This window comes from Sciurus vulgaris (assembly GCF_902686455.1).
Source record: "Sciurus vulgaris genome assembly, chromosome: 6".
Lineage (NCBI taxonomy): Eukaryota > Metazoa > Chordata > Mammalia > Rodentia > Sciuridae > Sciurus > Sciurus vulgaris.
The window spans coordinates 36,646,659-36,718,747 of record NC_136466.1 but is presented as its reverse complement, the minus strand read 5'-3'; the positions used below and the strand labels follow the sequence as shown (position 1 = coordinate 36,718,747).

Here is a 72,089-nt window from a genome sequence, read left to right as displayed (position 1 = left end):
TCACTGCAGCAAGTTGATTCTCAGGCTTCTGATATAGGTCGCCCCTAAGTTAGAATCACCAGGCCCTTTGGGTTCCAGGTCTCTACCTCAGACCACCTGAAGGATTGCAGGTGGGATTCATGGATCTGCATTTATGGCAAGGTCTTGGGTAATTTGGATGCCTCCCAAAGTGTGAAGACCACCTCCTGCTGTGGGGCATACTATGCTGTCCGGGACCAGTTTGCTATAGCCCTGGATATAGCCCTCGCTTCACTTGTTCTGGATCCTTACCTGCTGAATTACCATTATTTCCAGCTGTTTCTCTGTGATTGGGAACTCCCAAGGTCTCATTTCCTCTTTGGTTTGCAGTACTTTGACGTAGTGGGCTCTGAACCAATGTTCCTGATTGCAAATGCCTGAGAGTTTCTCCTGGAGGTTTGTGTAAGATGGGGGGACAGTGGGCTGGAGGAGAAACATAAGCATCTATCTGTATTTGTGACTGGTTGATTCCTGGAGTGGCTCAGGGTCCCTCTGGAATGGGCTCCATCCAGTTCTACAGTGTGGAGGAGATGCTGAGCCTGCAAATAAAGCATGTGAGTGACTGAGTGTCACTGGGATAGGGCAGGACCCCTTGGAGAGTAGAAACAATTCCTAATGAAAGTGATTCCAATAGAAGACGAATGTGATGGAATTCAATCCAAGGTTGTATGGTTTTAAAACCACTTCAGCATCTCCAGGTGGCAAGAAGGCAGAGAAACAGTGGCTAGAGTAAGACTTGAATACAGTTGTCTCTTTTTATGCATAGCAGATTTGATCCAGGACTCCCACAGATAGCCAAATTTATGGATGCTCAAATCTGCAAGTGTCATATAAAATGGCATAGTATTTACACATAATCTATGCACATTGTCCCATATACTTTTTTTTTTTTTAATAAGGTACTGAGGATTTAACCTGGGGTGCTCTACCACTGAGCTACATATCCAGTCTTTTTTTAATTTTGAGACAAGATTTTGCTAAATTGCTGAAACTGGCCTCAAATTGCAATCCTCTGGCCTCAACCTTGCAAATTGCTGGGACTATAGGCATGATATAGTCCCCCACTAATATTTTCAATCTAGGAGTTGACTCTGTAGTAGCAAAGCCTGTGGATTCACAGGGTCTGCTCTACAAGCTCTACTTGAATCAAGTAACATAAATTTTCCCTTTATTAGTTCCCAAACAAAAGATAAAATTCCCCAGCATAAATTTTGGTTGTGTTTACCAGAGAACATTCTGACTGGTTGTAGAATGAAGCGATAGAAATCCCACTTTATTTTATAGAACCTGAAGTGTATGTGGCAGGGTGGGGTGGGGGTGGGGGTTGGCTGCAGGCCAGAGTACTAAGAAACACCTGAGATTTAATCTGAGGAGGGTTGAGAGACCAGTGGGAGCTAATGCTTCAATCCAGGTATGAATGGTGATGTCTTGGGCCAGGTGATAAGTCTCTGCTTCCAGGTGGTACATGGTAGAACACATCTATAATGTCAGCTACTCAGGAGACTGAGGCAGAAAGGCACAAAGTTTGAGGCCAACCTGCGTAACTTAGTGGGACATTGCCTCAAAATTACAAAGTCAGGATGTAGCTCAGTGGTAGTAAAGCTCACCTAGTACATGTGATGCCCTGGATTCAATCCCCAGTAGTGCAAAAAACAAAACAAAACAAACAAACAAACAAACAAAAACCCAGAAAACAAAAACCTCTGCTTTTGGATTTATTTGGACTGTAAGGCTTACAGAATTCACTGACAGTCTAGATAAGAATGTGGCAAAGAGTTGAAGCATGACATCAAGGCTATGTGTACCTTGAGCATTGAGAAGAAATGAGTTTACCATTACCTGCAACCACAGGGAGCTGGCTGATTGGAGGATACACATCTGTAGTTCCAGTGACTCAGGAGGCTGAGGCAGGAGGATTGCAAGTTCAAGGCCAGCCTGGGCAATTCAGAGACTCTGTTAAAATTTAAAAAAAAAAAAAAGGGTTGGAGATGATGCTCAGTGGTAGAGCACCCCTGGGTTCAATCCCCAGTAACTGCCACCCGCCCCCCAGAAAAGTAAGCACATTCCTTTCTGTTTCTAGTTTGCTGAGAGACTGTATTTATGAATGCATGTTGGATTTTATCATATGCTTTTCTCCATTCATTTATATGATCAATTTATATGTCTTTTGCTTCTCTAGGGGAATGATTATATTGATTTTCAAATGGAGTAATGATTTTTTTACACATTATTGGATTCAGTTTGCTAATGTCTTGTTAAGGATTATTATATCTATGTTCATGAGAAATACTGGTCTGTAGTTTTCCTTTCTTGTAGTGTCTTTATCTGATTTTGGTATTAGGGTAATGTTTACTTCATATAATGAGTTAGGGAGTGTTACCTCTGCTTCTGTTTCCTGGAAGAGTTTGGAAAGAATATCATTTGTTCCCTGAGTTTTGATAGAATTCACCAATGAAACCATCTGGGACATCTGGTGCTTTCTGTTTTGAAAGGTTATTGATTATTTATCTGACTTCATTAATATATAGGACTTTTCAGCGTGTCTATTTATCTTTGTGTGAATTTTGGCAGATTTTGCCTAAGAGTTGGTTCATTTCATCTAAGTTATCACATTTGTGGGGAGAAAATTATTCAATATATCCTGTCTCTTCCTTTTAATGTCCAAGGGATCAGTAGTGATGTCTCCTTTCATTTCTATTGTTAGTAATTTGTACCTCCTTTTAATTCCACCACCCCTTTGGTTAGTCTAGCTACATGTTTATTAATCTTACTTATCATTTCAAAGAACCAGCATTTTGTCTAATTTATTTTTCTTTATTATTTTCCTGTTTTCAATTTCATTGCTTTCTGTTCTAATTTTTATTATGTTCTTCTGTATTCTTTAGGTTTTTCAATATTTCTCCAATAGAAACTTGGAAGATTATTTTAGATTTTTTTCTTTCTAATAAAGCATTCAATGCTATAAATTTTCCTCTGAGCACTATTTTCACTAATTTTAATAAATTATATTTTCAGTTCAAAAAATCTTAATTTCATTGAGGCTTACTTGACCATTTATTATTAAAAGTGTCATATTTAATCTCCAAATATTTGTGGAACTGAAGCTCTCTGTTATTGATTTCTGGTTTTAATGCTATTGTGGTTTAAGAGCATAGTTTATATGTTCTCTATTGCTTTAAATTTGATTTGTGGCCCAGAATATGATTTATCTTGGTGAATGTTCCATGTGAGTTTGAGAAAAATGCCTCTTCGAGTATTGTTGAATGAATTGCCCATAAATGTCAATTAGATCCAGTTGACTGATGGTGCTGTTTACTTCAACTATATCCTTATTGATGGTCTGCCTCCTGGATCTGTCCTTTTCTGACAGACTTTTCAAGACTCCTTGCAGTTGTATCAGTTTTGCCTCATGTAGTTTGACACTCTCATTAGGCACAGACACATTAAGGATGCTTAAGTTTTCCTGGGGGATTAACCACTTTTATCTCATACTCCTATATATCCCTGATAACTTTACTTGTTCTACAGTTTGCTTTGTTTAAAATTGCTATAACTTTCCCAGCTTTCTCTTGATTTGAGTTTGCATAATATATTTTTCTCTTGCCTACTGACTATTTTTTTGTTGGGGGGTGGGGTCGGTACTGGAGATCAAACCTAAGGACTCGTACATGCTAGGTAAGTGTTCTGCCACTGAGCTGCATTTTCAGGTGTCTATATTTAAAGTGGGTTTATTGTAATATATATTTGCCTCTTGTTATGCTCTTTGCCAGTCATTTTTGACTGGTCTTTAGACCATTGGTTTTTTGGTACTGGGAATTGAACTCAGGATGTTCTTTATCTTTTTAGTTTTTATTTTGAGACAGGGTCTTGCCAAATTGTCCAGGCTGACCTTGAACCTGTCATCTGCCTGACTCAGCTTCCTGAGTAGCTAGTATTATAGGCATGTGCCACCATGCAAGCCAGACCATTGATATTTAAAGTAATTATTGATGTGGTTCGATTAATATCATATTTGTAATGGTTATCTATTTACAGCATTTGTTTTCTTTCTTATTTAAAAAACCTTTGTCTCTGTCTTCTCTAGTTGTTAATGAGCATTTTCTGTGATTCTGTTTTCTCTTCTCTCAGCATATAAATTATATTTCTTTTTTAAAAATTTCAGTGGTCTCCCTATGATTTTTAGGGCATATTTACAACTGATCTAAGTCTCTTGTCATTTTGTTGAGGTACTGGTGATTGAACATGCTAGGTGAGCACTGTACCACTGAGCCCTTTTTTATTTTGAGATGGGATCTCACTAACTTGCCCAGGCTGGCCTCAAACTTGCAATCTCCTACCTCAGCCTACCATGTAGGTGAGATTTCAGGGGTGCACCACCATGCCAGGCTTAAATCGACTTTCAAATATTGTACTGCTTTAAGGGTCACACAGATACCAAACCATGTAACAGGGAATTCATAATCCCTCCCTTCAGTTCCTTATAACATTGTGTCATGCATTTCACTCATCCATATGGTCAAATCACCCAATATGTTGTTAATATTATCATGTTAGCAGTTATCTATTCTAGCAATTAATAGAAAATTTTAAGGTTCTATTTTAAGGCAAACTTTGCTTTTTCTTTCTCTAATACTCTTCCATTCTTTATGTAGATCCACATCTATGACCTATATCATTTTCTATGTCAAAAGAACATCTTTTTTTAAATTTTATTTTAATTAAAAATCATAAATTTACATAGAGCAATGTTGTTTGATTCATTCTGTTATTTTTTCCCTTCCCCCCCACCCCTCCCACCCCTCTTTTCCCTCTATACAGTCCTTCCTTCCTCCATTCTTACCACCCTCCTTATCCCTAACCCTAAACCTAACCCTAACCCTAATGCTAACCCCTCCTACCCACCCCCTTATATGTCCTCATCCGCTTATCAGCGAGATCATTCGTCCTTTAGTTTTTTGAGATTGGCTTATCTCACTTAGCATGATATCCTCCAATTTCATCCATTTGCCTGCAAATGCCATAATTTTATCATTCTTCATGGCGGAGTAATATTCCATTGTATATATGTGCCACAGTTTCAAAAAGAACATCTTTTAACATTTCTTGAAATGTTAAAGGTCTACTGGAAACAAATTCCCTCAGTTTTTGTTTGTCTGAGAAATTATTTATTCTTCACTTTTGAAGGGAAAATTCACTGAATACAGGATTCTAGATTGGTTTTTCTTTCAACACTGAATATTTTACCCCACTCACTTCATGCTTGCTTTTTATATGACACAAATTCCAATGTGTTTCTCATCCTTGTTACTTTAAAGTGTTTTCTTTTTCTTTTTTCTTTTTTTTTTTTTTTTTTTTATGTTCCTAGGTTTTTATTCTGCTTAGTGTTCTCTAAGTTCCTGGATTTGTAGTTTGCTATCTGTAATTAAATTTGGAAAATTCCCAACTTCATTAGTCTCAGCTTCTTTGTATTCTTATCACACCCATTTGTTTTGTACCTCTTGTAGATGTCCTACAGTTTTGGGATATTCTGTGATATCTGTGGATATTTTTCTTTTTCCCTTTGTATTTCTGTTTTGGAAGTTCCTACTGACATATCCTCAAACTCAGTTCTTTTCTTGAACTGACTAATGAGATTATTAGCTCATTAGCTGACTAATGAGATTATCAAAAATATGTTATTTTCTACTAGTTTTTAAAAATTTTCAGCATGTCTTTTACTTTGTCCTAGAATTGCAATCTCTCTGCTAACTTTATCCATTATTATCATCCTCACATAATGTTCACCTTTTCCATTAGAGTTCTTAGTGTGTTAATAAGTTATTTTACCTTACTGGTGTGAAAATTATTGCCATATCTGAGTCTGGTTCTATTGCTTTCTTTTTCTCTTTGGACTGCTTTTTATTCCTTGCCTTTGACATGCCTTATAAATTCTTGTTGAAAACCAAACATATGGGTAATAAAACTGAGATTAGGTGGCTCTCGTGGGATGACTGGGAGTTAATAGCATGTTCACTGTTTGCTGTAGCTATGTAACATGGAGTTAGGCAGTCAAGTTCTTTGTCTCATGAATTTGAGGAATGAAATCCACAGACACAAGGGTAACAGGATTTATTAAAGTAATAGAAAGAAGGCAGAGATCCCGAAAGGGAGGGACCCCCAAAGAGGGATGCCAACGGTGTTTGTTGACTCGGGGTTTTTAAAGACATAGTTGATGACCCAGCACAGGTGACTATTGGGGTGAGGGATGCCAGCATGGACCAATCAAGCTCTTCAAGCATAATAAGCCAATCAGAAGTGCATGATTTCAATCCCTTACTTACATGATTAAGAGGATGGGCCTCACCTGGTAGTTGTTGACACATTCATTATAAAGAGGAAGTATTTTGGGTAGGAGTCTGCTTGTGGTCCACCATTGCTAGGGGTAAGGGCAAGGGTGACTGAGGAAGGGCTGATGTGGCTGCAGCTGTGAGGAACAGAGACAGGTATTCTAGGTCAGAAGGTGTTGTGGTTAATGCTGGCAGGGAGTAGTGAGTCACAGGATGTCTCTCAGACTTGCTGTCTCTTTTCAGGTTAGCATGGTGTCCCCCTCCCCTTCTTTCATTCTCCAAGGCCCTTATCCTGGCTGCCTGTGGGAGACCTATCTTCTTGTTCCAGCTATAGGTGTCTAAGACTTAAATTTCTTCCAGAGTAATTGTTTTCATTACCCCCTCAGAATGTTCTTAAATATAGTCCGAGTCTTGAAGTTCTTTCAACTGTTGTCCTTTTAGCATAAGGGGTCCTATTTTCATGGTGGTAAAGGGTTGGGGGGTAGGGGCGTTCTATAGTCCTGTGATTAGGTCCCAGTCTTTTTTTGGTGCTGGGGATTGAACCCAGCCCTGCAGCAAGGCACTACCTTGTATGGGGTGTGCCCCTTTCTGAAAGTGGCCTCAGGCCCAACAGACTCCAGTCAGTACCTGCTGTGTTGCCCATCTCACCTGCCTCCCCGGTTTCTCTATTTCTAATTTCTAGGGTTCTATCAAGTTCATCTCTGACCAGTTCTCCAAAGTTACCTTCCAGGGGAGTGTTGGAAAACATCCCAAGGAGGCAGACATCTTTGCAGAGACATAGAGCCCCAGTAATGGCAGGGCTTTGGACCTTTGTCTACAAAGTCTTTGAATTGTTGCTAGGGAAGAAGGCGAGAGTTCCTGGGCCTGATGCAGATTGTGGCAGCCAGTACACAGGGGTCCGCTGGCTGGAGGAGGAGCCTCCTAAGTCTCATCAGTGTGGGGGGCCTCCTGAGCCCTGGACCTGTGGGATCGAACTCTGGGGCCACAGCTTTAGAAGCAGTGAAGGTCACCAGATACAACACTGCCCGGAGCCAGGATGGAGCTGCCAGAGAAAGAGCCTTGGGAAGGAAGCAGGCCAGTGGTGGACAGGCCTGGCCCGAGACTAGAGAACTGGAACCAGAGACTCCCCTCCTGGAATTAAGACTGGATAAGTGCCAGCATTAAGTTTGCAATGGTTCTTTTAAATTATTTTTGGAAATACTTTTATAGCCTTTAAAAATTGGAATAGTTACATTTGAAATACTTTCCATATCAGTCAATTTTTAGATGTAAACTGGTATTAAGACTAAGAGGAAGTTCAATTCTAGGAAATGTACCATTTATAACAGTTTCAATGTGAAAAAGAAATATTTTTAGAAATAAGTTTGGCTTATATAAACACACTGATAAGCTGAGATGTCTTAGTGTCTGATCACAGTCTTCGAAAGAAAAGGCAAGTGTTCGTCATCCTTTGAAACACATGCTGCCATGTGTGCAAAGACCCACATTTATGCTTGCGTCTTTTTTGTGTGTTGCCTATTTTTAACTTGCATAATTTACTTTGGTTTTTCATAACTTTATTTTATGGATCTGTGCATTGACCTTAAAGTATAAATAAAAGAAAGAACTGTGTAAAATAAGTGGCTAAAAGAAGAGCTCATTTTCTTTGGAAGCTAGTGGGGAATGGGAAGGAGGCTGGAGAGGGGAGCTACTGGCCTTGGCAGTGGAATGTTTATAATGAGAGGTAATTCCCTGCCCTCCGTGGAATGGCATGGAGTATTTGCCACTCCTATAATCCTCCCTTTAAAGAATCACAAGAAGTGGAGCCTGGTATTTTGTTGGATAGGCTCATCGATCTTTCCAAAGAAGAATAAACTAAGAGATGTGGCCCTTGGACAGAGACTGCCCACCCCCCATACACCACACACATGAGTTTCCAATGGAAAGCTAGTCATATCGAACTATTTGGCTGCATCCTTCTCAAGCTTGCTGTCTGCCAGGTGAAGGGAATGCGAGGGTGTCCTGGCGTGAATAGAATGGAGCAGGGGAAGTTAGGGGTTAAGTCAAAACTAGGGAACTGAGGAATGGGGAGGACCCAGAGGAGGTTGTGGCTACATCATGTCCTTCATCTTGCTTTCTTGCCTCAGTGTTAAAGGAGCAGCAGAAGCTTGTCAGAGGAGGAAGAGGATCTTGTCTCCATAGCAGATCCTCAGCCTGCCATGGGGTCAGAATTGCATATAAGATCGGGGTTTACAAAGTGGATGGATCATTTAGTAATTAGAGTTACATGAATACTACGGGCTCTGCCCAAGTTGCTGCTGAGGGACAGGAAAGAAGTAGTCTACAGAACCCATCAAAGGCAGTGATTTGAAAAATAGAAAGGGTTAAAAATAGGTCCCTATTCCTAGTAGTAGTCTTAAGGCTACTCCATCAAGTGTTTTCAACTTTATACTTTAAAAAGGTTTTCTTGTGATGGTTTCCCATTGGCAAGAGGCAGAAGAAAAGGAAGCATGGGATTTACTTTTTTTAAAACAAATGTTCTTGGTAGAAATTTACATGCACCATAAAGTTTATAGTGCCATGGTATCCCATAGAATGAATAATTCATGTTTTGTTTTTCTGTTCTGGTAGCAAGCAGATGGTTTTCAACCTCTGCTTTTTATACTACTGCAGTGAACATCCTCATATCTTTAGGTATTGATACAAATATTTCTATAGAACAGGTTCCTAGAAGTGGAATTGTTTGGATCCAAGGATGTTTGCATTTGCACACAATAAACTCCCCTATTATGCATACTTATAATTTACCAATAAAAATAAATTTAAAAAATAAAGAGGACAGGGCTAGGGTTGTGGCTCAATGGTGGGGCACTTGCCTAGCATGTGTGAGGCCCTGGGTTTGAAGCTCAGTAATACATATAAATAAATAAAATAAAGGTTCATAGACAACTAAAAAAATTTTTTAAAAAGCCATTTGTAGGCATTACCAAATTGATCTCAAATGGTCTGCATCAATTTATAAGCCAATAAAAAAGTGTGTAGGAGTGATACATGGGGTTTCTTTGTTTTACTAGGGAAGATTTCTCTGTGGTGCCAATAATAATGTGACATCACTTCACTGTGGTGATCTTAGTTCTGCCAGTCTTTGAATTGGATATCCTCTGGCAGAGTCAAGTAATGGAAACCTCACAGCCAGATACATCACAGGTATATAGTCATCCATCAGTATCTGCAGGGGTGATATTGCCAGAATTCTCCTCACCTTCCCTTGGGTACCAAAATCTGCCCGTGCTCAAGACCCTTATGTAATATGACATAGTATTTGCATACAACTTACACGTCCTTCCACATACTTTAAATAATTTCTTGATTATTTATAATTCTTAATAATGGAAATGCTATGTAAATAGTTATATCATAGTGCTTAAGGCATAATAGCAAGGAAAAAATTTTCATGTTAAATACAGATGCACTTTTTTCAGATATTTTTAATCTGTTTGGTTGAATCTGCAGACATGGGACCTGCAGACACAGAGAACTGGTTGTACTTTGTAGTCTGGATGGGGATTCATACAAAATTGCTGTGTTAACCCTTTTCTAGTTTTGAGGGTTATCTGTATGGGAAATGGGAATAGTGGGGAGAACTAAATGCACCATGTCCTGTGTTCAGAAATTCGTCAAAGGGTTATGGAGCACTTGCTGGAGAAACTTGGGTTCTTACTTAAGGCTGGGTGGCCTCCAGCATGGTCTTTACAGTTCACAAAATGTGTAGTGTTCACATTAATGGGTTTCCCCATTACTCAAAATAGACTAATGATACCATCAATTATTTAAAAATAATTTAATGTTGTCTTTGTATCCACTGTGTGTTTGCTTTTCTTATCAAATTGTGAAAATGATCCTAAAGGAATAATGCTTACACATGGTCAAGAAACACATTATTTTTGAAATATACAATGCATTATTACCTTTTCTAGTTACCATTCTGTATGATAAATCACAAAACTTATTCCCCCTAATCTGTCTAAAATCATATACTCTTTGATCAATATCTTCTCTTTCCTCAGCCACCCCCTCCCCAACCTCATCATCATTATCCCACTGTCTCCTATGAGTTTAACTTTTTTGGATTGTACATATAGGTGAGATCATATGGTATTTGTCCCTCTGTGCCTGGCTTATTTTACTTAGCATACTATTCTCCAAGTTCATCCATGTTATCACAAACAGAATCCACCCTGTATGTATGTATGTATGTATGTATGTATTTAACCATACTAGGGATTGACTTCAGGAGCACCACTGAACCACATACCCAGCCCCCATATATTTTCTTATTTTTGAGACAGGGTCAAGTTGCTGATGCTGGTTTCGAATTTGCAATCCTCCTGCCTCAGCCTCCCAAGTCACTGGGATTAGGCATGTACCATCATGCCCCACTTATCTTCATTTTTTTGATAACAGACATTTTAATAGGTGTGAAACATGTATTTTGTGGTTTTGATTTGTATTGCGCTGGCAGTGAACTTTTTTTTTTTTTATGTCTGTTGGCCATTTACTTTTTTGTATGTCTTATTTTGAAAAATGTCTATTTAGTTTCTTTGCTTTTTTTGCTGGGGGTGATGCTGGGGATTGAACACAGGACCTCATTCCTTATGCATGCTAGGCAAGAATCCACCACAAAACTACATTCTGAGCCCTTTGTCCATTTTTGGATTGAGTTATTTATTTTGTTGGTATTGAGTTGTTCAAGTTTATTATATACTTTGGATATTCATTCCCTATCAGATGGTTTGCAAATATTTTCTCCTAATCCATGCATTGTCTTTTCATTCTGTTGCTTATTTTGCTGTGCAGAAGCTTCTTTGTTCAATGCAATGCCATTTGTTTACATTTGTTTTTGTTTCCTTTCTTTCAGCTTTATATCTAAGTTGTTGCTCAGACCAGTGTCATGGAGCAATTCCTCTATGTTTTATTCTAGAAATATTACAGTTTCAGATCTTATGCTTAAGTCTTTAATCCATTATGAAAAGTAAATTCATATACATTATTGAACATTTAAAAAATACAGAGAAGTAATTTTTAAAAACCCTAATAATCACCATTTTCTTATCCAAAGATAATCACTTAACTTTTGGATTATCCTTTCTTCTCCCTGCCCTGGCACTGCCAAATCTTTTAATGTGAAATATTTCACACCTACAGTAAAGTTGCATGAGTAGTGCAATGAACGTCTGTACACTATTTGCCTAGATTCACTGTTACTTTGTCATATTTGTTGTCTCTCTTTCTTGATATCCATATATTTAAATATATTCCCACTTTGTCATTTGAGTCAGTTGCAGACATTGTGATTAATCCCTAAAAACTTCAGTATATTTGCTAAACGCAAGAATAGTCTTCTGAATAACCACAGTACAAATGTCTCACTCAGAAAATTAACCTTCACTTAGTAGTTTAAAGTTGCTATTTCATTTTCTTTAGTTGTCAAATTAATGTCTTCTTATGCTAAATTTAACCACTTGCTTATTCTGGCACATTACCATTGCAAAGGTAACCATTTCCCTTTAAATTTATAAAAGTTGTGCAAATTTACTATTTTAAGACTGGAAAATACTGTTCTCCAAAAGGCTTTCACCCTATTGTTTTAGGATTCACTGGTGATTTTTAATCTATATTATTTCCACAGTGTTGTGAACTGGTAATCTTTCTATTTCTCTCTCTCCTTTCACCTCTTTTAGCTGGATTCTGTCTCTTAAAAAGAAAAAAAACCTTCCTGTTTTTCTTGAAAAAATAAAAAGAAATTAAGTATTTTCATGGACTCATGCGTTGTTTAATTCAATGCACTATAACACATTGTTGTTATTACTGATTTTGAGTTCGAATTGTTCCATAATTGGTCAGGGAAGCCCTTCCAAACTGGCACCTATTTATTTTTGCCTTTTGCATGAATTTTTACTTATTTTTCAACATTTATATTTATTTACCTAATTTATAAAAACTATATATATTTATAATATATACATATATACATATATATATATAAAGTGCTGTGTGCTTCATAGAAGGGACTGTGGAATGGCTGTACTGCATAGCAGCTACACACACACACAAACATACACACACACACAAAATCACTGTGAAAGTGATAACTCAAGCTAATTAATATTAACTACCTCATACATTTTGTTTTGACAAAAAACATTTACAATTTACTTAGTGATTATTTAAGCATGCAATACACAATTAATAACTATAGTCACCATTTTGTACAACAGAACTCTTAAACTTGTTCCTCCTGCCCATCAGTTTCTGTCCAGGCTTTAGTACTTCCTCTGCCCCACCCTTGAAATCAGCCATTTCTCCAAATTTATTTTAGTAGCAAATAGTGTTTAAAGCTAGGAACGAGCCATAGGTGAACTCATTGTTTATGAGATGTCATTGCTGATAAACTGTTGTAGAACTAGCAAATATATACAAAAAGTATATGCCAAATATATGAAGTACATACTTATAATCCAGTCTAACAATGCCTCCCTCACCCCTCTTCCCCGATTACATTTTCTAACCCATCTCCCACATGAGTACCCTGTTTCCCATGCATCATCAATGATATTTTTATTCATTAGCTGAGTCTTATATACAAACGATCTTTGAAAGTGCCCCTTTTCTTTAAGGAACACTATATACACCTCTGCATAGGCAAAGATACTCCTATTCTTCCTTCCCCTTCCGCCGCTCTGACCCTTTAGGCTTTGCTCATTGTTTTAGTTGGTGCATTTGTTGACTCTAGAGGAATCGAGAGAGCCAAGCGCTATCCTGGACTTCCAGGAAGCTTCCCAGGCCCCAGTCCTGTGGCCAGGAGAGAGCCTCACCACAGACCCAGGGCAGGATCCGAGGGCTCATAGGGCTGTAACAGGCAGTCCGTGTCATTCTCTTCTGGAACGCACGTCCCTCTAGCCCGCAAGGAACAGATGGTTAGTGGATTAGGGCGTTCTCCACCATCGTGGGCCCTGGGCCTGAAATATGCGCAGAGAGCCCCTGAGAAGGTATCTGTGAAGGTGAAGATATGGGAGCCATCTGACACATTGAAGAAGGACAGCTTTCCCGCCTCACAGTCCAAGAAGATGCCCACGCGCCGCGGAGGCACGCGCAGAGTGAGCGCTACGCGGTGTGGGTCCAGAACGAAGTACTCGCAGCTGTTCCACAGCCCCATCACCCAGTATCCACCAGCCGGGCTCAGGCGTGCGGGTCCTGAGCGTTGCACAGCTGCCAGACACGCGCCTAGGAACCAGCGGCTGCGCTGGCCTACATGCACTTCCCAGTAGTGGCGGCCAGTAGAGAAGCGCTCCCTGCTCAGTACGCATGTCTGCTCAGTGAACCTTTCCGGATCGCCAGCAGCCAGGATCGCTGCCGCTGGGCGAGAAGAAACACTCTTGGCATCCTCAGACACTTCCAGGCTGGGGTGCGCTGTGGCCGCGTCCAAGGTCACATCCACTGCCCAAAAGCACAGTGTTAGTGCCGACTGAGATTGGTTCTGGGACCCTTCTCTTTCCTCCCCCATAGGCAAATCTAGATTCTCCTGATAGAGTAATTAGGGAAATCATCACCCACCCCATGCTAGCAACTCCCCACTCTTTGCCCGGCTCCCAAAGTGGCATGCAAGTTACTCCTAAGTATTGCTGTTTTGTTTTGTTTTCCTGAACTGGAAGCTTCCTAATCACATACTTTATGCCATGGAGAGAAGTAAAAGCAAATGAGGTAGGTTGATGAACAAGGAGCCAAGTCCTGGTCAAGGGGAAGAAGCTATTGTCTGGTTCTATTCCCAGCTGGTGCACCAGACTTTGTGACCTTGAGATCATCACATGAGCTCTGGTTCTTGGTTTTACAATTTCAGAATTTTAAAACTGAAGGAACCTCTGAGATAGGTTAGTCCAGTGACCTGCACTCCAACACTCACCACCCAAAAAATACCAATTAGGTGTATGGGGAACCCCGAGTATTCTTTATGAGATGATCTGAGAGGTTCCTTTCACACTTTGTGTTCTGCCAATAGGCCCAAGAAGCAGCCTACAATCCATTAGGACATGAACCTAGTAAGACCCATAAAGCTCTGTGTGTAGGGGAGCATGTCTGTGCATGCATGTGCGTAGATACATGTATAGTGCCAGTGTGTAACATTTTGTATATGCAAGTGTGCTTGTATGTTTCTGTGTTCAGGCTCTGTATTTGGCTCCTGGAAGCACCCTTCCTCTAATCTCAGATCTCTCATCTTTTCTATTTAAGATCCAGTTAAATCAAGTCATAAGTCAGTTTTTCAGCTTACCTGCATATTGTTGTGCTGCTCTCCACTCTGAAACCAGAGGAAAAAGAGCTGATTCAGTAACTCAGGAACCTTGAGGGAGGCTCAAAATGTATGAGGGGTTCCCACAAATCAAACAACCTCACTCCCACAGCTGGTTTGGATCCAGACTTGTCTGGATCTACCATGGAATTTTCCTGAAAATTTAAGATTGGATTGGGTTCTGTACTAAAGTTGTGTGCTGGGAAAAGCAGAAGAATGGAACATAGGCAGAGACCCAGTATGAGTAGCCTGGATGCCCTCAGGGATGGAAATAAAGCTTCAAACACCCTGTCTTTCCTGAGTAGACCTTTTTTTTGGGGGTGGGGGGTCCAGGGATTTAATTCAGGGGTGCTTTACCGCTGAGCTATGTCCCAAGACCCTTTTTTATTTTTTATTTTTATTTTGAGATGGGTCTTGGAGTTCTTGGAGCCTTGCTAAGTTGCTGAGGCTAACCTTGAACTCGAGATCCTCCTGCCTCAGCCTCCTGAGTTGCTGGGATTACAGGTGTATGCCACTCAGATCTCCTTTCTTAATGTGAGCCATGCCAATTAGATTTCTGTTTTGTTTTCTCTTTTCTGTTTTGCAACAAAGAGTTGACTAACAGCAATAGATGACATTCTCAAAGTTCCAAACATTATACCTAGTTTTGCATTAATATAACCAGTAGAACTTTAAAAATATATACCTGTTGGGTAGAATAACTCAATTCTATAAAATAGTGATTCTCCTTAATTATAAATTCAAAGCAATCCCACGCAAATCAACTTTTGGATTTTTTTTAGGAACTTCAAAAATTTATCCTATAACTTATATTTTTAAAAGGCCCATAAACTTTAAAAAGGCAGTAGAAAACTGAAATCAAATTCCATGCATGTATGAGTTTATCAGGATGAACCCAACTACTACAGGGCTCTAACAAATTTTTATTGACAAATTGAAAAGGAAGTAGAAAGGGAAGAAGGGAAATTGTACTTTCAGTTACTATAAAAGTTATAGCAGTAGCCAGGCACAGTATTACTTGTAATCCCAGCTATTCAGGAAACTGAGACAGGAATGATCAAAAGTTTGAAGCCAGCCTGAGCAATTTAGTGAGACTCTGCCTCAAGATAAATTTTTTTAAAAAGGGCTGTGGATGTAGCTCAGCGTAGAGTGCTGTCTAGAATGCTTGAGGCCCTGGGGTCAATCCCCAGCATAAAGAAAAAAATCCACAGCAATAAAAAGAATAAGGCAATAGGTGGGCCAAGATACAGTTCCATCTAGACATGTGACTGGAATGTGCACTAAAGCTGACACTTCACATCAATGTGGAAATTATGGATAGTATACTAGATGGCTTTGGAAAAACTGACTATGTAGAGAAAAATCACTGTATTCTCATCTAACACTCAAAAAATGGTGGATTCTAGGATTAAAGACCTATATATAACACATATTGCTACTGTCTGGATTTGGATTTGAAATGTTTCCCAAAGGCCCACATGTTAAAGGCTTGGTCCTCAGCTTAGCACTACTGGAAGGTGGTGGAACCTTTAAGAGGTAGAGCCAACTTGGAGTTCTTCTGGTCTAATAGAGGTATGCCCTTGAAGGAATATTTGGGCTCTGTCCCTATTCTTTTCCTCATTGCTTCCTAGCCATGATGAAGTGAACAGATTGGTTCATCTAACACTTCCCTCACAAAGTGCTGCCTTGCTACAGTTTCAAAGGCAACAGAGCCAAAGCAACTATTGGAATGGACCCACCATTTGACCCAGCTATCTCACTCCTCAGTTTATACCTAAAAGACTTAAAATCAGCATACTACAGTGATGCAGCCACATCAATGTTCATGGCTGCTCAAATCACAGTAGCTAGATTGTGGAACCAACCTAGATGCCCTTCAGTTGATGAATGGATAAAGAAACTGTGGTATACATACACAATGGAATATTACTCAGCCATAAAGAAGAATAAATGGATGGAGTTGGAGAATATCATGCTAAGTGAAATAGGCCAAGCCCCAAAAAACCAAAGGCCGAACATTTTCTCTGATAAGTGGATGACGATACACAACAAGGTGGGGTGCCAGGGGCACAAGAGAAGAATGAAGGAACTTGAATGAAGAATGAATGAAGGATGGTGTAGAGGAAAATGGGGTGGGAGGGGTTGGGGGAAGAAAAGATAGTAGAATGAGATAGACAGTATTACCCTATGTTTATGTATGATTACATGAATGATGTGGATCTACATTGTGTATAACCGTAGAAATGAAAAATTGTACCCCATTTGTGTACAATGAATCAAAATGCAGTCTGTAAAAATAAAAATTTAAATAAAAAAGAAAAAAGAAAAAGAAAAGAAACCTCAAAACCAAATAAAACTTTTCTTCTTATAAGTTTATTATCTCAGGTATTCTGTTACAGTAACAGAAAGCTAACACACATATAAAATGAATAAAAGAAAGTGTAAGAGAATATTTTTGTGACCCACGTGTGAGAAAGATCTTCTTCAACAAAACTTCAAAAACATAAACCATAAGGAAAAAATTTGATTTTATCAAAATTAATGATTTATTTTCATAAGGGGACTCTGGACAAGGTTAATAGCAAATGACAGGATGGAAGAAGGAATTTACAATGTTTAATACCAATGAAGATACACACACACACACACACACACACACACACACACACAATACATACATCAATACGAGAAAGACTTTCTTTAAGAAAACTAGGCAAGGGTATGAACTGACAGTTTTCAGAAAAGGAAGCCACAAAAGCCAACTAACACATACAGATGCTTAAACTACTTAGCATTCATAAAGATGCAACTGAAAGAACAAGGAGCAATGATTTACTGACTTAATGACGGGCAAACTTGGAAAGCTGGCTCACATGGGATACAGGCACATAGAGCTTCTATGCACTGCTGACAGCAGGGTGAAGGACTCCCTTAAAGACTTCTGTCCCACTACAGTACATATTCCCCCGTGGGCCAGAAATTTCTACACAGGATCATAAGGTGACATATTTGAGGTTATTAATTCAGTGTCTCTTATGGTGTTGTGGAGTTAAAAGAAGCTTGAATGTGTACTCCAGGAGGGTGCCTGGCTACAGTGGAGTGTTCCACAGCAAGAGAAACAGACCACATGCATCCATGAGATAGATATTAAACTAGACATGCATGGAAAAAGCAAGGGATAACATGAAACTATAAATGTCACTTATATCACTAAAATGCATATGGCAAAATAGAAACATTTGTAAGAATACATACAAAGTAAAGACACACATTCGACTGTCTTAGGGGGGAAATTGAGAGGTATGGTGAGAAATTAGTACATATATGGTAATATGCCCACTCTAGACCCGCAAGGCAGTCTGTGAGAGTGGGTATCAGGAGTGTAGGTAATGTCATAGGCTACTAGGGTTGGAACCAGTGGTTTCCAATATGTTTAGACCCTAGAACAATATAAAAATAAACATGAAAGCAAAACTTGAGCATAACTTCTAACAAGTGATATGTGAGACTATGAGTGATGGAGATGCTGAGATGTAAGTCCCTGACTTATGGTGACTTAACTTATGATTTTTGGACTTTACAATGGGGCAAAAGTCATACACATTTAGTAGAAATCATACTTCAGATTTTTTAGTTCCCAGGCTAGTGCTAATACCTGGTACCATACTCTTCTGAGATGCTGGGCAGCTACAGCCACTGCTCCCAGTCAGCCATGTGATCACACAGGTAAATGACTGGTACTTTACAGTGTGCTCTGTTGTTAAGCTATGAGTTAGGTAGGTTAGGCATATTAAATGCATTTTTTACTTATGGCATTTTCAATTTATGATATATTTTATTGGGATGTAAATTGGGGAACACAATGAGAATTGGGGGAGAGAAATGATCTTCACTTACCAGCCTGACCTTCAGTCCTTCTCCAGTCTGAAGTAACAAAGGGAAATGGAATTAGAACATCAGGACACCACAGCTTCCCGGCTCACATCAGAGTTCATACACACCTCTTCTTCTCCCTGCCCCTTTCCTATTTCTCCTGCCACCCACACAGCCAGTGTGTTCCAGCCTAGGCATCATACCTCTGGTTGGGAGATGAGACAATCAGCATTTACAAAAAGGTGGACATCTGGGAATAGTTTTAATAGGAATCACTTACCAAGTTCTGTTTGAAGCTTCTCTGAAAGCAGAGCACAAAGAAAACATTAATCTTCACATGAATAGAACCACCTTCCAAAACGTGTCACCGGGAAGAAGTTCTACTGCTAACCCCCACCCGACCCTTGCTCTATAAAAGGCCACTCATCTGCAGGATTCTGCCTCATCCTATTCACTTCAGTGGCAACTACGCACCCACAGGCAGCCTGTCATTTCAGCACTTTTGGAAGAGAAGAGACCCAGAAGTAAAGATTTAGGATAAGATTGGTGCCATCTATCGCTTCCCAAAGGGGGATGAAAAACACTGAACGCGTCTTTCCATTCCACGTGCTCCCTGGTTACTTATCTGGTCTGCACCCAGCAATGTTGTGAGGTGACCAGAACTTACTCAGTTGTGCAGTCAGTTTTCCTGCAGAAGAAACGAAAGGAGGGAAAATTTTCAAGTTGAGGAATGAGTTCCATAAAGCAGATCATACGCTGAGGCCTCATTCTCCACAAAGTGCACAGACTCGCCCCCCTGCGTCTGGGTGGGAACTCTGGGCGGGAAGCAATCGGGCTCTGAGGTAGGTAAGTGGAAGAGCAAACTTCTGTCCCACTTAACCTAACTCAGCCCTGCTAACTCCACCCTCCGTCCCAATCTGGGTCCTTGCCGTGTTGACCCAAAGCCCCCTTTTGCGCTGGTCAGGGGTGTTGGACATAGAGCGCGCCTCCCCGCAGCTTACCTTGTTCCTTCTCTGTCTGTTTCTTTAGCTTTTCTGAAGGAAGGAAAGAGAGAAGCCTCAATATGCGCCTTCCTCTGCCTGTTTGCAGATCCTGTTCCGGCAGGCGCCTCTGTAAGCCACCCTGGGGTCCCCTTCCTGCCCGCATGTCCTTCTACGCGGCTGCCACCACTTTCCTCTTAAGCAAAGCCAGCTGTAGGAGGGCGGTCCTCGGGCCTTTCTCATACCTTGAGACTGCTGTTGCTTGTGCAAGTAGTACAGCGCCAGCATCGTGAGGAGGGCCAGGAGTAGCGGCAGTGCCACCAGGGTCCCTAAGAAAGCACTCTTCCACGGGGAAGTTCCGGGTAGAAATACATCTGGAAAACACCCCACAGGGATTGTCTCGATTCAGGCCCCATTGAGATAAGACTCTCCTGGACCTCGTGGACTGGAAAATCTTCATAGTGGTCTTGGGTTGACACATTCTGGCAGCCCTAGAGCCAAGTGTAAAATGGGTGTGACAGCGACTACCCGGGCTTCTCTCAGGTAGGATCAGGTGAAAAAGCGTTGAACTTGCCCAGTGGAAGGGGAAAGTGCTGCACATTGAAGAGAAAAGAAACACACTGGGTGGGATTTTGGTGGTACAAGCCTATAATCCCAGCGGTTGGAGAGCTGAGGCAGGAGGTTCGCAAGTTCAAAGCCGGCCCCAGCAACTTAAGTAAAACTCTGTCACAAAATAAAAAATAAAAAGGGCTGGGGATATGGCTCAGTGTTTAAGCGCCCCTGGGTTCAATCCCTAGCATAAGACAGAAGGGAGGGGGGCACTGGTGTGTCTGACCCTCTTGCTCCTGCGTAGCACTTCTATGACCACAGCTCTGACCTCCCACCACTTCTTCCCACTCTTGCCCTTCATCTGAAGGAATTAAGAAGTCAAGGTATTTTTTGCTTACCTCTGAAACCTAGTAAATTATTGTTCTCTCTGTTGAATTCACTAAGAGTCTCTCTGCCCAGTTGCAAACAATTGTCTCTTACCTGTTGTCACCACACTTTTGGAAGAATTGCTAACAAAGTTGATAACCTACTGGACAACAGCTTCCAATCCCCAGGGAGGATCTGCCCCCATGGAGGATGTGACAAGAGCAGTACTGGCCATGGCCAGAAGATCAAGAAATGATTCACTTTCATCAAAAACTCAATGAATTAATCAAGAATGATTAATATTGATTACCATTAAGCATACACACAGTTGTTTCTAAAATATGCTATAAATTGTAATTCAACATTTCAATGCTGTTTTCTCTAGGATGGCAAAATTATCATTAACAGAAAAGTATACATTACACACATATACATAGTTATATAAATGATTTTTTTTCTAAAAGTTTATAAAAATATTTGTAGCCTCTGGAGGGAAACTGCTTTCTTGGCATTCATGATATAATAAAGATCTATTTTAAACCACTCACTTTTATTGTACCTGACATATATTGTAATCATGCACCATAAAAATTTTTTTAAAACTTAAAAAAAGAGAGTAACCCTTTAGAAACTCTTGTGGCAATTTAATAATTTCGTGTCTATTGAATTTAATTATTTAAAGAGGGTGCTTTGGGGCTGGAGTTGTAGCTCAGTGGTAGAGTGCTTGCTTCACACATGTGAGGCACTAAGTTCAAGCCTCAGCACCACATAAAAATAAATAAAGGCATTGTGTCCAACTAAAAAATACACTAAAAAATAAAACATAAAAGGGTGCTTTTATCTCACAGGTCTTTTTAAAAATATATCTTTATCTTTAAAAACTAAACTGTAGTAAAATATACAAAACAAAAAGTCTATCATCCTTGCCTGTGTCCACCCCACCCTGGTGCTGGGTATCGAACCTCAGTGGTGCTAGGCAGGTACTCTGCCACTGAGCTATATCCTTAATTCTTAATCATTATTATTTTTTTTAGTGTATAGTTCAAATGCACTAAATCCACGCACACTGAAGCATGTCTATCACCGTAATCCATCTCCAGAAATTTTTAATCATTCCAAATGGAAATTATACTCATTAAACATGAATTCTCCATTCCTCTCTCAACCCCAGACTCTAAAAGCCACCATTCCACTTTCTATAAATTTGACAGTTCTGGGTACCTCATATAAGTGGGCATACAATATTTACCCTTTTGTGTCTGTTATTCCATTTAGCATAAGTGGTTTTTTATCTTAATTTTATTTTTCTAGAAGTGTGTTTCATTGTACTGTACAAAAGTATTGGTCACAATGAATTGATCCTTCAGGACAGATGGTTTCAAAGCATAGGCCTGGGGGTTAAGAGCAGGGGTTTCAGGGTCTGATGTCTCCCTGACCTACCCTTAACCCTCTCTCTGTTCCAGCCCCTCCAGTCTCTGTGCTTGCTTTGTTACCTAATATCCACATGACTCACACTATCTATAAAGAAGTGTATACAGAGAAGGATATACAAATCTCAAATTATGTATACAAATTTAATAATAAATATAAGCAATGTAAATTTAGATTTATATACAAATCTCAAAAGGAAAAAAAATTGTACTTTCCCTAATGCAAAAAGGAAGACTCCTCCTTTCTCCTTCCTCAGAGCATTTCCTTTAAGGAATCTGTAAATTCTTTCTCTATTTCTTTGAGATGTAGATAAATTTTGAAAGCTAAACAAATCTTTTGCCAACTGTACAACTCAGGACTTTATCTTAAGGGCCATCTCTTTGATATGTAAACATCATGGAGAAAGAACTAGGAGTTTAAGAGCTCTGAGCACATCTTCAATCCCATCAACTCTGGAGACTGAGGAAGGAGGCTAGAAAGTTCCAGGCTAGCCTCAGCAACCCTAACCCTAACCTTCAGCAACTTAGGAAGATACTGTCTCAAAAGAAAAAGAAAAAGAAAAGCTGGATGTGGTGGCGTACACATGTGATCCCAGCTCCAGAATCTGAGGCCAGGTGAAAACCAGCCTTGGCAACTTAGTGAGGCCCTGTCTCAAAAAAAAAAAAAAAAAAAAAAAAAGAAAGGAAGAGTCTGGCTACAAGTTATAACTACTTGCCATAGAGATGTAAGAGGTTTTATTTTTTCCTTTGGATAAAGATAGCTAACAAAGACGGTCACCCCAATTAGCAGAGAAATTTATTTATCTGTTTATTTATTTAGATATGGGCCTCATGTTGCCCAGGCTAATCTCAAACTAATGAACTCAAGCCATTCTCCTGCCTCAGTCTCCCAAGTAGCTGAGACTACAGGCAATGCCACCATACCCAGTTCACTAGGGGAATTTAGAGTACACTCTCTGTGACAAATGATGCTGTCAAATTCTCCTACTAGAGGATAAGTTATCAATTATCTTGAAACCATACCTACCAAACTATATCAAAGGGAGAGATTTTTGTTATGATAATATAATTATTAATTTGGAAAATAGCCCATAATCGGGTTTGCCTCAGGACATAAAACAATTAGAGTCGTGAACATTAAACCTTTTGGTGGGTACTTCTGAATAAGATTTTGATACAAATAATGACCTAGATTTCAACTCCTTGCCTAAACAGCTACTTACCTGAGTCACCATTTTATAATCCACAGCCATACTCCACCACTCCCTGCCACCTTTCCTTTCTTCATTTATCTCTCTAGCACCCTCCTCCTCTTTCTTCTCTTCCTCCTTTTTTTGTGGCACTGGGAATTTAACTCAGGGGTGCTCTATCACTAAGCTATATTCTGAGCTATTTTTATTTTCTTATTTTGCAATAGGGTCTCACTAAATTGATGAAATTGGCCTCAAACTTGAAATCCTGCCTCAGGCTCCTGAGTCCCTGGGATTACAGGTGTGTGCTGCCATGCCCAGCTTCACCTACCACCTTCTAATGCATTGAGGTAGGATAGAATAAATAAAAGAAATAAGTAGGAGACATACATGAAAGACAAGGAAATATGATTCTAATTTAAAGTTCCACATACTTTTCCAGGCCAGTGACTCCCAAATTTCTGGGAAATCTGTAAATCTAATGTTAACCAAAAATCACTCACTTATGATAATTACCTTGTGCACTGTTAATTAGTCTACAAATAAATAGATTAAGCAAAGAGTGATATGATATTTTAAGAAACCTATAAATTAAGGTACTTTCCAACATTATCATTCATCAAACAATGAAAACAATGTCAAGTTAAGGATTCTGAGAACAACTATATCACCATAGACCATCTTGTGATTATCAGACTAATGTCATCTCTACATAACTTTCCATACCCAACTCTCACAAAGTTTCTTTTAAAAGAGGAGCTGGGAACCCCCCAAATGCTTCCCTCTCTTGAGAGAGTCTGCTTTGCTAAAGAAATCTATTTGTGCCTCTAGTGACTCATGCTGAAATTCTTTTCTGTCAAGTACATCAAGGATGCTGCTGGTCCCTTGTAGAGTCCACCCCCACCCCCCAGAACTGCTAGCAACTCTCTTCCAGAGATATGTCTTCTTCTGTGGCAATATCATGTGATTTACTTATATTATTTATTGTCTGTATCCCCCACTGGAATGGGAACCTGAGGGTAGGGGTTTGGAACATATTGTGGGTGTTCAATAAATAATTTTTTGAAGGATAAAATTGGCAATACATGGGCTCTCCTGATGATCTCTAATGAACAGGGTTTATGAGTTCATGTCCTTTAGCACAGAAATGTTGACTCTCTGGAGCCATCAGTTGCACTTTGTTTCCGGTATGGTGTCAAGGCCAACCCACCCCATTCTCAGTCAGGCCTCAGTACCATTGTATCCTTGAAAACCACCTTTGGGTTAACTGATACGGAGAACATAATAATTAAGAGGAGAAGGGTGAGCCAGCATCCACTAACCTGCTAAGTGAACCACAAACTCTTTCTTCTGGATCAGAAGAGGGTTCTGGATGGAGCAGGACATGTTGCTATGGGCTTCTCCTCGGGTAATCACGGATGTTTCCAGACTGAACAGGCCCTTGACATCTCGGATAATAACTTCAGACTCCGGTGGAAGGCACTGTCCCTGGTGGTTTCTCCACTGAACTTTGGGTTTGGGGTACCAGCCATTGGAGCTGCATCTCATCTGAATGCCTCCTTCCTTAAAGCCTTCAAGGGAGATCTGAGGGTCTGAGCCCAGCCCTGGGAGAGGCAGAAGGAGTGGGAATGATCAGTCAGGCACCTTCCCAGAAGTTGTGTGGGAAGTTCGTGCAACAATTTAGCATTTGCAATCTCCATAAGGCACCAGAAACTGTGACTGCTCTTACTGTGTGTGGGCTTGCAGCAATCATCCCACCCTCCATGGATTGCAAATGACAGTCTAGATTACCAGTAGCATGTGGGGACAGTACTACCCTGAGGGACATTTGGAAATATGGAGAGGAGGGTATTTGGTGGAGAAGAGCTACTGGCATTTAGTAGTATTATTCAAGGGATAGTCCTCCTAGAATGAAGAATTATTCTACCACAAATTCCAATAGGTTGTCCTCTCTTTCTTGATTCTCACTAAAGTTTGTCTGTGTTATATGCACTCCTTTGTTTCCCTGTTCTTATAGAACTCGACCCCCCTTCTTTCTCTGGCAGTGTTAGTATTGAACCCAGGGCCTTGCACATGCTCTACCACTGAGCGGCATCCCTAGCTCCTTCCTATGTTTCTTTTTGCAGTATTCTTTCCCCTTTCCTTCTTTTCCTACACACAAAAATAAACATTATCCAACTTCTTTAGCATTTCGATTTTTTTAAATACATCCTAGAAATCCATCCGTATCTATTCATAGAGATCCTCATTTTTCCAGCAGCAGAGTGTGGACCACTCCACTCTCTGTGGACCATGCTCATCTCCTATGCATGGACATTTAGGCAGTTTCCACTATTTTGCAATTACAAAAATTTCTACAAAGATTAAACTCACGTGAATGTCTTTTTTATGAATGGAAAGTGTAGGAGACATATCTTTAGGGTAAACTCCTGAAAGTGGGATTGTTGTGTCCCAGGGTAGATGTACAGGAAGTCCAGTTATTTATTGCCAAGCTCCTGGACTTTGAATTCCACTAACAAAGCAGGTCTCCTCCCCCAAAGCTCCATCAAGAATGTGTGGTCAAACTTTTTAATTTTTGTCACTTTGTAAAATTAAAAAATTGAATCGTTATAGCTTTAATTTGTCTGCCTCTCATTTTAAGTAAAAATGATCATATTTTCATATGTTAAGGATCATTGTGGGGTGTGTGTGTGTGTGTGTGTGTGTGTGTGTGTGAGAGAGAGAGAGAGAGAGAGAGAGAGAGAGAGAGAGAGAGAGAGAGAGAGATTTGCTCCTCTTGTCCATTTGCAAGTGGATCTATCCCTTGTTTTAAAAAAAGTCCTCTCCCCTGCTCCTGTCAAATTAGGGATTTTCTCTGATTGTATATTTACTTGAGCAAAGCGACTCTATCTGAATTGGTCAGAGCAGTACCTGCTACCTCCAGCTCCCAGATGGCTTCACCAGAGAAGTCATCAGAGAGAAAGCTGCATCCATACCGGCCCTCGTCTGATGGAACGATGCTGCGGAGCTCCAGGATGACGCTGCCAACGCTGATGTTCTCCGTGACAAGTTTTGTCCTATTTTGGAACTGTGCCATCTGTGTGCTGAAGAGCTCCTGCCTCCCTTTGTATAGGTGCACCACGTCGGAGGACTGGCTCCGGAACCAGCGAATCTCCATGTCTTCAGCGTCCTGGTACTGTGACAGGTGGCACGGGAACTCCACCTCTTCCCCAACAATGGCCAGAATGGATTCCCCAGGGCCTATCACCTTGACCTCCTCTAGGATGACAAACCAGAGTAATAGCCTGAATCAATCTTCTTCAAATATAATTTTTATCATATCACTTTGCAGGTCAGAAATATGCAGTAGACTATTCAAAAGATAAAGATGAGGCCCTCTACAAAGAAAACCAGCCTGGTTTCTTGAGCAAGTAACTTATATGAAAAAAGGAATTGTCACATAAGGGACATGACAACCAGAAACAACGTGCAGATGTTATTTGGGGGACTATGTAAGTATGGCCAGGGCAGTAAGTGAAATGCAACGTTAGGCTAAGAAAAAGCAAGTTTCAAAACCAATATAAACACTATTCCATGATCTTGAGTAAAAAAATTAATATTTATATAACTGTTTAGAGAAAAAGGTTGGAAAGGAGAGAAACCAAATCCTTGTTGGTGGTAATTTCTGCATGATGGAACTAGATAGTTTCTTATTTCCATTTATCAGCTTTTACAATTAAAAATATACCACATATGTACAGTTTTATAAAAACAAAAATATTTAAAATAATCTATGAGGGCTCCATGCTCCATGGATTTTCATAAAGACCACCCAAATTCTGCTGTTGACACTTATTAATCATGATCTTTCATTTGATCACTTCCTTCATAGTGTCTTCGTGTGGTCACTCTGCTACCTCAAACTAGCTCAGTTAGAACCAAGTTCAGTTAGAACCTTTTTCCAAAGCCCTATCATTCTGGATTCCTTCCCATCCTTCACTTTGCCAATAGAATATAGGCACATCTTTCTTTGTGTCATTTGAGACACCTTGTTGCCTACTGAGTGAATCTCCAACACCCTCTTGGCAACTTTCCTCCCTAGGGTCTCCCCACCTGTCTCACCACACACCTGCCTCAGTTTACCCTCCATCTGTCATTTTCCTGGAGTATGTACATATTGGGTAGCTCTGCACAAACAGTACCTCCTGTCTGCCTCTCCTTGCTTCTTGGGGAAAGACAATTGTTCTTAGTTTTGCTTAGCTGTGATCCCAAAATCTTTGGACATGGTTTTCGTGCAGTTGTTTATGTCATTTATGTTCTGCTCCATTGATCATGAGCTGCTTGATGATCTGACCTATGCCTTAGTCACTCTGATATCCCTGGTTCCCAGCCTAAGACATTAGAAAATTTCATTTGCATAATTAATTAACTTGTACCCTCCATCTGCTTCTGCTTCTGTGTCTTTCTTTTCTTTTTTCTTTTTCTTTCTTTCTTTCTTTCTTTCTTTTTTTTCTTTTTTGGTACCAGAGATTGAACACAGGGTGCTTAACCACTGAACCACATCCCAGCCCTTTTTTAATGTTTTATTTTGAGACAGAACCTCACTGTTCCTCAGGCTGGCTTTGAACTTTTGATTCTCCTGCCTCCTGAGCTGCTGGGATTACAGATGTGCATCACTGCACCCAACTGACTGCTTCTTTTGTGAGATGGTAGAATTGGGAGAAATTTTCAGTTCTTCAAAAGCTATGCAGGTGCTAACTGGTTAAGCGTAAACACCGATCAAGAAGAGCTTCCTGGCATCCTCCTGCCATCTTCTTTGCCATGCCCAACTTCAGGGTCCTGGGAAGTGTATGAGGGGTCTGGGGATTGGCAAAATGCTAGAGAGGCATGCAGTGGCTGAATGGTGCCCAGGGCAAGTGGATCTTTAAAAACTGGGCTGGAAATATCTCTGTATTTTAGCAAATGGCAATGGCCTTTTCCTGTTTTATAAGATCTTAGCCCTGGGAGGCACCTGGCATAAGGGGTGGGCAGAGCTGAGGTGCCCATGTCCTGGTCTGACAAGCTGCAGATGGGTGCAGGTCAGATGCATTACCTGAATTTGCCACCCCATGCTGAAGGAAGAGGAGGTGTGTGAGGAAGAAGAAACTGCTGGGCAGAGGTACTCTCTTCAAAAGGCCTGGGGATACTGGGAAATCCTCCATCAGTAGTGAAAGCCACCTGGAGAGAGATAAATTGGTGCTGGGTGACATGGGGCAGCTTACTTTCCCATAAGGTGCAAGACCTGTTGTTGTCTCAATTTTTTTTTTTTTTTTTAATGTCAAATCTGATTCAACAGTGCCAGTACCTGGCTTTTTTTAAACCAGGATCGGATGTGAGATCTGCTTCTAATTTTACCAAGCAACATTGTTAACAGAATTATTGGCCTTACTCTACCTCACACAGCTTCAAGAGGACAGGGCTGAAGCGTCCCAGAGGAAGCAGCTCCTGAGCTACGTATTGTTCAGAGACAGGAATAGAGCCATACATTGTGTGTGGGCTCAGCACCACCCTCCTCTGAAGTTAGTGGAGTTCCCCAAACAAAAGGAAATCTCTGAAGAATCTCAGATGCTTTTATTCTCCCTTCCTCACCATCCAGGCCCAAGGTTGCTTTCACTTCTCTTTGTCCTAGAACATCAGGTCCACAAAACAGAGAAACAAATACAGTTCTGCTTTTTTCCAAAAGGAGTATGCTTCTGGTGACTGCCTGCCAACTCCAACAACATTCTGGGAAAATCTGTCCAGGCCTGAGATCTTAGGTAGTGCTTCCAGGGGGGCAGCTGGTCACTGTCCCTGTGTGTATAGAATCTTCGAGGACTCATTGATGGAGTCATACCATCTAGACATCCCTTCCTCCACCTGTGGTCCTGTGAGAACCAGTCTCAGCTCAGACAAGGGCTGTCCCCTTTTACTCTAGTGTCCCCTTGGGCCTATGGTAACATCTCACAGTCTGGTGGCCAATGAGTATGGTGTGGCTAATATATCTTAAATTCATACAAACCTCTCTGTATTTCTCCTTCATTCAGTTGTAGGATCTTAGGCAGTTTTTGTCACTGGATAAACCTCAATCTTTGCTTGAACAATGGAAAAAACCATTTCCATCTCTTGCAGAGACTGCCTCTTTCCTTTCACTCCTTACAGCACCCCCAGATGGGTGTGAGCCTCCATTCTCCAGTCCTCCTCAGTTTCCTCCTCTGCCTCTGCCTCCACAGTCCTCACTCTTTGGTTTTCCTTCTGCAGACCTTAGCCCGCCTGTGCTTCCAGTGTCCTGTGGCTTTAGTGCTACAGCCACACCATCAGCAATACCATTGGCAAGGTGTCAATAAAGGAATTTAAAAGCCTCTAGGTCACACAACAGAAGAGCAGTCAAAGAGATAAGGGGGAAGTTAGTGAGGAAACTTCCTGAGTGACCTTTAGCTGGGAAGGACTCAGACTGTCGGGAATACAATAGGGGGGAGGAACAATGGCTGAGAGGTGAGTGGGTCAGGTAATGGTAGTCCCAGAGTTCAAACTTGGTAGGGAAATGCAGGGGAACAAGTTGGCATGGCTTCGTTTTCATGCCTCAGACAGATTCCTCTAAGGGAGACGTCAGCTCCCCTCTGGAAGGGGTTTGTCTGTTTTGATGGCCAGCAATTAATTGAAATCCTTCCTCTCACAATCACTAGAATGACCTGAGGCCTTAGGCAGGGATCAAGGCTCTGGTAGGACAGTCTGATCTCTTGCCTTTTGTGACAGATGGCAGGAAAGTCTCTGTGACAGGCCTGGAAACCAGGAGTAAAGAAGCAGAGTGCACAATGGCTTCGTGTTATCTCACCCTTTTCCTTATTCTCCTTTCTTCTCTTTTGTGCCTCTATCCTTTCTTTTGGGTTCCAGATATAGATCAGAGCTGCATGGGGGGGCAGAGCCACGAGGGGCATATTAGCGTTCTTTTGGAATGCCTTCCAAAAGAAGAGGAGCTCAGTCAGACCCATTTGCATGAGCCAGATTCTGAGAAATTAGTCACGACTTGTACTAGGTGATAACAGGTTCTCCCATGAGGAGGTGATAGGTACAAGGCCCCAGAGTCGGAGAAGGGTGGCCTCATGGAATGAGCACTCGATCTGAGTACCCTAGACAGGGGGATGCTACCATCTCCCAGGGGTCAAGAGGTTGTGGCTGTGCGCTCCAGAACTGTGGCATTGGTAAAACTGCAGTTCTCTGTTGTGATATAGCCATGTGCTTCCCACTACTGAGGCTACAGGAGAGACAGTTATAAACAAACATGAATGCATGCAGATGGATGAGGCCACAGTATTAAAAACTGACACTTATTATCTACCAAGCATTCAGCTGTACCACAAGTATTATTACTACTATTACTAATAAGTCTAAATTACAGATAAGAACTGAGGCACAAGTGGCTAAGGGACTTGCCCCTGCACAGTATGTAGTGGGTGGTAGAGTGAGGCTTCCACCTGAGATGTCTGGTTCCAAAACCTTACTCTGTGCTTCTCTCCATACAGATTCCTCACTAGTTGTGTTGTGTCAGGTCTGAGTACACTCCTCATTACTCCTGCAATCTTAGACTATGATTGCTGTAAGGAAATACCCAGCCTTTCACTTGGATCAGCTATCTCACAAATATTTTAAAGAAGAGACTAGGTCACAAAGTGTCGGCCACAAAATCAAGCAAGCGAACAACCAACAAATACAAATTTAAAAATCCCACTGCCAAATAAAACATCTTAAGCAAGAGCCTTCCTAACACTATCAACAGCATCTACTTAGGCAGGGGGCACATGTACTCAGTCCTGTTATTAACTACTCAAGGACATTGCCTTGAAAGAAAGGTCTGGTAATTTCCTGAAGGGAAGTCAGTGACTTTGGAGGGATCCTGTTGTACCTCTTTCCCACTTGCTGCCTGAAGTTTCCCTTTTCAACCCCACTCTCCAATTTAAAGACTCTGATCCTGATTGAAGTGCACATTCCATAGAGCACAGTCAAAATGAATTTCAGAGTCTGGTTCTGGTGAAGAAGTTTTGCTGGGGAAAGGAATAAGAGGCTGGACATGCTGGATACTTGGAGAAGATGCAGAACACAGAAGAAGGATGGCCAAAAAGGGGGCCTCAGACTGAGCTATGCTGTGCTCATTGGGTACATTTCCCCTATTTTCTTGGGAGCCTGTAGGTCATCCCCTTCTGAAGACACAAGGAGTCATAGGGATTCATGCACACTGAAATGCTGCCACCCTCCACCCAGGGGGAGTCCATTTCTCTCCTTCCCTCTTTCTCTTTCTTCCCTCTTTTTCCTTCTCCCTCTCTCCTTGCCCCCAACCCAGCTCCATTCCTATTCTTCCTTCCTGAATTTCCAATTCAGGAACACTGGATGTTCCAGTGTTCTCTTGACTTCTAGTCCCTCAGCACTTGAGTCTTTCTTTAGATTACTTATATTTTGCTTTACTGATTTGCAAATTGTTTTACTGGTGTGCAGGTGTACATTCTGCCCTCCTCTTATTCGTGTGCTAAGCTGTGTGCACTCTCCCACCCCACCCTACTCCTCAAGCCCCAGTGGCATGCTTTATCCTCAGCAGCCACCAGTGATTGCTCATTGACCTGCACTGGTTTGATTTCAATAGACCCACCAAAGGATTTCCACTCTTGTTAAGGGAGATGGATCACCTCAATAAGGGGGCCTCAATGAGGTTTCAAGTCCTTTTTATCTGGGGAAAATGGGATGCATCAAACCCTGTCTTCTCAGAGGAGCCTGCCTGAATGGGCATCACCCTTTAGCCACACTCAAAACTCCCATCCTGCCTCCAGGCACAGCTAAAAGGATGCCACTCCATGGTGTGCTCTTCCTAGCACCTTCCACTATCATTTTCTGCCCTTCATTTCTGAAAAGTGGAGGTTTAGACCAGTGTTGAGAGTGAACCACATACCTTTCAGGTAGCAGCAAAGCATCCAAAATGGCTAAGTCCCAGCGATCTCACGTTTCCCTGCAAAGTGAGACAATTGTTGTGAAGTGTCTTAGTCCCTTTTAGACAGAGGCTGGCAGCTGATTTCAGCGGGACAGCTCATTGGTGACAGAATTATTCACCCACCTTCCACCTTAGGAATATATGCCGTTGGCTATAAAAACCAAGATGGATAGAACAAAACAAGGAAGTCTCTGTCACATCCTGTCTCCGTGAGGAAAATCACAAATTAAATTCCCATGGAAAATGCCCCCCCACACAGGGTCTTAGAAGGAGGGCAAAGGTATCTAAGAGCTTTGTAGAACAGACTGCAAACTGCAGAGGCTCAGAGCAGGGAGAGAATGTACCAGCTGGCTGCCTGGGATCTCTAGCAGGTTGAGCTGGGCAGTCAGGGAGGCCATCCCTGGCAGCCCCTCTCTCCTCACAGTCACAGTGAGAGATGAAACTAGATTGCAATATCCACTAAAGGCTGGAAAGGTACTTGTTCAACTTGTACTGAAGCCACCATACCCTCCTCTCCAGAAAAAGATCAGTAAGGAAATAGCCTGGAAGCATTGCCATCAGTGAAATTTGCAAGAGCTGTTCGCATACAATTTAGATTAAAGGGAGTACTGAATTAGGATTTATCTAGTGGAGCAAAGCTCAAAAAAGAAGTAAGTCCTATTCCACCTCACTCCATCTTGCCATAGGCAACTTTGGTATTAGTGGGAAGAAAGTGCTGAGGACCAAACTTTAGCCACCATCCCCTCTAAGGACAGGGCAGAGTTGATGGGCACAGGGCAGTTTAAACAGGTACTTCCAGAAATGTCCAATGTTTGGAGAGAGGCCTGTGTACATGCCAGGGATCGGGTGAGTAGATTTAGGCAAGAACCAGTAAGCGATGGGTACCGACTTGAAGGTACCATCAGGTTTCCGACAAGGTAGTAAGGCTGGAAATTGGAGCTTATACATGCATAAAATGTGCTCAAAGCACAAAAGAGGCCAATTGGAGAGACAGAGGAGTGCTCAGGGACAGATGAAACTTTAAGTGGCTACTGAATGAAGAGAAAGATCTGGAAAGCAACAGGAAAAAGAGGAGGAGGACAAAGACATGAGTGAAAGGAGGTGATTAGTGTGGGTGGGCTGGTTCAACTTTATGAAACTTAAAGGTAAAAAGCAAGGTTGAACAAAAGTAGATGAGACCAAATTTCAGAGGTCCTTGGATTCCACACAGGAGAGTGGAATATTGTTCAATCGGCAGTCAGGAATTGCTTGGAACTTCAAAGGACCTGAAGTGGAATTGCCCTTATAACAAGGGGCTATTGAGAAACTTTAATCCAAAAATTTTCATTGCCTTTCCTCTGGGTTCTTCCATGCTTCTTAGGAAGAGGTAAGATTGTCACAGCAGAAGTGCAAAGAGAGAGTAGCAGGCAGTTTTCTACTGTGACTCCCAGAGCCAGTCCTGCTCGACATGGAAGATGCCACTTGCCACTGCCTACATATTAGGGTGATGGTCCAGCAGGATCCAAGTTCCCCACTACCATTCTACCAGCTGCATGTGGGTACCTTCATTCCAACACTTCAGGAAACACATAAAGGCCTATATGAAAAAAAGAGGCTGAGCACAGGAATCCTGGTGAGTTGTAACTGGGAAAGGGTGGGAAGGGCCCTTACTTGTCCTTGGACAGTGGAGAACTCACCGCATTACACAGTCTCTGCATCAGGTCATTCAGGTCAATTCTTCCTGGCGTATACCAGCCTCTACCATGGGGTTGTCTGAGAAAATTCTGGGGTTGGGGGATGTGGGAGAATCCCCTTCCCCCACACAAAAACTACTGTCACACACAGCATGGGATACCATAGGAGAGGGAATACAAAGTAATGCCAAAATCATAAGAAGATCTATGAATCCTTCTGGTCTTCCAGGGAATGTATAAAATAAAATACAACAATGGTTGGGGATGTAGCTCAGTGGTAGAACACTTGCCTAGCATAATGAGGCCCTGGGTTTCATCCCCAGCCAAACACACAGACACACACACTAACTAACACACACACACACACACACACACACACACACACACACACACATACACACTCAAACCTGAACACAGAGGCAGGCTTGGGGTGGGGAATGGACTCCTCTCTTGAGTTTATAAAATGTTTTCCCTCATCTTCAGATTTCATTCAGTCATCTCTCTCACCTCTATTTCCGCCTCTCAACCTGCATCCTTGCTTTTCCAGCTTTCTCTCTTTGTATTCTTGGTTCCTAATCTCTTCACCAGCCAAGGACACAAGGCTGTCAGGTCCACTCCCTTGCCCATACATGTGTCAGCTTGTATACCTCTTCTTTCTGCCAATCCCCACTCTTCCCCCAAGATTCTGCTCAAAATTCTTCCAATGTCTTCATGTGTGAACACAGCTTCTCTATATGCTGAGTTCCTTCTCACTCCTCATTTTTTCCCTTAGAGTTAAAACATGTATTAATATCTCATGAGATACACTTGCAAATGCCTTTTTGTTTATTTTTTGTTTTGTGGTATTGGGGATTGAACCCAGGGCCTCATGCATGCTGGGCAAGTGCTCTACTACTGGGCTATATCCTTGACCCTTCTCATTTTTTTAAATTTTGAGATAGGGTCATGTTAAGTTGCCCAGGCTGGTTTCAAACTTACATTCCTCCTGCCTCAGTGTTTGGGATTACAGTTGTGTACTACCACGCCAGCTGCAAATATTTTTGTGTGACTATATTTTCTTTTCAACTACAATTCTATCTCCTAGAGTTCAGGGACAGAGTTATCTTGGTCCTTGGAATATTTTCACAGGTCCTTATACAGTGTTCTCCTCACAAAGGATCCTAGCCAGTCATATGGGTTGATAGACAAAAGAAGAGACAGTCATGAAGGGAAGATGAGTTTTGTTCTGCACTGTTTAGAGGCAGAAAAGTGGATTCATCAACCTCCCTGCAGAATATGCTCCCCCAGGCCATCCTCATTAGCTGTCTTCAATTGTCATCCTCCAAAGAACTTTGACTAAAATTCCTGTGCCTATTAGTTGGCTTGGTGCCACCATTGTTCTTTTATCACAGAGATAGTGGAACACACATATCTACTGAGCAAAAGGGAGAAGCCCAGTGACTTCTCTCGGCAATACAGGGACGGGCTCATCTTTAGCTGGGTCCTGGGGATGTAAGGGGCTTCAGGAGTTGTTCATATCCTCTATTTAGTCAGATTTCCATTGCTGTGACAAAATACTTGAGAAAACCAACTTAAAAGGAGGAAAAGTTTATTTTGGCTTATGGTTTCAGAGGTTTCAATGTTTGGTTGGTTCTGTTGTTTCCAGGCCTATGGCAAGGCAGAACATGATGGTAGGGAGTGCATAGTGAAAAGCTGCCCTCCTCCTGGTTGCAAACAAAAAAGAGATGGGTAAGGGGCTGGGTTTCCAATATCCCCTTCTAGGGTACTCCAGTGGCAGAATTTCCTTTCCCTATGCCCCACTTCCTAAAGATTCCACCACCTTCCAATAGGGCCACAGGCTGGTGAACAAGTCTCTGACACATGGCCTTTGGGGGACATTTATGATCCAAACCATAATCCCTCCCCCAACACACACACACACACACACACACACACACACACACACACACTGCCAACTAGGCCTGATATCTCCAGGGTCAATCATTTCTGGGATTACTTGAAGAGTTCTATCCCAAAGCAGCAGCATTGGGCATTCCCACTACAGAGGAATTCCTCTGCAGAAAAGAAGTTGAATTTTTCTTGTTAAATCAAACTAAAATTGACCTGAAGAAACTTCCCTCGCTTACCCTACTGCAACTTAACAGTGCATAAGTAAAGGTAGCAAGGAATCAATTTTTGTAACAAATAGTTAAGTCTCAACCAATCCCAGCAGCCAAACTTTGGTCACTCACATGCAGCTAACTACAAACGAAGAAAACCCGAGTTGTAATCAACAGAGCAGTCTCTTTACCTCATTTCATTTTCTGTACTTCATTTTCCATTTTCTGTTCATAAATACTGCACATTGTGCCTGCAGAGTTCCTCAGAACCTTTTCTGGTTAGGAGGACTGCCAAATTCTAGAAATAAGAATAAAAGCCAATTCAGATTTGTTAAACTAGATTTGTTGTAATTTTGTCTTTTAATATTCTCTTGACATGCAGAAATGGATGGAATAGGAACTTCAGCTCCACATAGAATGGGAATTGGTGTAAAGCAGCCACCAGATGAACACAGGCCCTATAAGAACCATGTTCACAGAAGTCCTGCCTATTTGGAGGAAGAAAGTGGGCCAGTGCAACTTGATTCCTTGATTATGCCTTTTTCAGAGAACCAGTCCAAACTTAGAGTTACATAAAGAAGTTGAGAGGTTGCAATGAGGAAAAAGAAAATGGGATTTTTTTATTTTCCAGGCTGACCTTTAACTCTTAGGGTTCCTAAGTAGCTGAGATTACAGGCATGCCCATAGTTTCTGGCTTGGCTATTTCTTAAAGATGGTGATTCACATCCATGAACATTCATACCTGTGCTTCCTTCCCAGGATGCGAAGGCTCCATCGTATCATTTGTACTCTGTCCTAGCTCATTTGGTGAACAAATATAACTTGTTTACTCTGAAAAAGGGAAATCATTTTAAAAATTATTCAAAAATTTCTAAAATGGTAACAAAGTTGGCAGTATGTCCTTTCAATGTCATGGGAGCACTGACCTAATCAAGGATTAATTTTTTTTACTGGAGTATACTTTGACTTCTGTTTACTATTAGTCAAAAGTTCCAGGGCTGGAGTTATAGCTCAGTGGTAGAATGCTTGCCTAGCATGCGTGAGGCACTGGGTTTCGATTCTCAGCACCACATATAAATAAATAAAATAAAAGTTCATCAACCACTAAAAAAAACAAAAACTTATTTAAAAAAAAAAGTTCCAGACCTAGTGAACTTGCATATTTAACTTGTTAACTTTGTCCAACAGAGTTGCAAATAATCTCTGTTTAGAAAAAAATATCCCCAAAGACTTTGTTTAATTGCCCTGTGGAATATTAACCAATTTTGCATATAAATCAGCAATCCTATCCCAATCTTCATATATTAAACTACCTTTAAATGTCCAATTGTTCAATGTTCTTTGAACCAGTCTTTAACCATATTGATTCCCTCATAAATTAATGAACTGAATAAAAATTTTGATACATGTTCATTTTAAATTTAAATGAATCATGTCTGACTTTTTTGAAAAATTTACTTTGACAAGTCATTACCTAGAAGCAGATTTTGCTTAAAAGGCCTCTGATCCTGGTCTTAAATAAGCTGTTCCTGATGGGACCGCCTAGCTGGCCTCATTAGCACCAGAGATTAATCACTAACTTGATGAGCCCCATTATGTCCCTGAGGGGCCATGACAAATGGAATCATCTGGAAAATGCTACCAGAAAAATTTGGTTCACTGTCTTCTTCTGAATTCTGGAGGTCCTTTGTAGAAGACCATTGTCTTCCTCACTATTCTGCTAGAACCAGGATGGATAAGGAAGGGATATATGGGAAAAATGGTTTGAGAACTGGCTATTTATTACAGTACTATGTGGGTTTTGTTTTGTTTGTACTGGGAAGTGAACCCAGGACTTTGCATGTGCCAGGCAAATCCTCTTCCATTGAGCTACAAACCCAGTCCTTTTAATTTTGTTTTGAGACAGGGTCTCATAAATTACCAAGGTCAGCCTGAACTTGGGATCCTCCTTCCTCATTCCTCCCAGTAGCTGAGATGACAGGTGTGCACCACCACTCTCAGCCACAATACTTTTTGTTCAATTTTATTCTTTGAACATGAGCCTGCACAAAGGAGCTTCTTAGTTCTCATCAGACCTGGGATATAAAGTCAGGTTGTACATGTGAGTGAGTTGACTTGTTTTGGTCATATAAAGAGAAAATGCACTGGGTGCATTGCCACACACCTGTAATTCAGGTAGGAGGATGGCAAATTCAAAACCAGCCTCAGCAATTTAGTGAGGCCCTAAGCAACTTATTGAGACCCCGTCACACAATAAAATATAAATAGGGCTAGGGATGTGACTCAGTGGTTGAATGCCCCTGGGTTCAATCCCTATTCAATCCCGTGGGGGGTGGGGGGAGTACGAGCACAATATGGAGATAACAAATCTCTCTCTCTTCCACTTCCTTTCCATCTGTCTCTCCCTTTCTTGTTCTTGTTTTCACTCTTCTTTTATCATGCACACACTCATACACACACATGCACATGAAAAACTCTATGCATATATGGAGGAGATATGTACATGTGTAGCTCTGGCTCTTTTTACTTTCTTCTAAGAAGCTAAACTTCTGGCCCCTCCTTCCAAGGATCCCCATCCCTTGCCTCAGACCATCTAATCTCCCTCATGATAGTCTTCTGCTAGTTCTTGGGCTTGTATTTATTACTCTCTGGAGAGCCTACAAGGACCCAGCTGTTATCTCTGCCCTTCATCAAGTGCTTCTAGGCTCTCTACTGCCTCTGGCTCTGGCTCCCAGACTTAGTCTGTCCTTCACAGCCTGTTCTGCTTTCTCTCCGTGACTCCTCAGGAACCATGCTTCCCTTCCCAGGCACAGTGTGTGAGCCTAATTCCTGATTCAGACTTCACAACCCTGCTCCCCATCATTTTCCTGAGGTGGGAAAGCTCAGAATGCTGCCCCAGAAAACATGAAATCTCCACTAGCCAGATCTGCAGTGGTTTGACTTGGTCCTGGTCACCAGGCCTTGCAGTTCCAACTATAGCTGCTTTTATTTTATTTTACAAAAATAAAAATTTTAATCATCTTTATTATAGAAAACAACATGTTGGTTGGGATAACCTAGGGGAGATGTTTGTTATATCTGTACTTAATTCTAATTGAACCACCACACATAATACATTAATATTAACCTTTTCAATTATTCATACAAAATTTTGACAAAGACTCTCATTCTGATCAAATTCAGACTCTACTCAGCTCTATCCCCACCTAGGCTTCAGTAGTGCCTTACATAGATTTTAGTCATTCCACACAATCACCCAACCTAAGAAACTTGAATAAACTCTAATATTGCTTCTAACATCTCAAGACTATGTTCTTGAAATAAGTTATCTCACCTTAAGTTGTTTCCTGGGAAAACTTAGTCCTGCCAAAATAATTAAGTTTGTGTCAGCCAACACTCAAACATAGGGCCCATCTCCCAGTCTCCATTGGAATGTTGGAGCCTGACTTTGATAAGCATCAGTTAGCAAACTGAAATGACTTAGTCATATGGACAAACTCCTCTTCCTGATATTCATAAATTTCTACTTCCCAGACTTCTGGGGCACATGCTCATTCCTCCTACCTATTTCCTCATCCTCCCTTAAAATTTCCAGGCACCTCTGCACAAATAAAATTTGAGTTCAGATTTACACTGGACCCTTTTGTCTGTTGCAATAGTTTATTACTGAGTAAAATTTTAGGTTACCATCTTAAGCTACTGCCCATCTTTTGTTTTTGAGAGTAATCTGGTGCTGTGACTACTGGTTCTCTCACCCAGGACCCTAGGAACACCCACTTGGAGCATTAGTCTTTATTCCTGACTAATTGAAGATCCATTGGTAGGCCTGAATCCTGATCCAGTTCTTCAAACAAATGTCCCCAGAGGCACAGTGAGGACAGATTTTGAATCTAAAGATTCAGAGCATATCCTAGAAATGAGTTAGAATCCAAGAATTCTTTATAATAAGTTGGGTTGGAGTTCCAGGATTCTCTGCAAGGGGCAAGTTCTGGGTTAAAGTTCCAGATTTGTTTGTTTATAAAAAAGCACTGTTAAAAACCCAGGTAAACAGAGGCTGGGTTAGAATTCCAAGCTGCTGTGTTCATAAGACATAAAACCTGGTTCAAAGACAGGCATCTTTGTAGGCAAGACACTATTAGTTAAGAATGTGGGGGGTTCTCAATCAATTGGAATTCCCCCTTCCCAGACCCCCGCTAGCTATATGCTTCACCACTATAGCACTAACTCTTCACATCCATTCTTGCTAGACATTACTGAGGATTATTTGGAATCAAATGACTTCTTTGGGAAAGTTAAGATCTTCACGGAACGGCTCCTCTAAGACCTTCTGCTCTGCCTTCCTCCATTAGCCACTTGCAATCTTCTCTTCAATTCTCTTAAATTCTCACTTCAGAGTCCCTACCTCCTCCATCCCTCTGTTCACCCCTTCCCACTTCAACCTTTTAACACCCTATAATTGCTCAATCTGCAGGCCCTTTGCTTCCCCATCAAGAGCTCTCAAAGGGTGTGGGGACTCTGAAAGTAACCAGTAAACAGCTGACAGAGAAAGAAAACTAATTGTAAATAGACCAGATATTTTATCCACTCTGAGGGACTTAGAGATACCCAGATGGCTGCATAGTATTTCATTCTATAACCCAAATTTTAGTCTCCAGGCTTTATAAACTATACTTCAGGCCAAAAGAAAAATTTTAACCCACCCTTCGTTTTAATATTGAGCAGGTAACTTTTAAGTTGTAACACCTGCTAGAAACATAATTCCAAATATTATAAAGTGGGGCAGAGATGAAGATTAGCTCTTTTGTATCACTGTTTTGGCTTAGCACATGGATACACTTTTATTTATTTATTTGTTTATTTATTTATTTATGGTACTGGGGATTTAGCCTAGGTGTATTCTACCACTGAGCTACATCTCCAGCCTTTTTTGAAACAGGGTTTCTCTAAATTGCTCAGGCTGACCTCAAACTTGTGATCCTTTTGTCTCAGCCTCCCACATTTCGGGATTAGAAGCATGTGTCACTGGCCCCAGTTATGTGGCTACAGTTTTGGAATGAAAGCCATAACGTTTGCATGTTTATACATGTTGTATATATGCACTATTTCCCTACCTCTAGACAGTATTACCAAATTAATTCATAAAATAGCTTAAACTGTATTCCAATTGTAGAAAAATAAATACCAATATAATTTTAAAACTTCAGAATTATAAAAATTAAATGTTTTTCAAATTCATTATATTTGGGTAAATTGTTGATAAATAAGACTAGTCTGGTACTATTGCTCAAATAAAAACAGGCATATATTCATCATTGTTAGTGTTAAATATAACATAGGTATACATTTTTATTCTATTTGGATTTTCTAATCAAATAAACATATATTTACATATTAAAGAGTAATAGATATCTTTATTACTTATCTTATTTCTTATTTATTTCTCAATTTACAGCTCTTTATGGTTAGAAATTACAAATCTGATTTTAACAAAATTGGGTCATAATTCTGTCAATTCCAATAATAATTATGTTTTTATTTTTATTTTTTTGGTACCAGGGGTTGGGCCAGGGGCACTTAACAACTGAGCCACGTCCCCAGACCTTTTTATGTTTTATTTTGAGATGGGGTCTTGCTTTGTTCCTCAGAGCCTTGCTAAATTGCTTAGGCTGGCTTTGAACTTGTGATCCTTCTGCCTCAACCTCCCAAGTCACTGGGATTACAGGTGTGCACCACTATGCCTGGCTAATTTGTTTTGTTTTATAATGTTTACTTTAGTGTCCAAATATTTTTGACCACTTGCAACCTAGACTCATTCTAAATTAAATCAATTAATAGATATTCATCATGTATCTGGATTATTTTAAAGTATAATAAAATACTGAAGTATTCATTTTTTAATTAAATTTTTTTATTTCTACAGACTGCATTTTGATTTATTGTGAAGTATTCATTTTTAAGCAGAAGTTTAAGTTAATATATTTTTTGTTTCTTATTTTTGTATGGTACAGAAAGGATAAAGATATTTCAAGTTTTGGTAAACATGTTCTTTTTGTCACATTAAACAAAATGCAGTATGAGGAAACACCTATAAAACTAGTGAAATGGTGTATTCATAAGAACTGGTTGTCTGCTATAGAAAACTGGAATATGACAGAGAGTTCACAATTGTCCACTTCCTAGTTTTCAATATAAAATGAATATTACTAATGGTCAAAATCATAACATATGTAAATGAAACTTCTAGAAATAAGGTTTAAGGGAAAAAAAAAATATATATAATATATATATATATATATATTTTTTTTTTTTTTTTTTTTTTTTTGGTACCGGGGATTGAACTCAGGGGCACTTTACTACTGAGTCACATCCCCAGCCCTATTTTGTATTTCATTTAGAGACAGGGTCTCACTGAGTTGCTTAGCACCTCACCATTGCTGAAGCTAGTTTTGAGCTCGCAATCCTCCTGTCTCAGCCTCCCGAGCTACTGGGATTACAGGTGTGCATCCCCACACCCGGTTGAGGGAAAAAATTTTGTATGAAAACAATGCAAAGAATGTAACATGCATGTGAGTTATTTTTGTTTTAGTTTTTGTTTTTTACATTAATTGCTGGCTATGCATAGTACTTTCAAGTTTAGTCACTGTCCTACTGAAAAATTGATTAACTACTAACTAAAATGTAAAGTTTGCCTTTAACAACTTGCATGTAAAATAACAAGGAAAAGAACAAAGAAGAAACAGTTACTATATATGTGTATACGAACAAAAAATATTTCAAAATCCTTGTAATTAGTCATAAGGTATACTAGCTACTACTTCCTTATCTGCTCTCCATTTTCTCTTTGTCCTCAGTCTGAAGCTTATCTGTTTTTGTTAAGGGAAAAAGAGAGTATATAATTTTGTCTTAAAATAAAATGACTAGTTGTTTCAGAATGAGAAAGAGGAACATGTGGAGAAAACCTAATGTACATGGAAAGTTTTATAAGTTTTACGTGAAAAGCACCTTCTGAGAATCACAGCCTTTGGGACAAGAGTACCCTGTGTTTCTCTTTTACTAACAAGCAGTAAACCACCTTTTTCCTTTTTCTTAAAAAGACACACACACACACAAAAAGCACCTTGTGTCTTCCAAGTTAAGATTAGATTAATTTATTTATAAGGATTTTAAAGTAAGTTTTAATATCGTTACTAATACAAAACAAAGAGTTTGAGTTCCTCTCCATTAAAACTAAAAATTTTAAAAATTTTGAGACAGAGTCTCCCTAAGATGCTTAGGATCTTGTTTAGTTGGTCAGGCCTGGCCTCAAACCTCTTGCCTCAGCCTCCAGAGTCACTGGGCTGGGCTGTTTGTCTGCTTTTAATAGGAAATTATAGAATGTAATGTATGTAAGCCACCTAGGGAAAAAAATTTATATGTCTTATTGAAATTATTTCTTGTGCTAACTTTATCATGTCCTTGATTAAGAGAACCGAATCTCGGCTTTCCGAGGAGCCGGTGTTGCCGAGATTGCCAAAATGCTTTGGAGTTTTTAACTGAAACTAAGAAAAGTCCAAAATAGATCTGAGTCTGTAAAAACATAAGCTGCAGCGAGGGGATTCAGTGCCAATGCATCAACAAAAAAGACAACCAGAGCTTGTGGAAGGAAATCTTCCCGTTTTTGTGTTTCCCATGGAGCTAATATTTTATGCAGATGATCAGTCAACACATAAACAAGTGTTGACTGTACAATCCCTATGAGTTTGCCTTGAAGTTCAAAGTTTTGTGTACTACTCCAAATAAGTATGTTGTCGTTGATGCTGCAGGTGCAGTAAAGCCTCAGTGTTGTGTGGATATTGTGATTCGTCATAGAGATGTTCGATCCTGTCACTATGGTGTAATAGATAAATTCCGTCTCCAAGTTTCTGAGCAAAGCCAGAGGAAGGCTTTAGGAAGGAAAGAGGTCATCGCTACTCTTCTTCCATCTGCAAAAGAACAACAAAAGGAAGAGGAGGAAAAAAGAATAAAGGAACATTTAACGGAAAGTTTATTTTTTGAGCAGTCATTTCAACCAGAAAACAGAACTGTCTCCTCAGGACCTAGTTTACTAACTGTCTTCCTGGGAGTGGTGTGCATTGCAGCCCTGATGCTGCCCACGCTGGGGGATGTGGAATCGTTGGTGCCTCTCTACCTCCACTTAAGTGTGAATCAAAAATTAGTGGCTGAGATGGAATCTTAGGGTGGTTTTGATTTGCATTTCTCTTATTACTAGAGATGTTGAACATTTTTCCATATGTTTGTTGATTGCTTGTAGATCTTCTTCTGTGAAGTGTCTATTCATTTCCTTAGCCCATTTGTCGACTGGATTATTTGAATTCTTGGAGGAAAGTTTTTTGAGTTCTTTATAGATTCTGGAGATTAGTGCTCTATCTGAAGTATGATTGGCAAATTTCCATCTCACCCCAATTAGAATGGCGATTATCAAGAATACGAGCAACAACAGGTGTTGGCGAGGATGTGGGGAGAAAGGTACACTCATACATTGCTGGTGGGGCTGCAAATTAGTGCAGCCACTCTGGAAAGCAGTGTGGAGATTCCTTAGAAAACTTGGAATGGACCCGCCATTTGACCCAGCTATCCCACTCCTTGGCCTATACCCAAAGGACTTAAAATCAGCATACTACAGAGACACAGCCACATCAATGTTCATAGCTGCTCAATTCACAATAGCCAGACTGTGGAACCAACCTAGATGCCCTTCAATTGATGAGTGGATAAAGAAACTGTGGTATGTATATACAATGGAATATTACTCAGCCATAAAGAATGATAAAATTATGGCATTTGCAGGCAAATGGATGAAATTGTAGAATATCATGCTAAGTGAGATAAGCCAATCTCAAAAAGCCAAAGGACGAATGATATCGCTAATAAGTGGAGGATGACACATAATGGGGGGGAGGGAAGGGTTAGTGTTAGGGTTAGAGTTAGGGTTAGGGAGGGGGGCAAGTATGGAGGAAGGAAGTACTGTATAGAGGGTAAAGAGGGGTGGGAAGGGTGGAGGGAAGGGAAAAAATAACAGAATGAATCAAACAACATTACTCTATGTAAATTTATGATTACACAAATGGTATGCCTTTACGCCATGTACAAACAGAGAAACAACATGTATCCCATTTGTTTACAATAAAAAAAAAATTAGTGGCTGCTTATATCTTAGGTCTTATCACAACGGCTATACTTAGAACGTGAGCAAGGATTTCAACTGACTTCTAAAGTAAATTTATCTTGAAAATATGAATGTGGACTGCCTTTTATCTCTATTCACTCCACTAACATGCCACAAACTATTGAATGATTTCAAATAACTGCAAATGTATAATATATATTTTAAATTTCTCTATAATTTTATTTGAAGGACGCCAGCACATTATGTTACAGACAGCAAGGATGCTTCTGAGTGACACCTAGGAAACTATTTGAAGAAATTCTTTTTATATCTATGCCTGTTGTGCAAAAGACTTTAAAACATTTGTTATTTTCTCATCATTTTTCTAATTCACTTTGATTGATAAGAGTCGTGTGTCCTTCAAAGCTAAAGGCTGAAAAGAACAAAATGACCAGCCTAAAAATAAAATTACATTGACTTCCTAGCTACACACATCAATGTTACTATGTAAAGTATACCTTGCCCTCTATTATTGTAAACAGTTGCTATGGTGTTTCTGAGAGTTTTACAGTTAACGTGTGGAGGGTTAAAAAAGTCTAAGGTACTAAGGGATCATGCTTATCCTAGGGTCTCACAGAAGATAGGACATATTTAATTCATCTTGTGAACTACAGATGGGTTGTGGTCCATACACCAAGCATATGGGTTTTTTAAAAAACCTAATTGAAGTAGGTTGACCTATTTGGTCCAGAGTTCTAAGGGAAGGTAGGCATTTGTTTAGTTAGTTGGTTTGCCCTGGCTTTACCTCGGGTTAATGCTTTATGTTAATAGGGGGGGAAATCCCTTTATCTTTTCTCCCAAGACCCTTGCCTGCCTGACTGTAAGTGACTTGCCCAGATTGGGATTATCAGGTATCAGATGGTTTCTGTGGAGATGACTTTTTCACCTTTAAATTCTTAAGCTGAGAATGGAAAATCCTTGATACCTGTGTCTATTTTATATCAGTCACTGAGACATTTTTTAAGTTTTTATTTATTAAAGTTTTTATTTATTAAAACAACTTTACCAAAAAGTCCCCTAAGCACAACTATTTACATTTCTTTGTAGCCTCTTCTGATCTCTAATACATATATATATATATGCACACACATATGTGTATATATATGTATATAATACGCAGTTTTAACTGTTATTGTCATAGCAACTGATCTTTTTGTCTTAGGATTTTTATCTGAAAGCACAATGCATTGAGAGTCTCTTGAAAATCGTCTTTCAGATCTTTTTACAGAATGAATTTATGCACTGCTACTGTAGCATTCTCAAGGAATATACGTAAACACAAATGTACGCCTGAAGTTGGTTTTTGGAGGAAACAGTTCTGCTTCTAAAAGCTTTTATGTCTAGTCTTTCATAGAAAATCATGTTTAACCATTTGGGGAGCATAAATCATTCAGTGGCTCATGTCTGTACATTGTTTAATGACCGAGAAGCACATAAATATAATCTACTTTGAACTTGGTTAAAAAAATCTTATGTTTGGGAGGCTCTCTTGTTTCTCTATTCATTTTTCAAACTGTGTGTGTGTGTGTGTGTGTGTGTGTGTGTGTGTGTGTGTGTGTGTGTGGTAACATTGCAAAGAACAGAAATTACTTTTAAAAAATAAAAGAAAATGGAGGCCTGGAAAAAAAAAAAAAAAAGAGAACCGAATCTCTTTACTTCTGAAAATATCAGTTTTTTAAAGTCATGTTAGCTTGTATACTTACTTTTGAGATTCTCTATATCTGTCAGTTAAATAGGTGGCTACAAATTACTTCACCATTTCCTATTAGTCAAGTGTTCAAAACTTTTTACATTTTTGACAATTCTGTCAAATCATTTTCCAAATAAAATAGTCTTGATCTCAGACTGATCGAAATTTCCCAAAGGGTTCCTAGAAAATCAAAAAGGGCTTGTTTTTCACCTTGAAAAAAGACACATGTCAAAATTAGGCTCAGGTGGTACATTTCTATAATCCCAGCTACTCAGAAGTGTGAGGCAGGAGTATGGCAAGTTCAAGGTCAGCCAGGACAACAAAACAAAAAATGAAAAGGGCTGGGAAAGTAGCTCAGTAGAATGCCCCTGGGTATAATCCTAGTACAGCCAAAAAACCAAAAAATACAAAGAAAAAAAAATAGATCATTTATAGACTACATTACTCACATTACATAATTTTTTGTCAAATAAAAAGACTTTTAAGCCTTACCTATGTTATAGTTTTCTCTATATCATATTAATATAAATATTTGAAAAGTTATATAAGATTCCTAGAAATTTTTCAATGAACACACTGTCCATGAAATGCCCTGGTGTTCCTTTGCCTGATGTTAGTAAACAATGTTATTAGTCATAATTCCTGTTACTATTTTGAAGTATTGTACGTCACAAAAACAACCAAATTTCATTGTCAATTGCATTTAAATAACTTCCATCAGACCTTTAACCACAGTCATTTTAAGTCTTTTGTTATTCTCCGACAATTTTTATTTTATTACCTCCCTAAAAGCATTTCCACTTATCTAAAATCCAGACCCCTTGGCTTTGATCATAAAAAAGGACTAGCTTAGAGACCCATGGAAAAGAACTATGCGAGATACAAGGATATGGGTTTCTGATAGCATTCCTTAAATAACTTTGAGATAATATCATGGGACTGAGAATTTCTAAAATTCTGGTGAAGAAGCTGATATGTTCATAAATCAGCTAGACAAACAAGAAGCAAAAACTTAATTAAATTAGACTGAATGAACAGCAACGAAATTTTTATAGGTTTTTATGACTTTTGTTGAAACATTGGTGGTTTTTTAACATTCTATTTTCTGGATGTAAAGAACCTTCTTCCTTTTTTTGTTCAGCTCATGATAATTAGTAAACTGTACATTTCTACAAACAGAAATGAAACATTTATACTTCTCTTCCTGATTCATTCTACTATCTTTCTTATTCCCAAACCCTCCCTTCCCTTCATCCCCTTTTGTCTACTTCAATGAACTTCTATTCTTCCTCATCCCCTTATGGTGTGTGAGCATCTATATATCAGAGAGAACATTCAGCTTTTGGTTTTGGGGGACTGGCCTATTTCACTTAGCATGATATTCTCCAGTTCTATCCATTTACCAGCAAATGTCATAATTTCATTCTTCTTTATGGCTGAGTAATATCCAATTGTATACATATACCACATTTTCTTTATTCACACACTTATTCATTGGGTTATTTGGTTTTTTTGGTGTTAAGTTTTTAGAGTTCTTTGAATATCCTGGAGATTAATGCTCTATCTGGGGTGCTGGTGGCAAAGATTTTCTCCCATTCTGTAGGCTGTCTCTTCCCATTCTTGATGTTTTCTTTGCTGTGAAGCTTTTTAGTCTGACACCATCCCATTGATTCTTGATTTTACTTCTTGCACTTTAGGAGTCTTAATGAGGAAGTCAGTTCCTAAGCTGACATGATGGAGATTGGGCCTACTTTTTTTCTATTAGCTGTGGGGTCTCTGATCTAAGGCCTAGGTCCTTGATCCAAATTGAGTTGAATTTTGTGAAGGATGAGAGATAGGGGTCTAAGTTCATTTTGCTACATATGGATTTCCAGTTTTCCCAGCACCATTTTTGAAAAGGCTATCTTTTCTCTAAAGTACATTTATGGTGCCTTTGTCTAGTATGAGATAACTGCATTTATATGGGTTTATCTCTGTGTCTTCTTTTCTATTCCATCAGTCTTCATGACTATTTTAGTGCCAGTACCATGCTGGTTTTGTTGCTATAGCTTTGTAGTATAATTTAAGGTCTGGTATTGTGATTCCTTCTGCTTAACTTTTCTTACTGAGGATTGCTCTGGCTGTTCTGGGCCTCTTATTTTTCCAAATGAATTTCCATTTTTATTTTTACGAAGAACATCATTGGAATTTTAATAGGAATTGCATTAAATCTATATAGTGCTTTTGGAAGTATGTCCATTTTGACAATATTAATTCTGCCTATCCAAGAACATGGGAGATCTTTCCATCTTCTAAGGTATTCTGTGATTTATTTCTTCAGTGTTCTGTAGTTTTCATTGTAGAAGTCTTTCACTTCTTTTGTAGATTGATTCCCAATATTTTATTTTTTCAAGGCTATTGTGAATGGAATAGTTACAAAGAACCTATAGTCCTATAGGTTCTTTATTTAGTTTTTGTTTGGAGGATATATACAGTGATAAGAGAGGTGTGTTAAAGTCATCCACTATTATTGCGTTGTGATCGATTTGATTCTTGAAACTGAGAAGGGTTTGTTTCATGTACATAGATGGTCCATTGTTTGGGGCATAAATATTTATGATTGTTATGTCTTATTGATGTATAATTCCCTTCTTTGTCTCTTCTGATTAACTTGGGCTTGAAGTCCACTTTAGCTGGTATGAGAATAGAAACCCTTGCATATTTATGAGATCCATGTAAATGATATTTTTTCCTATTCTTTTACCTTGAGTTTGTGGATATCTTTACCTATGAGGTGAGTCTCTTGGAGAAAGTATGTTGTTGGGTCTTGTTTTTTAATCCAATCTGCCTATGTCTTTTTTAAAAAAAACTTATTTTTATTCATTTTTTTTCATACATATGTATAGAGTAACAATGTCTGTCTTGTTCTACCATCCTTCCCATCCTCGCTGCCCCACCCCTCCCCTAACTCCCCTCTGTATAATCCAAAGCTCCTTCATTCTTCCCTACTTACCCCAAACTATGGATCAACATTCACTTCAGATAAAAGATTTTGCCTTTGGTATTTTGGGGAATGGCTTATTTCACTTAGCAAGGCCATTTGAGAAACATGGGGCACTTTTCAAGCACCAGAGCACAGTGTAGCCTCTGGATCAGAGAAGGGCAGGATGCTTTTCTGATCTCAGTATTTTCTGTATTAAATCTGTCCATTGTGTTTCTCTGTGTTCTCCCTCCCTCTGAACCACTGCTGCTTTTGCTGCCATAACTGGCTTGGCTTCAATGAGCCTTCCTTTTTTATTTAATGTATCAAAATTTCTGAGTCTCTGAAACATTCTGACTATCCAATATTGAGTTTCAGTGAAATTCCTTTTCCACCCATTGAAGGGTTATGGAAAATAATATAGCCCCCACCCTGGGAAAAATGGAGGGACAGTGTGGCTTGGGAGGAGGGAGGGAAATTAGCCAAACATTAAACTCCTCCCAGTGCATCCTTTCCCAATACCAATGGACCCCAAGGGAAAAAGCAAACTTTCATCCCTTCCTGGGTTCATTCCCAGCATCCCCGCAAAAGCAAACATTTACCCCTTCCTATCACAATAGGCCCTGAAGGGAGACGGCTGATACTAAAATGCTGAGTTTTGGACTTTCTACCCTTTCCCATTGCTGATAAAGTCTAAAAGTAGAAAAGCAAATAGTGAAGCTCTAAGTAATAATGGGTCCCAGAGGAAGGAAGATAAGCAGTGAACGTTGAGTTCTGAGCTTTTCCCAGTGACAATGAGTTTCACACTTTTTACAATTGCCTTTATAAGTTAAAATTTAAAACTGCCCAACTAGGTCCCTGATGTCCAAATGGCATAGCTACAGTCTTCAATGATTAATTCACCCTCATTTAAAACTATAAAACCCAGACTCCTTCTGTAACCTGGGGGCCATTTCCATATCCAGAAAATAAGCCCTTCCATGCCTGGTTGATTGACTTCACTGCAAAATAAAGAAGAGTTTGCTGATCCAAAAATCTGCTTCCCAGGGCTGGGGATATAGCTCAGTTGGTAGAGTCTTGCCTCGCATGCACAAGGCCCTGGGTTCAATCCCCAGCACCAAAAACAAACAAACAAACAAACCAAATCTGCTTCCCATCTCCCACCTCTGTCAATTATGCACCATGTGCTTATACCCACCACACAGAGAAACAATACTCCTGATGCTTGAATCCCAAGTCAAAGAGCAACTTAGGATTTCAGCCTTCCTCTAGCCCACCATCTTGACTTGTCCCTCGTTTTTCATAATAGGAAAAGTTTATTAGGGGCCCTCACAATCTTATACTGTCCCGTGTCTTTCATGAAGTCCTTAGGATAGGGCTCTAGAGGCACATTGTTTGCTTTTCTTTTTAATAACAGCAGTATAAAGAGCAAGAGTATATCATCAAGCATTCTAAGTTAATTAAGATAGCATTAATTTGTTTAGACACTTGGGTCAAAGCATGACATCAGCACCAGGTTGATTATCCCATGACACAAGGTGGGGCAATGGAGATACCACTGAAGCAGCACTATAAATATTCATTGTCAACCTTCCCACATGAAGGCAAATGGGGAGTATGTCTGTGGGGAGCTGCACCCTGTAGTGGATCCAAATTTATTGTTTGCAGTCTGAGTAGCTCCATATGTGTTCCTAATCAGCCCTTCCCACCCTTTCCTTTCAGACATAGATACCTGAGTGCTTCCTGGCATCTCTCCATTCTGAAAATAAGTAGGCAGAGGGAAATCAGTGTTCACAAAGAGAGCAGGAGGCAGGGAGAGGAGAGAGACAGTGGGGAACCCCCTGAGTGTCACCACCTGCTGGATATCTGCTGAAGTCTGTGGAACGTCCCTACAAAAAGCACCAGCCCCAGTACGTACAGATAATTTCAGGACCAAAATTACAAACCTGCCTCCGACTTCAGATTGTATGATTTCATAAAACTAGGGACTTGAAAGCAAGAGGTACTAGGGTTGAGGAGAGAGAAATAGCTTCTGTTACCTGCTACTTCTTTAATCTGTGTTTTTCTCCAGTCCGAAAACAAGAAAATACACAAGAGCCTGAAGTCACAGAATAGGGACTCAAGGAAGACCATGGAGGAAAAACTTGCTGTGATAACACATTTACCCAGTTTTCCTGAAGTTTCAATAACATAAAAATCAGAATACTCAGTGACTGAGCCAGGTCTTGATAAAGACTCCATGTACTATGCCAGGAGGGAGTATCAGGGTGGAGTTGAGGGAGATGCCCCATAGGGTTGAGTCCACACACTCTCTGAAAGCTCATGAAATCTGCAGGTCTTTATCCCATGCCACAAAATGTATCAACAGGAAACATTTTCAGATAATTTTAAGGGTTTCCAAACTCCAATGCTGTCTAAACCTCCAGTATGTCTGAAGATCTATTCATTAGTTGACGGTCAGAGAGAGAGAAACAGCTGTTCTCCTTGCCCTGCCCATACTTCCTTACCAGTCTGGAACCAAGATAACGTACAGGTGACTCAAACTGTGGAACAAGAAAAGACCCAGGAGAAAGAAGAACTTGTGTATGCAAGGCTCAGAACATGACAATATACTCACTCAATTCTGCATGGATTTTTCCCTGAAAGAAAAACATAATGTTCAGTGGTTGACCCAAGAAGATGTAAGGCACAAACACACCCCTAGCTCCTTGTTTAGATGGGATGAACTATGCAGTGAAGGACAAGAGCTCTCCTAGAACTCCTCTTTTGTGTCTCTACCTCCAAGTACTTGTCCTGAGAATCTGCATCTGGGGTAAAATGAGAAGGAAGTGGGATTAAGGCATCCTTACAGGATACTACCACCTCTAAGGAAGAGAAAATAGGTTCTTAAGGGGTTTAAACACTTACTGAGACTGAATATTCTTTTATCTTATTGTCAGTCTCTTTGATTTCCTCCTTTATGAAGTGTTTTCAACAAAACTGTAACTTTTTTACTAGAGTCATACTCTTGTGATTAGAAATTTACATAAACTCCATAGGTACTGAAAATCATCCCCCCATCCCCCCCCTTTTTTTTCTTTTTTTTTTTTTTTTTTTTTTTTGTGCTCCAACTAAAGTAGGAGGGGCCTGATAGGGGCTGGTGTTTTCATGTGGAGCCACTCTGGGCAAGTCTGGAGAAAGATGAGGAATGTGGTCCCAGTGGCCCGGGGGGATGATGAGTCCCTGAAGGCTGCGACTGGAAAAACAGGCTCAGGAGGCGCACAGGAACATTCCCAATTCTAGACTACTGGAATTTTATATTATATATAGACCCGAGAAAAAAATCATTATCAGCTCTGTGATTCCAATGCATAGTCCAAAGAGTAATCCCAACAAAAATAGAAGGCAGGTTCCAGGGTGAAGGCTGGAAAACGGTGTCTGAAAAACACCCTTGCACAGACCCTTTAGTGACAGCTGAACAGTAGAGACTATGTGATTCTCATAGAGGGAATCCTCCCATACCCCTAAATGAAAAATAAGATATTTTCTCTTATAATCTCTTCTACAGATTAAAAAAATTGCATTTTTGTGTCTTTTTGTTTGTTTTTGTTTTGTTTTTAATTTTTCTGTGTAAGTCTTGAGCCATCTGAAAATTTCCTGGTAAATAAAATGAGTTAGAGATTCGATGCCATTGTTTTCTAAGCAGATAACTGTGCCAGCATTATTTATTGAACGGACTTTTCCTTTACTCATTGCCACATATGATGTCACCTTTGTCTATCTCATTCTGTTATGCTGCAATTTGTTTCTATGTTCTTTTCTCTGATGTTGATGCATTTTTGTATCTCTGTCAATAATTTTGACTAGCATAATTATCACAACTGTGGGATATGTCTTGATATATACTAAACTAAGTTTCTCATCTTTTTTGCCTTACCAATTTTTGACCATTTGCTCTGCCCCATAATTTTGGAAATGACTTGTCAAGTTTTAAGAAACCTATGGCCTGTAATGCATTTCTATTCATAAGTGATGAATCCTCTGAAAAATAAATTAGGAAAACTACTCCATTCAAAATAGCCTAAAAAAAATACTTGGGAATCAATCTAACAAAAGAAGTGAAAGTCCTCTAGAATGAAAACTACAGAACACTAAAGAAAGAAATTAAAGAAAACCTTAGAAGGCGGAAAGATCTCCCCTGTTCTTGGATAGACAGAATTAATATTGTCAAAACGGTCATACTACCAAAGACGCTATACAGATTCAATGTAATTCCAATTAAAATTCCAATGACGTACCTCATAGAAATAAAGAAAGCAATCATGAAATTCATCAGGAAGAATAAGAGACCCAGAATAGTCAAAGCAATCCTGAGCAGGAAGAGTGAAGCAGCAGGTATCACAGTGCCAGACCTTATACTATACTACAGAGAAATAGTAACAAAAACAGCATGGTATTGGCACCAAAATAGACACGTAGTCCAATAGTACAGGATAGAAGACACAGAGACAAACCCACATAAATACAGTGATCTTGTACTAGACAAAGGTGCCAAAAAACATACAATAAAGAAAAGACAGCCTCTTCAACAAATGGTGCTGGGAAAACTGGAAATCTATATGTAGAAAAATGAAATTAAACCCTATCTCTCACCCTGCACAAAACGCAACTTAAAATGGATGAAGGACCTTGGAATTAGACCAGAGACCCTGCACCTAATAGAAGAAAAAGTAGGCCTGAATCTCCATCATGTTGGCTTAGGACCAGACTTCTTTAAAAATACTCCTAGAGCACAAGAAATGAAAGCAAGAATCAATAAATGGGATGGTTCAAACTAAAAAGCTTTTTCTCAGCACAGGAAACAATCAATAATGTGAAAAGAGAGCCTACAGAGTGGGAGAAAATCTTTTCCACACACACTTAGATACAGCACTAATCTCCAGAATTTAAAGAACTTAAAAAATTTTACACCAAAAATGCAAAGAACCTAATCAATAAATGAGCTAAGGAACTGAGCAGACACTTCACAGAAGAAGATATACAGGCAATCAACAAATATATGAAAGTGTTCAAAATCTCTAGTAATTAGAGAAATGCAAATCAAAACCACCCTAAGATTTCATCTCACTCCAATTAGAATGGCTATTATCAAGGACACAAGCAATAGGTGTTGGTATGGATGTGGGGAAAAAGGCACACTTGTACATTGCTGGTGGATTTGCAAATTGGTGCAGCCACTCTGGAAAGCAGTATGGAGATTCCTCAGAAAGCTTGGAACAGACCCACCATTTGACCCAGCTACCCCACTCCTTGGTTTATACCCAAAGGACTTAAAATCAGTATACTGCAGTAACACAGTCACATCAATGTTTATAGCAGCTCAGTTCACAATAGCTAGAGTGTGGAACCAAACTAGATGCCCTTCAATAGATGAATGGATAAAGAAACTATGTATATATACACAAATGAATATTAGCCATAAAGTGGAATAATATTATGGTATTTGCTGCTAAATGGATGAAGTTGGAGACTATCATGCTAAGTGAAATAAGCCAATCCCAAAAAACCAAAGGCTGAATGTTTTCTCTGATAAGTGGATGCTGATATATAATGGGGCGGGGAGGGAAGTAAGAGAAGAATGGAGGAACTTTGGATTGTGTAGGGGGAAATGAAGGGGGGAGGGGCCGGAGAAGGAAAGATAGTGGAATGAGACAGACATTATTACCCTAGGTACATAAATGGTGTGAATCTACATCCTGTACAACCATAGAAATGAAAAGTTGTACCCAATTTGTGTACAATGAATCAAAATGCAGTCTATAAAAATAAATTTTAAAAAATAACAATAATAAAAATAAAACAGAAGACCCATACCCTTACTTGCAAGGAATGAGAGAAACTAACTTTCTGATGAATATACAACTTTAATAAGACATATGGATATGCTTCCTAAATTTGAAAAATAGAAAAGAAAATGTTTTAAAAGTTTTATTTTTAGTAAATGTCTTGAATTTAAAAAAGCAACTATGAACTGTCTCTTACATACTGTAATGATTTGAGTCCTGAGGAAGTTTCATCTATAGTGGTTTTAAGTATGCAATATCAATAGTTAGCATTAAAAATGTCACCACTCTGTTTCGATCTTCTAAAACTGATTTGAATATTTTGCTCAGAATAATTTCACTCAAATTTGGAAGAGGTATATTGTGGTGTATGTGCAAATACATAATCTTTAAAAATAAAAAAAAAAGAAACCTCTGGCCGATTCTTTGAATGGAATTTTGTCAAATCTATACATTATTTCTGGGAGAACTGATATCTTAACAAATATTGCTCTTTCTATAAAGAAAGTACAGGGAGGTAAGAGTGAGATAGTGACTAAGATCTTCTTGCTTTTGTATTCCCATAGACACAACAAGTTGAAAAACTATTCATGCTCCAAACTGTCTTCACAAGAGATAAAGAAGTCAGGTAAGAGAACATATGGTGCCTGCTTTTGGTGTAAAAAAGAAAAGACAGAAAGAAAAAGAAAGCAGGAAGAAAAGAACTGCTTGTTACCCTTTGCTCAACTCCAAGCAGCATGGAAAGATGAGAGAGAGAGAGATGCCTCTTCCTGGACACCCTGAGGGAGAGAGAACTAAGTCCAGGCCTTTAGCTTCAAGTCCAGTACCAGTTCTGCCATGGTGAAGCCTGGTGCCAGGCAGAACCTCACAGACTCTAAGACCAAGCCATGACCTATGGACTGAGTCAGTGGAACTGCATTAGCTAGGCTGCAGAGACTGCCTCCAGTACTCCTCTTCCAACCTAAGGCAATAGAGGGAGGAGAAAGACTACCCACTGAGAAGCACAGCTTGAAAAATAGCATAGGACTTTGTCTTAGAGTGTAATACCAGGCTTAATACAGTGAGACCCAGGAGTAGGTACAAACCAAAGGCCTTACACATAGGCCAGAGCTCACAGTTGGAGACATGCATGCTAGTGCGACAGGCTCAAGCTTTGACTTGCATCATTGCCAGTCTTAGAGTGGTACTGGGGAGCCACTACACCACCTAGAGAGTGCAAGACCCTGCAGCTGAGAGATTCAGGTACAATCAATTCAGCATCAGCTTTGTTGACCAAGGGACTGTCTAAATCTATCCTGGAAGCAGGTAGAGACCTGCACCTCTCTGGGATAAACTTGTATTTTGGTCTCCATTAATGCCAGCTGTGGTATGGGCCTCAGCATACCCCTGATATTAGGCAGGTCCTTACAACTGTGAAATTCAAATGACCCAGATTAGGGTCAGCCTAGGAGGCACCAGTCTACTAACCTAACCTTGGGCAGTGTAATGTAGAGCAAGACTCCACTTGATGGGGGTAAAAGAAGGTAATGAACACAGGAACTATCCCTGAAATTTAGTTCTGGGTTGGTGAAATCTAACATTGAATAGATCCTAACAGCCCATCCCAAGGCCTGCCTGTGGATTAAGCTTTTTGTACAGCCCTGGTGCAGTCAGAAACATATGACCCTAGTCCACAGACTTCTATTCTGGCCAGCATTATCTGATTGTTGCAGCAACCTTGAATTAGGCAGCATTAGGCAGCCCATAGCAGTGTGGGCCTTGGTCATATCCCAGTTTTGATGGCCACAAGCTATGTAGAACCCTGCAGTTGCTAACCAGCCCCAAGGAAGGCTGGGTAGGATTAACTGCTCCTTCTGGGTATTTCCTAGGGTCATTCTAAATAATATACCAAATGTGGATCTGGAGCGAACCTGAGTTTGGATCACCTTCCAGTGCCTAGATAGTGACAACAGACAAATAGCAGACTCCTGGCTATTTGTCTAGATTTGGGTATCATTCCAGGGCTGAAACAGTGGTAGAAGTGACTACAGGCTCAGACAAAATAACACTGCTTAGAGTTTCTGGAAAGATAGGCACAAATAAATCCAGATTACAAAAACTGGAATACAGACTTAATCCTTCAATGACCAGAAAATGTCCCATACCAACAAGCATCAAAAACTTTCAGGAAGGCATGACCTCACCTAACAAAGTAAGATGCCAAAAATTGACCAGATAGTAATCAGTACGGGATACTGCTCAGATGAGACTGAATCATCAATAAAGTTTCCCATCAAAGAAAAATCCAGGACCAGATGGTTTCACTGCTGAGTCTACCAAGCACTTAAAAATGAATTAATACCTTTCCCTTTAAATTATTCCAGAAAATAGAAGAGGAATGAATTCTTCCAAATACATTCTATGAGGCCAGCATTACCTTGATACCAAAACCAGATAAAGGCACACATCCAAAACAAATAGAACAAAAGCAAGCAAACAAACAAACAAGAAAAAAACTGTAGGCCAATGTTCCTTGTTTGTTTTTATTTTTTAAAATTTGTTCTTTCTAGATATACATGACAATAGAGTGTATTTTGACATATTATAGATATATAGAATAAGTATAACTTCTTTCTAATTAGGATCCCATTGTTGTGGTTGTACATGATATGGAGTTACTTTGGTCGAGTACTCATATAAGGATAGGAAAGTTATGCCTGATTCATTCTACTGTCTTTCCTATTTCCAATCCCTTCCCCTTTTTCCCCTTTGTCTAATCCAATGAATTTCTATTCTTCCCCTCCCTTGTTGTGATTTAGTATGCACATATCAGAGAGAATATTAAGCGTGTTCTTTTTTGTGTGTGTGTGTGTGTTTTTTTTTTTTTTTTTGGACTGGCTTATTTTACTTAGTGTGATATTCTCCAGTTCCATCCATTTACCACCAAATGCCATAATTTCATTCTCTTTATGGCTGAGTAATAGTACATTGTGTATATATTCTACATTTCCCTTATCCATTCATCTGCTGAAGGGCACCTAGGTTGGTTCCATAGCTTGGCTATCATAAATTGAGCTGCTATAAAATTTGGTGTGGCTGTATCACTGTAGTATGCTCATTTTAAGTCCTTTGTGCATAAACCCAGGAATGGGATAACTGGGTGAAATGGTTTTTCAATTCCAAGTTTTCTGAGGAATCTCCATACTGCTTTCCATAGTAGTTGCACCAATTTGCAGTCCCATCAGCAATGTATGAGTGTACTTTCCCCCATATCTTCAACCACATTTATTATTACTTGTTTTCTTGATAATTGCCATTCTGACTAGAGTGAGATGAAATCTCAGTGTAGTTTTAATTTGCATTTCTCTAATTGCTAAAGATGTTGAACATTTTTATATATATTTGTTGGTATTTCATATTTCTTCTTCTGTGAAGTGCCTTTGCCCATTTATTGAGTAGGTTATTTGTTATTATTTTTTTTTTTTTTGGTGTTAAGTTTTTTGAGTTCTTGTATATCCTAGAGATTAATGTTCTATCTGAAGTACTGGTGGTAAAGATTTTCTCCCATTCTGTAGGCTCTCTGTTCATGTTCTTGATTGTTTCCTTAGTTGTGAAGAAGATTTTTAGTTTAATACCATCCCATTTATTGATTCTTGATTTTACTTCTTGCACTTTAGAAGTCTTATTGAGGAAATCCATTCCTGAGCCAACATGGTAGAGAATTGGGCCTACTTTTTCTTGTAGTAGGGTCAGGGTCTCTAGTTGAATGCCTAGGTCTTTGATCTACTTTGAGTTGAGTTTTGTGCAGAGTGAAAAATAGGGGTTTAATTTCATTTTTCTACATGTGGATTTCCAGTTGTTCCAGCACCATTTGTAATGAAGAGGCTATGTTTTCTCTAATGTATGTTTATGGTGCCTTTTTCTAGTATGAGATAACTGTGCTTATGTGGGTAAGTCTCTGTGTCTTCTATTCTGTTCCATTGGTCTTCATGTCTATTTTTGTGCCAATAGCATGCTGTTTTTGTTACTATAGCTTTGTAGTATAATTTAAGGTCTGGCATTGTGATAAGTCAATATTCTTAATAATAATAACGAATAAACACGAATACAAAAAAACCTCAGAAAAGCTAGTAAACTGAATTCAACAGCACATTTTAAAATATTCACTATTGTTAAGTATAATTCATAAACAGTATTAAATCAATAAACATGATAGACTGTATCAACAGTACAAAAACTTCATGATAAAACTTCATGATAAAAGTGTGAAATAAATTAAGCAATAAGAAATGAACATCAACATAATGAAGATTGTATATATTAAGCCAACAACTAACATACTAAAGATCTGGAACAAGGCAAGGCACATTCAACTGGACCACTTTTATTCAGCATAGTACTGTAAGTTTAGAGTAACCACACAAGAGAAAGAAACAGCATCTTCATTGGAAAAGTGAAAGTCAACGTGTTGCTGTTTGTTGATCACAGGATACTATATGTAAATGCCAAGGGCTTCACACACACACACACACACACACACACACACACACACACACCTGTTAGACCTAATAAAGGTATTCAACAAAGTATGAGGATAAAAAAGTCAGCATTCAAAAATCAGCAGCATTATCAGACACTATTTCCCTATGTACATATATGATTACATGACCGGTGTAACTACACCATGTACAACCAGAAGAATGAGAAATTATACTCCATCTATGTCTGATGTGTCAAAATGCATTCTTCTGTCATGTATAACTAATTAGTACCAATAAAAAATTTAAAGAGAATCAGTAACATTGCTATATGCCAATAGCAAATAATCTGAAATACTCAAGAAAACCATTCCAGTTACATAGCTTCACAAAAAATCCCAGGAATAAATTTAACCAAAGAAGTGAAAGATATTCATAATTAAAATTATAAAACACTGATTAAAGAAATTAAAGAGGACACAAAATGGAAATAAACTCCATGTTTATGGATTAGAAGATGTAATATTATTAATATATCCATATTACCCAAGGTGAGCCACAGATTCAATGCCATAACATTTCTCCATATCTTCCCTCTACCCAACCCTGCTAACCTCTGTTATCACCCTCAGTTTCTACAAATGTCTTCCTTTTTTAGATTCCATGTATAAATGAGACCATGATGCATATTTCTTTACGTATCTGGCTTATTTAATTTAGCATAATGTCCTCCAGATTCATCCTTGTTGTTACCAATTGTAGGACTTCTTTCTTTTCTAACATTGAATGACATTCCAGTAAATATTATTATCACAAGTTCTTTTTTAATTTTTATTGTAAACAAATGGGGTACATCTTTTTTTCTCTGTTTGTACATGAAGTAGAGGCATACCATTTGTGTAATCATTCATTTACATAGGGTAATGATGTTGGATTCATTCTGTTATTTTTTCCTTCCCCATACCCCTCCCACCCCTCTTTTTCCTCTATATAGTCCCTCCTTCCTCCATTCTTGCCTCCCTCCCACCCCCAATTATGTATCATCATCCACTTATCAGCCAGATCATTCATCCTTTGGTTTTTTGAGATTGGCTTATCTCACTTAGCATGATATTCTCCAATTTCATCCATTTGCCTGCAAATGCCATAATTTTATTATTCTTTATGGCTGAGTAATATTCCATTGTAGATATATACCACAGTTTCTTTATCTACTCATCAATTGAAGGACATCTAGGTTGGTTCCACAATCTGGCTATTGTGAATTGAGCATCTATGAACATTGATGTGGCTGTATCTCTGTAGTGTGCTGATTTTAAGTCCTTTGGGTATAGGCCAAGGAGTGGGATAGCTGGGTCAAATGGTGGTTCCATTCCAAGTTTTCGAAGGAATCTCCATACTGCTTTCCAGAGTGGCTGCACTAATTTGCAATCCCACCAGCAATGTATGAGTGTACCTATTTCCCCACATCCTCGCCAACACCTATTGTTGCTTGTATTCTTGATAATTGCCATTCTAATTGGGGTGAGATGGAATCTTAGGGTAGTTTTGATTTGCATTTCTCTTATTACTAGAGATGTTGAACATTTTTTCATATATCTCTTGATTGCTTGTAGATCTTCTTCTGTGAAGTGTCTGTTCATTTCCTTAGCCCATTTATTGATTGGTTATTTGTATTCTTGGTGTAGAGTTTGTGTTCCATTTGTGTACAATGAGTTTAAATGCATTCTGTTGTCATGTATAACTAATTGGAACAAATTTAAAAATTGGGTAATACTAAGAAACAATGCTGACAAAGAGGTTCCTGGTCTATCTCTGGGTTGCTCAAGTGCACAAACATCTCTTACCTACCTCTTATACATATTCTGGATTCCACTTCTTGACTTTGTTCAGTAAACTGGATGGAACATGATATTCTCCCAGAATATGTAAGGTATGAAATGTAAAGGAAGTCTCTACATCAAACAAACCGTACTTGTCCTCAGCAACCTTATAATCTGAGGGCAAATCATATCCTTCTGGATCTTTCCATTTCAATTTTGGCTGAGGGAACCATCCTGAGAACTGGCAGAGTAGTTGGATGCCTCCATCAACATATCCCAGAATAGACATATGAGGAGCTGAGCCCAGAGCTGTGGAGAAAAGAGAGAAAAAATAAAAGGGACAATTATAACCAAATGTCACAGTTGTTACAAGTCAGTTTCATGAAGCGCATTATTAAACACTACATGCCCCCATCTGTCTCTACCGTAAACATGCACAAACACATGCACTTATGGTACACTGTAACCCTTCTGTTTTGGAGGGGGGAAGCATGACAGAGATAATATGAAAAGTAGACATGATGCAGTGCAGTAGACATGAGAATTTCATGTATAGACTGTTTTGTACAAGAGAGGATGATGATGAGAGACAGACAAAACATGGGACCCTGAATTTGTTGTTGTAAGTAGTGTGGATCATTGCCTCATAGCCTCAGTAATAACTTTAGTTTTGTAAGCTGTTAACTGACTTCAATAGGGAGAAAAATCATAACCCTACCTGCATTTTAGAGAGACCCCACCCCCAAGGCAGCAGACTAGGACAAGTTCCATGGGGACCCCTCAGTAGGAAAGTGGCCAGCAAGGCAGCCACTGAAGACACTAAGCTAAAAGAAAAGAAAGGTGGGGAAGAGGAAGTATATGAAGAGGAAAAGCAGATGCAGGAGGTTTTTGGGAGGTTGATTCACAGCACTAATTGAAGACCAAGGAAAAGTTAAGTGTAATCCAGCCTTTTGACTTAAGAGACTAAGGAGAGCACCCCTTATAGAGGTGACCTAAATTTGACCAATCAACATTGCTAATATCTCCATTCAAAACAGAACTTACCTTATATGTGCTGTTTTCTGTCATTCCTGAGCCAAGATCAATGAACAAAATCATAAAAGTTCGCTGCATCATGAATGATGGTATGCCAAAAAATGGGGTTTGAATAGGATAACATGGATTTATCACCCCCTGTTCCTTCCTTAAGTAAAGTCTAAAACCCTAGAAATCACACAAGAAGTAAACCTATGAGAACTGAAAAGTAGAAAGAGGAAGAAGGACTAGATAGGAACCCCAGAACGACAGGGAAAATCCAGTAGCTGAGAAATTTATGACTTCTGTCCACAACAAAAGTAGATTGGCAGTTGGTCTTACTTTCTCCCCAGATTGTTGACATTACAAGATTGGACAATAAAAGATGGCATAAGTTCTACTAGCAAGAGGTCAAGGGATGGGCTCTTTGAACCTGGAGGCCAGAGATTCTCTTCCCTCACCTAAAGTTATCAGGGATCTTGGCCTGAAGTATCTTATAACACAGGCAGTTATGGGATGGAATTTCTAATGTCTCCAAATTCACCAAATAATCTGAACAGACCAAAATAGCACAGTAAAAACTCTGAAAATTAAATTGTCCTTTCAGCCACAACCATTAAAGATAAACGTGAATGCTAACCCTAAAGAGAGAACTGCCTACAAAATAGAAATCCTTTAAATAGAATCCAGACTTTTTTAACATAATGGTTAAAATGTTCAGTTTTCAATATAGTTACCTATCATACCAAAATCCAAAATCAACTTGAATAAAATAAGACGATCGGTGAATGCAAAGACCAAGATGAATCAGATGTTGCAATTATCTGACAAAGACTCTAAAAAAGATAGCCATAAACAATAACAGATTTCTAGGGTCCCTCATCTATGTTCAGAACACCCAGGATTTACTGATAAACAGGTTCTGAAAATCTACAGGGAGAATCGAGGACACATAATAAGTGAAAGTATCAGTGCCTGAATATTAGCCCAGCCTGGGGCTCAAGGGATAAAGAAACTCATGAAATAGTCCCTTGAATAAAAGAAGAGATAATAGTCTCCAAAGATGGATATATATACAATCTTCTGTACCATGGAGCCTGTAGTGGGTGTGATCTTGCAAATTTCTGACATGCCTTCAAGGCATCTTTTCTTTTATCTCTGCAAAAAGTACTTAGCATGTCTTTAGGGGCTGTAATCTTTTTGAAAAGTATGACTTCCTTGTTTCCAGCTTTACATGTACTTTTCTGGCCAAACTATAAGTTTTAAAAATCCTTTAACTCTGTTTTCTGTCCTTCATTCTCACAGTAAACCTGGCTAAAATCTTCCATCAGTATTCATGCCATGGACTGAATGCTGTGCTATCTAAAAATTTCCTCCACTAGATTAATTAGTCCATCATTTTAAAATTCAGCCTCACATAGTCTCAGCACATGGGTGAAATTAAGTTCTTTGCCAAAATATAACACCAGTAGCCTCTAGTCCAATCCCAATAGAGTCCTCATTTCTCGCTGGAACCTCATAAGCACAATAAATAGTTTGGTCTTCTGAACTCCCACCAGAATCATCCATTAAGCTTCATGTACAATATTCTAAAGCTTTTGCATCTCTAAACTTTAAAATTCCTTCAAACTAACTCCAAAGGCTTCTGAACTACATGCTCAGATAAATCATAGTAATGCCCCTTCTTCTTGGTACTAATTTCTGTTTTAAGTAACTTTTCATCACTGTGACCAAAATACCCAACAAGGACAACTTAGAGGAGAAAAAGTTTATTTGAAGCTTATGTTTTCAGAGGCCTCAGTTTACAGATGATTTCCATAGCTCTGGGCCCAAAGTGAGGCAGCACATCACGGGGAAAGGACTTGTAGTAGAAATGGCTCCCCTCATGGCAGCAAGGAAGTAGAGAGAGGGAAAGAGGGGAAGGAGGGAGGGGGAGAGAGAGAGAGAGAGAGAGAGAGAGAGAGAGAGAGAGAGAGAGAAAAGAAGAAGGAGGAGGAGGAGGAAGGGGAAGGGCAAGGGGAAGAAGAAGAAAAGGAAGGGGAAGAGAAGGAGGAAGAGGAGGAAGAAGAGGAAGAGGGGGGAGGGAGGAGGAGAAGGGATAGAGGGGAGGGGAGGAGGAAAGAGAGATAGAGGAAGGGGTGCAGAGAAAATATACCCCTCCAGAGCATACCTCACTTCCTGCCTCACCTCCAGCAATGCCCTACCTGCCTACATATACCACTCAATCAGTCCAAACTAGGATGGATTGATTTAATTTATAGTTGTCACGATCCAATCATTTCACCTCTGGATATTCCTGCATCGAAAGGAACATTTGGGGGTTAACTAATATTCAAACCATAACAGAAGGATAGGTGTGTAACTCAGGACTGGAGCACTTGCCTAGCCTGCACAAGCCTCTGGGTTCAATCCCTAGCACAGCTAAAAAAAAAAAAAAAAAAAAAAAAAAAAAAAAAAAAAAAAAAAAAAAGACAAAAGATAATAAGTATAGGTGAGGTTGTTGTGAATAAATCTTTATACACTATTGCTGGGAATGTAAATTAGTAGATTCTTATGAAAAACGGTAGAGAGGCTCTTCAAAACATTAAAAAGAACTACCACATGAGCCATCAATTCAACTATTGGGTGTATGTCCACAGTAAATGAAATCAGCATGTCTGACAGACATCTGAACTCCCATGTTTACTGCAGCAATTTTCACTATAACTGAGATGTGGAATCAACCAGGGGTCTAGGAGTCTCTAAATGAATGAATAGACACACACACACACACACACACACACACACACACACAAGTAATTCTTTAAAGGGGGAATGAAATATTGTCACTTATGACAATATAAATGAACATGGAGTATATTAAGTGAAATAAGCGAGGCCCAGAAAGACAAATCCCACATAATCCCACTCAGGTTGAATCTAAAAATGTTGATCTCACAGAAGTATAGGAGAGTTAATAGAGGCTAGGATGTTTAGGGTTAGGGGAGATGTTGATCAAAGGCTGTACATAAATATAGTTAATAGGAGAAATAAATTCAAGTTCTATTGTACATTAAGGTTGCTATAATTAATTATAATATATAATGTTCTTGAAAAATTCAAGTATTGTGGGTGTTAAGTGCTCCTGTCTCATAAATGAGAAGTATGTATATAGTTCAATATACTTCAGAACATCATGTTGTACATAAAAATATGCAAGTTATCTGTCTATTCAAACACCTTAAGAGTGTGCTTGCCTGCCTGCCTGCCTTCCTTTTTTCCTGCTGGGGATCTAATCCAGGGCCTCACGAATGCTAGGCAAGTGCTTTCCCACTGAGCTACACCCTGAGCCTGGTGTGCATTATTAATATTCTCACTTTCAAGATGTAAAAGCCATGTTTTACAAAGCCTATGAAAGTTATCAAGAGGCATTAGAGATACATTACAAATACAGAAAAAATGTAATAAATATATAAGTATATACGTATTATCATACATAAGATGTTGGTAAGATTTGGCAAAACTGGATCACTCTTACATTACTGGTAGGAAATAATTTGGCAACTTCTTTAAAAAATAACTGAATACATATCACCAAGCAATCATATTCCTGGATATTTATTCCAGAGAAGTGAAAATTTATATCCACACAAAAGCCTATACACCAACTCACAGAAGCTTTATTCATAATAACCACAAACTGGAAACAATCCAAATGATTTTCAGTAGGTAAAGGGTTAAATTTTGGCATGTCTGTATTTTGGAATCTATTCAGTAATAAAGAAACAAAAAATCCATAAGTCAATTTGATAGTCATGATGGTGAATGAAAATATTCAGTCTCAAAAGATTACATATGTACAATTCAGTTTACATAACATTCTTGAAATGACAAAATTATAGAGATAGAAAATATATTAGTTGTTGCCACAGTTTGGGACAATAAGGAAGGGGAGAAAGGTGAGTGTAAATATAAAAGACAGCAGAGGAAGTATTTGTGGTGAGGGAATAATTCTATATCTTGATGTGGAGGTTGTTAACTGAATCTGCAAGTGAAGAGAAGCAACTGATCTGACACCTGCAACTCCCAGGTGGCCTCCTGGTCATATGTTTGGGAGCTGAACCAGCATCCATCCAGACCAGCATCCAAGAGAGTGATGTTGTTCAGCCTCAGGGAGACATGTCCATCTGCTAGGAAGTCCTTCACCAACATAGTTCTCCCTGGATAGGCTGGCATCTACATATGTTTCTGCTCTTCTCCTTTCCCTGTAAAGATGGACCACAGCAGAAAACTGATCCTTGAGGAACCTCACTTCCATGACCTCTGCATTGATAAATGCAGGAGAGAGGAAGCAGGATAAAACTGTGTCCTTCCCTACCAAGGCCTGGACAGGCTTGTCTGGATCCACCACTTGCCATTGTCCCATGGGAGGAAACACAAGAGATACCTTTGGAAAATTCATGTCAGTATACCCAACTCAGGGCAGAAGTGGACTGGTAATGTATGTGGGTGGAAGGTTCATTATGATCTCCTTCCTAAGCTCTTCCTAATACATCTATGTATCATCCGCATTTGAGAAAATACTTCCATATCAGTTATTTCACTAGGTCTTCAAACATCACGAGAATGTGCATTATTTCGAAGTTACTTTTTGGTGTTTTTGGCTTTTGTGGTGTGGGGCATGTAACATGTAGGGTCTCACACATGCTAGGCAAGGGCTCTACCACTAAGCTATATACCCAGCCCTGGTGTGCATTATTATTCCCCCTTTCAAGATATAAAAACTATGTTTTAGAAAGACTATGTAACTTATCAAGAGTCATGAGAGACAATTCTAAATGCACACCTTCTCAGTAGAGGAGATTCTATACCCACACTCTCCCCTCTGACCACCTGCTTCACTCATTGTAGCTACCTTCCTTCCTTCCTTTCTCCCTCCCTCCCTTCTTCCTTTTTTTGTGTACTGGGGATTGAGCTCATGGATGCTTTACCACTGAGCTACATCTTCAGTCTTTTTAATTTTTTTTTTTTGAGACAGGGTTTTCCTAAGTTTCTGAGACTGACCTCAAGCTTGGGATCCTCCTGCCTCATTCTCCCATGTAGCGCAGGTACGTGCCAATGCACCTGACCACAGCCCCTTGCCTATCTTCATTTCTTAAAACCCTCTTCAGCATCTATGTTCACACTCTCTTGGGGAAACTTCTTGACTAATTCCCATGTATTCATTCATGACATACACATATTAATGTTTGTGACACATACAATATATTTTAGAAACAAAATAGGCCCCACATTTGAATTCCCATATAACTGGAATTTTAAAAATTTTAGCACCAATAATTTTGTATTTTAAACATATAGAAGGTGAACATAGATAGTTGGTATCTCTAGACACTGAGTATCTAGAGACTTGTCTTGACTCCAGCCTCTAGCTTCCTCTGAGAATTTTATCAGTTACTCAACATCAGAAGCACCAGGCTTTGTGTAACTGGAAGGACAAGTAAGAGTGTATTTCTTCCCAGATGTCAGTTTTTTGGGTTCTTTATATATTCTAAATATTAATGCCCTATATGAGAAGCAGGTAGAAAATATCTTCTCCCATTTATAGACTCTCCCTTCATTCTCTTAATTTATTCCTTTGCTATGAAGAAGATTTTTAATTTGGTGTTGTCCCTCTTAGACTTCTGGTTTTATTTCTTGCACTTTAGGAGTCTTGGTAATGAAGTCTGTTCCCACACCAACATGTTAGAATATTGGGTCCATATTTTTCTCTAACAGTTTCTGAGTTGCTGATCAAATTCCTTTATCTTTGATTCACTTCAATTTGACTCTTTTGTGCAGGATGAGAGAAAGGGGTCAAGTTTCATTCTTCTACATAAGGATATCCAGTTTTCCCAGAATGACTTGTTTAAAAAGGTATCTTTCTCCAGTGTATGTTTTTGGCATCTTTGTCTGGTATCAGATACCTGTATTTATGTTGGTTTGTCTCTGTATATTCTATTCTACTCCATTAGTCATCATGTCTATTTTGATGCCAATACCATGCTGTTTTTGTTACTATGACTCTGTACTATAGTTTGAGGTTCAGTATTATGATAACGCTGACCTAGCTCTAACATAACTTTTATATTTACTGGGGAAAAGAACTTCATATAATTTGCTTTATTGAATTATTTTCTTTGTTGCAGTGATCTGGACCCAAACCCACAACATCTATGAGGCATGCCTCATAGATGATCATCAGCAAACACTCTACCATCAAAAAGATAAAAATATGATTCACATTCACTGTCTCTTTAATTTTTCTTATGACAAGTGAGGTGGGTCACTGTTCCTGACTAGCTGATAAAGAGCTAGAGTGTGACTTAGCAAACTTATCACATTTGATGGAGTTGTCACAAACTAAATTCAATGTCAGCCTTATTCTGTCCCCATTCAGGGTGGCCATGACCCATGACTCCCACATGGTAGACCAATCTCCCCTCATCTAGAAGCCATCACTGCTGTTTGCTGGGAGGCTCTGGAATCCAGACAGAACCCATAGTAGCCTAAAGGGGAGTGTGAGGTGTGGTTCCCTCTGAGGATTGCTCTTGGAGAGGAAGAGTGTGGTTGCCTATACAGAAGGCTCTTGGTCTGTGTTTTGTGGGGTGGGGATCCTTTGAAAAGAGGCTTCTCTTTCTGACCTCTGAGACACTGGATTGATGACTATGGGAGTCACATTTTTATTCTTCTTGTGCTGAAGCATGATAAATGGCCTCAATAAACCTTTGAACTGACTTGTCAAGGTATAAATGAAGGACTGCTTATTTACATTGAAAAAAAGAGATGATTCCACCCTCATAATCTAGGAAGATACTCATTCTTATCTTATACAGAGGAAGATCATATTATATGGGGATTGAATATGAAAAACACATTATCTTCCTCCTTTGTAAAGACCCAGTATCCAGTATCCCCTTTTGGCTGATATAGGTAAATGTGTTTCCCACCTAGGCACATTATCCTGACACATTCCCAAGAACCAATTTTCATTGTCTCCCACATCTACTTCCCGGCAATGTTTCCCTGAATGGAAACCCTAAGAAGCTACCACAGACTTCCTCTTAAATCTATTTTCTGTGTAGTTCACATTTTGAAGATCTTCCTTATATGTTATGGTATTCAGATCAGAAATGTAGAGCTGTGGATGAGCTGTGTCTGGGTCAAGTGTCACCTCTACTGTGATATGGGTGAGCAAAAAAAATGAGTTAGTGGGAAGGGGACTCTGACTGGGCTAGAACTCACCCTCTCTCACTGCAGATTGGTTCCGAGTAGGTTCAGGTGAGGACCCAGAACCTGAATCCCCACTGACCATTGACTATCCAGCAATTCCCTCCTCTTCTCTGCAGCCCCAATATCACCTCAATCCTACTCTTGTCCTTCTCAATAAGCCTCTTATTTAACTTTGTGAAACCTCAAATGAATCCACTATTCAGATATCCCCTCACCATTTCCTGGCCCTAACTCAATTCTTTCCCCTGCTTCCCAGAATACTGTCCATTCACTAATGACCTCAATTCTCAATTCTTTTCTTTGCCTGAAACCTTCAAACAGTATGTCCCAATTTCTGTCCTCTCCCCTCCTACACCTCTGTTTGAAGTATGTCTGGGGCAAGCTGCACTTCAGGGTGGATTTCAGCATCACAGATTATTCATCAGCAAGTTGAATGGTCTTCATATCTGACACCTTCTACACCCAGCTGAAACTGAACAAGCTCCATCTAGCATTGTTACCTGTATATTTCTGGTACTCTCTCAATTCTGAAAAGAAGAAGATGAAATATACACGTCAGTGATTACATGGAGAACAGGAGGCAATAAAAGGAGGAGCAACCAAGGGTGATCAACCTTTATGGGTATCGTGGAACCATCTGAGATCCAATGAAAGCTATGAGACCTTACTACAAAATGTTCTTCTGTATTTGTACACAATTTTAAGTTCCCCATCACAAATTTGGTTTTGTGAGTCCTGATGAACCTCAGGTTATGTGACTTTATAAGTTAGGGACTTGGAAGGGGAAGGTGAATGGAGAATGGGGAAAGGAGGATGCAGTGGTGCTTTTCTCACCTGCCTGTAATTGCTTCCTTCCCATTCTGTAAAGAATAAAGAGGAAAACATAAAATTACAAAACAGGAATGAAGGGAGAGTGTGGGTGAAAGACTCTGCATTTGATAATATTCTTAGCTGTTTGCCTGAAGTTTTTATAGCATAAAAATCAGTGTATTCAGTAGTCAATAAAAGCTTATATAAAGGCTCAAAGCATCAGGTCAGAGGAAATTGGGGATTCTTAACCATTCAGAGTTTGCATATCCTCAGAGAGTTCATGAAATCTACAGTTTCTTTCTTTAAAAATGTACCAACAGACAAAATTTTCTTCAAAAAATTGTGCATTTCCAGATCCTGATGTACAGCCTACCTCCTTATATATCTGAGAAACAAGTTTGTTAATAGATGGAGCATGTGTCCACATACTTCCTTTCCAGACGAGAGCAAAGACAACACAGACAGCTCAAACTAGGGAACCAAGAGAGACAGGAGAACAGTGTATGGAAGACTCAGAGCATGACAGGACACTACCCAATTCAGTCAATATTTTCCCTGAAACAGAAACAGCATTTAGTGGCCAATTCAAGAGTGTGCAAGGTATAAACACAACCTTGTCTCCTTGCTTAAGTTGGAAGATCTGTAAGCTGAAGTTCAAGGTTCGCCTAGAACTCTCCCACTGAGCCTCTACCCACCATCCTTGCCCTGAGTGTCTCTATCTGGAATATATCAGACAGCTGGAAGAGTGACGCGAGATTATGGCAGACAGCAGTATCACCCCTAAAGAGAAAAAAAATGATTCTTGTGACTTAAACTCTTATTGAGATTAAACATTCTTTTATCGCATCAATCTCTTTATTTCCTTGCTTAGGAAGTGTTTTCAACCTTAGAGTCTTTCTGATGGTCTTAGAAATTTGTATGAGCTTTATAGTAATGAAAATCATTCATTCATTTATTTTTTGTCCTTACTAAAAGAGGGGCCTGTCAGTGGCTGGCACTTTCCCGGGGAGCCATCATCAGCCAACTTGGAGGAGAATGAGGAATGTGGTCCCAGTGACCCAGGTGATAGGTTCCTGAAGCCTGTAGATGGAAGAATAGATTCAGAAGCACACAGGGGCATCCCTGGAACCATGAATAAGGCCCATGATTTTATATCTCACTTAGACCCTGGTATTTGGGAAAAGATATCCTCATTGCAATAATCCCAACACTTAAAATCAAGCTGATTCATCCCAATAAAATGGAAGCCAGGTGCCAAGG

The 72,089-nt window shown here is 39.6% G+C and overlaps 3 protein-coding genes and 1 pseudogene across 4 annotated transcripts in view; 1 reads left to right on the top strand and 3 right to left on the bottom strand.

The window, feature by feature from the left end:
* Positions 1 to 12,496: 12,496 nt before the first annotated feature.
* On the bottom strand, positions 12,497 to 32,153 carry BTNL9 (butyrophilin like 9). Its single transcript, XM_079144182.1, has 11 exons — positions 31,988 to 32,153; positions 28,127 to 28,251; positions 25,966 to 26,313; positions 24,378 to 24,659; positions 19,766 to 19,894; positions 19,542 to 19,574; positions 19,208 to 19,228; positions 18,821 to 18,841; positions 18,565 to 18,591; positions 14,650 to 14,676; positions 12,497 to 13,820 (listed from the first exon to the last, which is right to left on the bottom strand). The coding sequence occupies exons 2-11, from the start codon at positions 28,233 to 28,235 to the stop codon at positions 13,195 to 13,197; spliced, it is 1,623 nt and encodes a 540-aa protein (XP_079000308.1). The 5' UTR covers positions 28,236 to 28,251; positions 31,988 to 32,153; the 3' UTR covers positions 12,497 to 13,194.
* Positions 32,154 to 43,282: 11,129 nt separating this feature from the next.
* Positions 43,283 to 44,013, top strand: LOC306664282 (motile sperm domain-containing protein 1-like; the record flags this gene model as incomplete). The annotated part of the gene is given in 2 exon segments (XM_079145126.1): positions 43,283 to 43,519; positions 43,521 to 44,013. Coding segments are annotated over 2 exon segments (609 nt in total). The 5' UTR covers positions 43,283 to 43,403.
* A 17,615-nt stretch (positions 44,014 to 61,628) lies between these two features.
* LOC306664281 (butyrophilin-like protein 8) lies at positions 61,629 to 67,530 on the bottom strand. Its single transcript, XM_079145125.1, is given in 4 exon segments — positions 61,629 to 62,063; positions 66,788 to 66,983; positions 66,987 to 67,007; positions 67,009 to 67,530. Coding segments are annotated over 4 exon segments (696 nt in total). The 5' UTR covers positions 67,210 to 67,530; the 3' UTR covers positions 61,629 to 61,785.
* Positions 67,531 to 69,677: 2,147 nt separating this feature from the next.
* Positions 69,678 to 72,089, bottom strand: part of LOC306664279 (butyrophilin-like protein 8) — a 20,197-nt pseudogene continuing 17,785 nt past the window's right edge. The window contains exons 3-4 of the transcript in view: positions 70,854 to 70,879; positions 69,678 to 70,015 (exon numbers count right to left, since the gene is read on the bottom strand). The product of the transcript in view is annotated as a butyrophilin-like protein 8 (transcript). The remainder of the gene's footprint in view (positions 70,016 to 70,853; positions 70,880 to 72,089) is intronic.

What these genes read in the sequence shown, in the direction of transcription:
- BTNL9 (XM_079144182.1), bottom strand. Translation starts at nt 28,235, where the DNA reads ATGGAGGATTTCCCAGTATCCCCAGGCCTTTTGAAGAGAGTACCTCTG. An exon ending in ACAGACAGAGAAGGAACAAG is followed by an intron (nt 19,229 to 19,541) that starts GTAAGCTGCGGG and finishes TTTCTTCTGCAG; the next exon opens with GAAAACTGACTGCACAACTG. An exon ending in AAAACTGACTGCACAACTGA is followed by an intron (nt 18,842 to 19,207) that starts GTAAGTTCTGGT and finishes CTCTGCTTTCAG; the next exon opens with AGAAGCTTCAAACAGAACTT.